Consider the following 69,579-nt stretch of genomic DNA (forward strand, 5'->3'; position numbering starts at 1 on the left):
GTACAGGTAGGAAAAGGCAAACGGGTAATCAAGGACAGGCGACGGTCAGATACAGTACACAGGCAGACTTCATAAATAACAATGCTGGAAAGAGGAGTAACACTCGCAACAATCTGGCAAGGGAGTGAGGTGAGCGCCAGAGCCTTTATACCCTGATTACGAAATAGAAGCCGGCTGCGAGATCACACAAAAAAACAGGAAATACAAAAGCCCCCCCTCTAGGGCAAATACCCAGATGCCCACAACCCACCACGCCCCCGAGCAGGGTGGGCGGAGGGCGGAAGGAGGAGGGTCAGCATACAGTCACAATAAGAGTCCAATTCAAGAGCCTGACGACCCTGGGAGGTCCGGATGAGCCCGGTGGAAGTCTGTGATCAGACAGGGTTCCAAGACGTCTGTAGCCGAGACCCATGAGCGTTCCTCTGGACCGTACCCCTACCAGTCGACGGGGTACTGACGGCCATGACCCTGTCGCCTGCAGTCCAGGAGCTCCTTGACCACATAGGCCGGATCCCCACCCACGACCCGAGGAGGAGGAGGAAGAATCAAAGGAGGAACCAAGGGACTGGAAGGGAAGGGCTTGAGCCGGCTAACATGAAAGGTGGGGTGAATCTTCATTGACCTAGGCAGAGAAAGCCTGACAGATACCGGATTAATGATTGCGGAGATGGAAAAGGGCCCAATTGCGCCAACTTATGTGACGGAGCCCACACACAGGTCCCAGTAGTCCGGTGGAACCCCGTCCAGGTCCATTGGATCCGGTCCCATGTCCGCCTGGTCCGCCGACGAGGTTGGGTCCAACTTAAGACAGGAGCTGGCACACCCAGATCCCCACTCCACAATCTCACCACTCCGCCAATTGAGCCGTGGTTTATGCAGACGGAGCCAGGTATGCCCTAGGACCACTGGGTGGTAGCAGGGAGGGACAACTAAAAAGGTAATCATTTTGGTATGAGAATCGGGAAAAAACAGTTACCGGATCGGTGTGGTGTGTGATCCTCTAGAGCTGCCGCCCGTCCTATGCCGTAGTCTCCCTTGGCAACGCCAGAGGCAAGATGGCCACCCACAGTCTCTCTGCCAGGGTTAGGGTTAGGGTTAGGCACCTCCTCCCCGCCCGCAACCAGATCCCGCCCACCAGCTCTCCTTGCGCTGCTCCTGGTCCCTGTTCAATCTGAATGGCGAGAGCAACGAAGTGTCCACCTCCTTGGGCTGTTCCCGGGCCGACAAGCGCAAAAAGGTAGACACGCAGGCTGACCTGTTCTGCCACTCTGCCGTAGCCTTCTGCTTCACCGGTAAGATGAGAGACCGCGTATGTGACTTTTGACCACTCCTTGGGGAAACTGGGCGCTTGAAGCTCAAAGTGAATCTCACACATTGTGAGAAAGGCTCTACAGTCCCCCAAATCTCCCGGAAATCGCTGCGGCGCTCCCAGTGCGTCTGGAGCCGGGGCATATGTGGCGGTACTCACTGAGACTGGCTCCGTCGCCTCCGGCGACGCGCTGGGGGAGCTCGGGGCTTCCGTGCCCGCCATTAGACTCCTGACTAGCTTGGGCTAGCTCCACAACGGCATTCTTGAACTTAACTCTATATAAGTTATGGGGAAGAAGCTGTCTAGGTAAGACAGAGGAGAGGTCAATTTAAAGTTGCTTGATCTAAACAGTGATTTCTGTCATTTGAAAGAAGTCGCTGCTGAAGGTCTTCTCTAATGGTGATAATTTTATAAGTAAAGTCATGAAGTCATTGCTGCTGAGATTTAAAGGGATAGTAAGCTCAACATAGCTATGACTCTTCAGCCTGGCTACAGTGCTGAAAAGAAACCTGGGGTGGTTTTTGTTTTTCTTAATTAGGGAGGAATTATGTGTTTTTCTACCAGCACGACATCTGCTTCAGATGTTATCAGCCATAACGAATGGGCTGATCAGAACTTATCAGCACATTCGTACGGGCCAGTAGGTGCCTGCTCTGCCTTCTCGCGAACAGCTAACAGCTAGCTAAGTTGCTATGTTAAGCAGCTTTAGAGGTTATTGTGGTTAGGGTTAGGGCTGGATAACGGGTGGGGGGTTCAGGTTACAGTTAGCTAACACAATACCGCTAGCTATTTGCTAAGTTATGCTTGCTAATAAATCAAAATCCAAAACTTTCGATCCTCCCGTCTGAACAACAACCGCTCAACAGCCCCTACTGACTCTGCTGGTTAAATCATCCGAGCCGTGATCAACCTTACGAATCAATGACAGCGATCTACTGCACCTATTTACCACTGCCAGCAGGTAGATGGGCACCTACCGGCTAGTTTACAGTTTACATTTATTTTGTTGGAACGCCACTGCCTTTCTAGTTGTCTGGTCCTGTGCTTTGGATGGTGGATCACTGAGTTATACCATGTAGCCTAACTCCTCTGATTCACTGCCTTCTTCTTCAGAGGAGCCACTGTGTCTAACATTGTACGTAGAAAAGCTGTAGCATCATCTACTCATCTAAGACTGTCAACCTGTTCATAAGGATTAAGGTGACTGTTCTTCTCTGTGTATCTACAAGACAATGAGGCAAAAGATGATGGAATCATCTGCTTAAATCTGGCTACAGCTTTATCAGATAAACATCTGCTATAGCAAGGTTTCTTTCCAGCTGCTGCAAGGTCAATTATGGCCAATTCAAAAGTTAATAAGAAACGGTCAGATAACAGGGGGTTTGGGGGAAAAACTATTAAATTATCTATTTCAACCCCATACATGTATGTCAGGACAAGATCGAGGGTATGATTAAAACGATGAGTGGGTTCATTTACCTGCTGAGTAAAACCAATAGTGTCTATTAAGGCGTTAAAAGGAGTGCAAGACAGTTGCTGTCAACATTTGCATGAATATTAAAGTCTCCCACTACAATGACTTTATCTGTGCTAAGAAATAAGTCAGATAAGTATACAGAGAATTCAGTTAAGAACTCTGAATATGGAGAAGGAGGACAATAAACAATACAAACACAACTGACTTCTGGGTTTTAAAATGTGGGTGAGAAAGGCTCAGAGTGAGGCTCTCAAAATAGTTATAACTATGTTTAGGTTTAGAAGTATATTAATAACTCTGAGTTATAAATTTCTAAAACTCCTCCAACTCTATCTGTACTTCTAGGAACATGATAGTTGATGTGACTCATTGGAGTCGACTCATTTAAACTAACATATTCGTCCTGCTGCAGCCAGGTTTCAGTGAGACTGAACAGATCTATGTGATGCTCATTTATCAAGTCATTTATTAACAAGGATTTAGATGAGAGATCTGATATTTAATAAACCACACTTTATTAACTTACTGTTACTTTGTTTTGTAAGAGGAACTGTTTTGATGTTTATTAAATTCTGGTAAGTCACTCCTCTTTGATTTGTATGTGACTTTTATAGTTTAAGTGGTTGGGGAGCAGACAAAGCCCACATCATTTGCAGGGCACCACCTAGACACCTAGAGAAATGGGATAGGAGTGATCCTGAAGAGGAAGTTTGGGAACAATGCTCTGGAGGTGAAAAGAATCTCAGGGAGGGTGACGAGCCTAAAGCTAGAAATCGAAGGGGTGAAGTCAGGTATGCTCCAAAAGTTGGCTGTGATTTAGAAGAGAAGGAGAGATTCTGGAGGGAGTTTGCTTAGGTCATAGAGAGTATCTCCAGAGGAGAGAGGGTAGTGGTGAGAGCAGATTTCAATGGGCATGTTGGTGAGGGGAATATAGGTGATGAGGAGGTGATGGGTAGGTTTGGTGTAAAGGAAAGGAACCCAGGTGGTGGTGGACTTTGCTAAGAGGATGGAAATGGCTGTAGTCAACACTTACTTCCAAAAGAGAGAGGAACACAAAGTAACATACAAGAGTGGAGGTAGGACCACACAGGTGGACTACATCCTATTATAGATGAGGTCATTTGACAGAGGTTAGCGACTGCAAAGTGGTGGTCGGAGAGAGTGTAGCCAGACAGCACCGCATGGTGGTGTGTGAGATGACTCTGGTGATCAGGAAGAAGAAGAGAGGAAAGGCACAAAAGAAGACTAAGTGGTGGAATCTAGAGAAGGAAGAAACCTGTGAGGAATTCAGGCAGAGGCTGAGACAGGCTATGGGTGGTCAGGAAGAGCTTCTAGATGACTGGGAAACTACAGCAGAGGTTATCAGGGAAACAGGTCGGAAGGTGCTGGGTGTGTCATCTGGAAGGAGAAAAGAACATAAAGACATTTGGTGAAATGAGGAAGTATAGATGATAGCATCCAGAGGAAGGGGTTGGCTAAAACGAAGTGGGATGTAGAAAGGACTGAGCAAAGAAGACAGGAGTACAAGGAAGCTCAGAGCAGAGTTAAGAGGGAGGTGGCAAAGGCCAAGAAGAAAACTTACAATGAGCTGTATGACAGGTTAGACATAAAGGGAGGACAGAAGGACTTGTACAGGCTAGCCAGACAGAGAGATAGAGATGGGAAGGATGTGCAACAGATAAGGGTGATGAAAGACAGGAAAGGTGCTAACAACCCAGGAGAGTGTGCAGAGAAGACGGAAGGAGGATTTTGAGCAGAATGACAGGGAAAGAAGGGAGGAAGATCTGGATGTTGTGGAGCAGGTAATAGCAGAGATTAGAAGGAATGAGGTGGGGAAGGCTCTGAAAAGGATGAAGAGTAGAAAGCCTGTTGGTCCTGATGACGTACCTGTGGAGGTATGGAAGTGTCTAGGACAGACAGCAGTGGAGTTTCTAACTCGGCTTGTTCAACAGGATTCTAGAGAGTGAGAAGATGCCTGCGGAATGGAGGAGAAGTGTTCTGGTGCCGATCACCAAGAACAATGGGGGGCATGCAGAACTGAGGCAACTACAGAGGAATAAAGTTGATGAGCCACACAATTAAGCTGTGGGAAAGAGTAGTGGAAGCCAGGCTTAGTAAGAAGGTTGAGATTCATGAGCAGCAGTACAGTTTCATGCCCTGTAAGAGCAACACTGATTTAATTTTTGCTTTGAGAATGTTGATGGAAAAGTACAGAGATGGTCAGAAGGAGCTGCATTGTGTCTTTGTGGATGTAGTGAAGGCATATGACATAGATATATGTCAGAGTAGTCCAGAACATTTACTGTATGAGACGAGATGTGCTGTACTTCATACTTACCTTATACTTTATTGTCCCCAAAGACGAAATTCTTGTTCAAAAAACACTGCACTTACAGTATATGCCAATGGTACAGACGAGACAACACAATAACAGTAATGAACTTAACAGTCTGACAATGATAACGGTAAAGAACAATAGACATGATTACAGTCAAACATGGTTCATCTGGGTCTGTGGTTTAGTATGGTGATAGTAGAGGGGATTAGACTTTGTCCAAAGCAGGCTCTCCTGTACCTCAGAACCTTATATCTACAGCCTGAGGGAAGCAGAGCTAGATCTTCATTGAGTGGGTGTGTGGGACCCGTTCTATTGATAATGCAAAGCATTTAATGGCATTATTATTTAGTTCCTCCAGGTTGTGTATGGGGAGACCGATTATTTTTGCTGCAATTTTTGCTGCAATTACTTTTGCGAGTTTGTTCCAATTTTTCACGGAGTATGATAAAGAAAACAGCTAGCGCAGTACATCAGAATTGGCTGAATAATAATTTGATAGAGTAACAGTAGCAGATGGGGAGCAACATGAAGTTGTTTAAGTTTACGAATGATGTACAGTCTTTGATGGCTTCTTATCTCAATGTCAGTGACATGCTGATCAAACGTGAGTGAATTATCTATTGTTACTCCTAAGTATTTAAAATCCTTCACTGTTTAATTGATTGATTATTTATGACAATAGGTTGCTGTGGTAAAAGGGGATTAAGTATGAGCTCTTTTGTATTTAGAACATGTAGGATCATGAAATTGCCTTCACACCACTTAGTGAAAAGTGCTATTGTTGTGTGATAGTCCGTAGTGGAGTTATTGTTCTTGAGTAGGGCAACAATTGCGGTATCATTGGAATATTTGAAATACTTTATGCTTGGTGAGGGACTGAGGCTGTCATTGGTATACAGTGGTTGGAGGTGAATAAGCCGGGTGGGAACATTGAGGGTTTGGTTCAGTGGGCCGTGGCCTCTTGGGGACAGGAATTATGGTGGCCATCTTCCAGACCAGGGGGATGGTGGCAGTGACATAAGCCTCACAAAAAAGTGAGTGGAGAATAGGGGAGAGCTCTTGGGCACAGTTTAGTCCCTTCGCTGTGATGTCATCCGGGCCAGGGGCCTTGCCTTGCTTACACCTGCTGAGCAGACACCTAACATCATCCACGATGAAGGGAGGTAATTCATCAGGATCCGGTGGAGGAAGGGCCCCCAGCAGCTTCTCACTTTCACTTGAGAAATCCACATTGTCATAGCGAGCATAAAATGTATTGAGTTTCCTCACCAATAGTGCTGAATCTGTTTATTCATAGGTGTTGGCTTTGGACTCACATCTCACTAATGTTTGTACTCTCTGGAATGCTTGTTTTGTGTTCATATTAGAGAATCATGTTCCAGTCTCTCCTTATATTGTAGTTTTGAATCTTCTGAGTCTTTCGGTCTTCTTGAGTTTTTTAATCTTCTGTTGGCAGTTTCAGATTGATCCAATTCTTTTCTCTGTAAGCTTTGTGCTTTTCTTTAAGGGACTGTTTTACCTGAGGAATGATCCATTGTTTGGAATTTGAGAATGTCCTTATTGTTTTTGCTGGAATACATGTACTGATACAGACGTTAATGTAATCAGTGATAGCGGAGGTTTTTTCATCCAAGTCACCCTCGAAGATGTCCCAATCAATGCAGGCCAGTGATTCTTGGAGGCGGGCGATGGCATCCTACGACCCCTGTTGGGTGCTGTGAGAGTGTGGACTGTGTTGCCTTAGTTGTTGTCTGTACAACGGAAGTAGAGAGATGATGTTATGGTCAGCAGCTCCCACTGGTGGATATAAAGGGGCGACAGTCGATGAGGCTTGCCTGGTAACATTGACAGACTAGCGAGGGCCGACTGAATGAGGTAAAGTATGAGCATTTGTAGAGGGAAAGGCACAGGTGAGTGGAATGACATTGCAAGATGGCCCATAAACAGCCGAGCAAGAAGACCGATCAGGGCGGTCGGAGGGAGGACCGAAGAAGGGTTCCTGCTGGTGGTGGCTTATCTCTGTGCTTCTGCTTTTAGGGTTGTGGCGTCACAACTCAAGGAATGACCAGGAACGGAAAATTGTTAGCGATGGATGGAAAACCGTGTTTGTTGTTTTAACCGAACATTTGATCTGTCAATCACGTTGGGTTGTGTGTTTCGGATGACTGAGCCAACAGCCCTTTGCCTTAGTTGACTTCCAGTCATGATCATTCTGCATTCTGCTGAATCAAATTAGCATGTACAGTAGGATATTTATGGGCTTGCATGCTTTGTATTGGTATGTTAGCCTCATACTGCTTTATGGAATAACTTTTGTTCTTGTTTTTACAACCAGCAGACTGTATATGTTTAATTATGGTACTTAATTAAAAGGTATGCTGCTATACTAACAGTTTTATCTTTTAGTATGTAACTGACAATGATTTGTACAGTAAAACAAAAATACCTATTGCATGTACTGTAATAACAAACTGTAAATACAGTACCTGAAAACATTCTGCATGCGTGCAAGAATGTGATTCATCTTGACAGTTTTTTTCTCAGAAGTCACAGTTGTACTTTGCTTCCTCATTCTAGGTGACAAAGATTATTTTGTCAGGTAGTAAAAATGCCTTTTAGACACATTCTTGACACAGTTACAAGAAGTTGAATTCTTTCAATTTGGAACCGGCATTTTGTTTTATAGCAGGTTTTTTGTAGGCTGTTTGTAGTACTGCATATGTTCTAATAACTAGTCTAGCAGAAAACTGTATTTGATTACATTGGCATTAAAGTGATCTGGTTTTAATGACCAATCAACACTGTTAAACTGTATCTTAGGGTGCTTTCACACCTTAATTTGTTTGCTTTGGTAAGAATCAGCTGATTTGTTTGTACTGTAAACTTGCAGAAATTTGTCCTTGGTTCGATTCCGTTTCACACAAAAATGCACAAAAAGCAAAAATGCAAGCATACCAAAACACAAAGCTTAAAACTACGCAAGAACATTCTCTCTGTTTAATAGTCAGTTGTGTCTGCCATGGAAACAAAAAGGTAAATATGGGAAGAACTCCTGTGTTGTACACATTTCTGTGACAAGAGAGAGACAGTTTTATGATAGAGGTCAACCTAAACTGGTTTTATTAGCTTGCTTGCATTTACCACTTCAAGCAAATCCTACAGTTTAAAAATGAGGCATGACTGAAAAACAACATATTGATACATGGGAGTTGCCGAAGGCACATACTGTATCTATCCCTGTTTGCCCATGATTCATTCTGCAACTTTTTTGTGTCTACAAATCACAGAAATTAAAATCTACACATAATCCAAAACCCTCAAATCAAGTGATTTGCAGCCTTTGGTGCCCTTTTGGTTTAGTATGTGTTCTTACCAGAAGGACCGCACCACAGTTTGTTACTGTAGGTGATGCAGATTGAGACCACCTCATTTCAGGAGTCTCAGTGCAATTTTTAATAGAGCAAAACCATATCTGTGTTCATAGTTTCATACTGTAGCACGACTGATTTCAGAAAATCAAACATGGTTTTAGTTCATTCTTAGCTACAAAGCATTTCTAGCCTTTCCATTAAACAGTAGAATCAGTCAAACAGCCCATTTTTGCCTAGGCCAGTTACTGTATACTGTATACTCCCACTAGCCTTTCAAATAATGCTAAATGTGGTTATAATGTGATTGGAAGTTTCCTTGTGGCTTCTAAATCCAACTGGAGTTGGGTGATCTGATATTCTATGTATCTGAATAAAGTGCTCAATCATTCTGTCCAGTATTGCTACAGTAGACTGGCCTCTGAAGGAACATTGAGGCTGTTTCCTCGCTGGGCCCCCTCCTCTAAAGTACCTGAGGTGGTATTATCCTCCATTCTCCATGGCTTAACTTCTGACACTTTGTGAAAGGTTGGCTGAGTTACAGAGAACACAAACAAACACAGGGACACGGGGGTATTCCTTGCCCAGCAGAATATTTATTGCAACAAACCAGACAAAATATATACAAATTAACATGAGGTACACTAACAAGATAAGCATAGCTGGTCAAAATAAAATGTACAACTGAAATCTCAACAGTGGAAGAATAGCTATGTAATATCTGTTTCTACTGGGCGCCAAGCAGCTGATCTGCATCTGAGCAAGCAGCAAACTTTTTTTTCCCTGAAGGAGCTTCTACTTTATTACTATTTTACTTACTTTATTTAAAGTAAAGTATCCCACATTACATTGGAAAAATTCATCACGTTTTAAAATAAATAGAAACATTAAAAAAAAAAATTTAATTAAGTGAGCATATCAAACTTTTTTCTTGTTAAGCACAGGAATATAGGAAATTCATAGTAGCTTGCAGTTTTTGCAATAATCCAATAATAAGTGTATTATTTTCATCTACATAGAAAATATTTCACATTACATCACAAGCATCAACACGATGATCCTACACCAAAATCATTATTCAACACTAACCAAAATATAAATATAAATTATGAAAAATAAAAGATAAAAAAATTTTATTTTAAATTAAATATATAAGTTTAAACTAATCTACATCAAAATTACATTTTAGAATAAAATACTACATTCATGTTATAATGGGATTGTGTACAGTAAACATGTTTTTAAATGTGATAGAGGCTGAGGCTCATCTTTGACTGTCTGTCTTTACAGACTGCTGTTCTGTTCTGGTCAAGGAACAGTTTCATGGCAACCTTACAAACTGGACAGGATGTCCACAACTAAACAACATTTGACGGTCATCCAGTGCTTTAAATGGAGATTATTCCAAGGTTGCACAGTTTTATTTAAACATTAGGGCAAGTGATCAATCTAAAAAATTAGGATAAAATACCTTTGATCGTGTATTTGCTATATGGACTTACTGTATGGAACCCTCTCTTGTTACCTGGTATCAGAGTGAAATCCCTTATGTTATTGCCTTTAATTTCACAGTTTCAGTTTTAAAATGCTGTAGTGTTTTGTGCTGTTGCTCTAAACTACTTTTGCACAGACTCAGAAGTAGACAGGATCACCTTTGTTTTTTCAATAATCTCTCTTGTCCGTTGATCTTAGTTTGTACAAATAATGAAAATCTGTGAGGTACTGCCTCTTGAACTTCTTCAGCAGATTTTGAGGGATATTATCTGACAAGTATTTTCGATGCATGTCCATGAATTTTCTGGAGGCGATGCCACAAATGTGAAGCTTTAGATCAAATTCAAACTCGATGCTGTATCGCTTTTTGCAGTTTTTCAAGGATTCATCTACTTTGTCTAGAAGATCCTTTGTTAAAGACTCATGATAATCAGTGTTTGTCTTTGCTATATCATCCAGCATCTGTTCAGCAGACTTAATCACGTCATTTGCTGTTCTCTGCAAAGAACTGTCTCTTAAACAAAAGACAGAACTTAAACAATTTGTATGTCCTTCATGCTCGGTGCTGACATGAAATTCATCCTTCCCTTGTTCCTTTAGGTTTCCAATGTTCTCACAGAATGATTCAACTTTCCGATTGACAAAACTACCTTTAAACACCTTGATGATGTTCTCACATATGTTCTGTTCTTTCAATCTCATCATCTCCATCATCTTTTCAGTTTCTTTAGTCCACATCTTTTCAAACTCTTCTTTTAGCTGATCATCAGACAGTGAGGGTTGCTCTCTCACAAGTTTGTTTGCCTGTTCTTTAATCACTTCTCTGTATTTCTCCATTTTCTCCTGAAATTCTTTTGAACATTTCTTCAACTCAAGAGCTTCATCCAGGTTGTTACTGTGCAAAAGCCTGATTTCTTTGGCAATACTTTTGATTAAGTTATAGAAATGAATCTTGTATTCCCTGATCAAATCTATGTGTATGTTTTTACTTCTGTAATAGTCTTGAAGCTTCTGCTTCATTATTTTTTCTTGGACTGTTATTTTTTCAGAAACCTCAGATTTCTTTGTCTCAACCAAGTCTTTTAAATGTTGTAGGTTGAATTCTGCTTTAGCATTGAGGATTTTCAATTGTGCTGTTTTTTGTGAGTAATATATTTTTCTTCTGAATTCCCACTCCCACTGATGGAACTCCTGGCAGATTTTGTCATAGGCATGAGCTACCAGAGTGTTTCTGAAATTAAAGAGGAAGTTTTCATATTTCACTGATTTCCAGAGACTTTTTGTCCAAAGTACAAACTCTGGGATCTGAGAGATGGCTCTGTCTTTGTAACAGGACAGTGTCTGTAACAGATGTTTCTTCAGCTCTGCTACAGCTTCGCTGTAACCTGTATTGACTGGTGCCATAGGTGGGGTTCCGTGCCATAGACCTGGGATGTTCCAGTTGTTTTTATTTACGTCATAGTCCAGCACGTCAGTGAAAGCTTTGATATCAGGCAGATTTTCCATTTCTGCTGCAACTTGTGCAATTTCATTAAGTTGGTCTAAGAGTTGTTTTCTTTCAGTCACAGTCTTTGCATGAGCTGAAACTCCAGCAACATTCTGGTGAACAAAGTGGCAAACTGGCTTTTTACCCATGATCTTCATTCTCAGGAATGCGTGAGTAGCAATATGCAGGATATCTTTCATTTCTGCTAAGTTCTCCATCGCTATGTTAATGATGGTGACGTCACTTAGGCCGATGACAAACGTTGCCAACTGGTTGTCGTGTTCAAAACTGTCTTCTCTGTGAGCCATCAGGGGAGATCGTAGACCTTCTGTGTCAATGAGAACAATGAAGTCACAGTTCAGATCACTCTTCACGTCGTCTCCAATCCTGAGGAAGATCATATAAGCTCCTCTGGTGCATCTTCCGCTACTGACAGGGAACTGCACACCAAACATGGTGTTGAGAAGCGTTGACTTCCCGGTACTCTGGACCCCCAGCACGGTCAGTACCAACAGTCTGCTCATCCCTCCAACCCTGTTGTGAAGCTCCATCAGAACGTCTGTCACCCATGTCTCTGGGATGTTGGAGGCATCACCATCCAGCAGCTCTAGAGGATGTCCATCTAGCAGCATGTCAGCAGCTACACCAGGAAGACGACAGATTTCTTCAGAGGTTCTGTTGGTGGAGAACTCGTAGATCAGTCCCATCTCCCTCATGTAATGCTCTATTCCTAACGAGCTGTCCAGTAATTCCTGGTATAACTCTGCTAGCAGATTTTCATCCTTCTTCTCTTTGCTGCTCTGCTCCTTGATTTTTCTATGTAGTAGAGAGAGTTGAGTGTCAGACTGCACATGTGCATTAAGATGAATCTTCATCCATTTTAGGAAAAAATCTCTCTTCTCTGGATCTGTCGTAGAGACATGTTTTATAAACTCTTTCATTGCATCCTGTTGCTTGTGTTTGCCAAGATCCTCCTTAATCTGTAGTTTCTGACTTTGTAACAGAGTTTTATATTCCTCCAGTTCCAGGTTACCAGGTTTCTTCAGCCTGCATTCCTCCATTTCTAATTGTGATAATGTTTTCCATTTAGCTCCTTGTAAAGGAAGCTGGTCTTTCTTGTAGTTTGGTATTCTCTGCACTGGAACCTCTCTCACAATCATCTCAGCTGCTTTGTTTTGTTTTTTACTTCTCTTTTCATCCACAGATAGACCATGTCTACGAGCTTTGTCCTGCATGTTTTCTATGCTAACTGTGTTTACTTTATTGGTCAGAGATCTTCTGATAAATACACAAAGTTTCTCTGAAAACTCTGCTATATTCTCTTTTGGGTCTTTGGCTTTTAACCTACTGTTTGGTAATTCCATCTCTTTGATCATCATCTTGACAGACATAATGTCCTGTTTCGTGGTCCCTTTGCTGCGATTAACAATCAAGAAGAGTTTGGATTTCATATTCTGAAGTGAAGTCAGAACCTTGTGCTCATCTTCTTCCACCTTATCCAGGAAAACAAAGGTGGCAGTTGACACTTCTAACAGAAATCTAAACTGGTTAAGTGATTCACCCACGTCTCCTCTCATGTTAGCAAACGCAACTGGTTCTGGAAAGATGTCCAGATTTTTGGTTCCACTTGGAAGGAACCAGCAAACCTCTACCAGTCCATTGGCTATTGTTCTGTGATTTGTTCCTCCTTTCATGTCCCTGTGCATGAAGATGTTGTTGTTGTATTGGCCAAAACTGAGAACTTGATTTAGGAGCTGAGATTTTGACAAGCTACAGTTTCTTAGCCGGACAAAAGAGCAGAACGGTAACTTTGCTTGTACAAGGCTTCCCTGAACAAACCCTCTAGACTCAGACAGTGTGTGTGGACGCCACTCTCTGACAATGTCTCTCAGAGCCCAGAGCATCAGGCTGCATGCACTGTGGCTGTCGTGGGGGGGCAGCAGCAGCGGCACTGAGAACTGACACATGGACATCTTAGAGGCCATTTCCTGCTGCAGGAAGCTGTCAGCACACAGGAAGAGAGCTACAATGAGATCCAGAGGATTTATTGCACTGTCTGTGGAGTCATCTGTAATAAGGATATCTGTGCTATTTAGATCATTAAGTACTTCATTGTGATTGTTGTTTGTTAACTGTACACAGCTCCTGCACTCAGCACTCAATTTAAACAGTTTCCTGAGAAAGTGTTGTGGTATTTTGTCCAGTGAGTCAACCTCTTCTTCGTGTACACTGCCTTTGTTGATTTCCAACAGCGAATGAAGCGTTAGCTTCTTGCTAAAAAACGTCTTTAGTCCAAGACTGGAGAGGAATTTTTCTGGGTCTATAAAAGAGAACAATAACAAAAAAGTGATTGTTTACTTTATGTCTTTATGACGTAATCAAGATTTTTGATTGTTGGTGCTGACTCTCCTCCTGAATGTTGTGGAGAAGAGGACTTTTATTGTCTCAGATCTGGTTTTCACTTCTGACTTGGGTTTAGGAACTCTTGCAGGCTTGACCAGCCATTTTGAATGATCATAACATCTCGTTTATTATTATATTTATAAAAAAAACAGTTTTTATGCCAGAAGTATCATTTGATTTTGTTGTATTTATCTGCCACACAAAAATAAAAGACAGGTCTGTGAAAATATTGTGGTCGATAGTGCAAAAAAGGTGGGTGACTGCTGACCTTTTAAACTAGTATGTAATCATGGTTTTTGTTTTTTTATATTCTTATATATTTTCTGTTTTTCACAGATGTAGAATGTGAAACATCTTGGCTTATTCTGTTAGGAATATAGCAGGAATACGTTTATACAGTCCACATCATCAGACTACACCAGAGAAACTCACTATGGAGCTGGGTATTAAAATAAATAAAAATAGGATAAGTGGATAATCACAACAATGCAACCAGGTCAAAGATAAATTATACCAGGATAATCTTTTAGCTGTAATCCCTTATCTTGGTTATGTACAGGGGTAGCTCTTTAAGAATGAGGCTGCTGCTGTGCTTGTTTTTCCAACAGCTCCACCCACAGCTGATTATGTTGATGTCAGATGTTTTGAGTCAATCACTTAGTATCTACCATCTTTGCTTTGAAAAATACAGCTGATCAACCTAATCAGATGATTGGAGAACAGGTACTGCAGTGGTTCTCTGAGACCAGAATGGCCCTAGCCTCATCCTCCTGTAACATTATTGATTTAATGTCTTCAATGGTACTGACCTGAAAGCTTCTGTCTCCCTGTGTTCATTGTAGAAGTGCTGATTTCAATTTGCTCCTTGTGCTTCTAGACCTAAAGGAAACAGTAACTGAATATTTGAACCACTTTACAGAATTAAAGATTGGACTATTGAAGCATAAAGCATCTTAATTTGCCACTGGTTAGATGCAATTATAAGCAAAAAAGCAAATAATAACAATAATAATTTGAATAACTGCAACATTTATGGATAAGAAAAAACAACCTATAAAGTTTCTTTAAAGCTTACCTGGCATTAGTCAACAGGGGACTGATGCTGTCTGTCAGTGGTGGAATTTATGCTGCTCAGAAATCGAAAGCATTCAGATCCTGGAACAACAGGTTTATATCACTTAGGTTGTTCTTTAACTTTAACTGTGCTGATACTAATAGAAAATTCAGACTCGTCTAAATTGCTAACCAAACCACACTTATTCATAAATACAAAAGAAACACGAGTGCATCACACTAGCAGGCACATTTTAAACCTGTCAAAATAAATTGAGGGGACAGGGAGTATCTGGACAAAACAATGTAAATCAGACAATCTGAATGCTGGCACTTTGACTAGCTGATGGAGAAAGCTGACAGACCTGATGGAGAGAAGAAAGGTAGAAGGAAATGGAACAGCAGCAATGCAAGGTGCATATACATTTACTGTAAGCTGTTTGTGGTGTTGTCAACATCCAACCAGCAGTGAGTAAAAAGTAACAATGAATAATAAATAAAAAATGTAAAAATAAAATGTGTGATAGCATTCATAAAAATAAAAGCAGTTAACTAACACTTACACTTACATTATTAATTTACAATTGTTTGAACAAACTCAAAAGTGAAAGAATGCAAGAAGCCAAGTCAAGTTTTACTGACTGCACCAAGTCTGTGACCCTTCGCGCCACGAGGGGATGTTTTGGTCAGTGACATCTTTATTTGTTTTTCTATTCATGTCACTTCCTGATTACCTGTTCTGATGGTACATAATAAAATCTTAATCGGTTATTGTAATTAGTTTCACCTGTTGTGGTCTTAGTTTGTCCATTTATTGTACAATGTTACAGGGTGTTAGACCAGGCTTTTTAATTTGTTTATGTCCCCTTTTGCATGTTTATTTTCATTCAGATGCGGATACATGACAAGGGCCACTCGTTTGACAACAACCATGGTCACATTCTGGAACAAGAAGAGTGGTTTGAGAGAGGACTGAGGGAAGAGAGAGGGGTGAGGGAAGCAAGCACACAACAATCGGTGCAAAATATATAAATAGGGATGTACCTTGGCTGACACATTCATAACTAAACAACTGCTGTACTATGGTTTACCTTGAAATTAATATTAATTTCAAGGTAAAAATAATAATTATTTTATTTTTAATGTGATAATAAAAGAACAAATAAAGCTACTTTTTCTGACATTTCGTTTTATTCACAGATCAAAATGTCGAATTTTAAAAGCTGAAATGGTTTTTGTTTTTACGCTTTACTGAATCATGAGAGTCAGAAGTTGATCTGAGCTTATTGCTATTAGCAACTTCTACGGTCAAATCTTCAGTGTGTGTCAGTTTATTCTCTTAAGTCTCTTGAACATGCTGATCATCCTGAGAATTGTCTGGATAATGAAGTAAGCTTGGCTTCGGTTAACTCAGAAAATGCAACACATTTCCCCATGAAGTCCAAACATCTCTGAGCTTCCACACTCGTTGAAACGAATGAAACGTCAGAAAAAGCATTTTTCCTTTTTTCATTACCACCTTAAAATTGAAACAATGAAAAACGACTCATTTTTTCATTTTTCGATTTTTGATTTCAAATGAAAAATCAATTGAACGAAAGTTACACGGACCTAGGAGCAGTACTAGTTTGTGTCTAAACACCCAGGGTTTATAACAGAGCTTTTTTGATTTCATGAGTTTACTGGTACTGATTAAACAACTCAGTCCCCTCGTCAGCTGAGGTCAGGTAGGTTTCATTTGCTTCATTTACAGAAATGCCAGAAACAGGTGGTTTTAAGCTGCTTGTGGTATGGTTAAAAAACTAATCGAAAGCAGTTTCTAGAATAACAGGTTACTGGAATTTCTCTCAGTTTTAACCAGTGTGGCTGGTTTTGCATTTGAAAGCATGTAGTTCATTTCAATTTTGTTTTCTATAGCAATCATTGGAGCAACAGTGACAAACAAAATAAAAACGTTGGAGTGCATACAAGGGTATATATCTTATACCCTAAATTACCTGAATAAAGGGGCATATTAAAATAATAATAAAAATAAAATAATAATAAAATGTCACATTATGGCTTGTTCATATCTTAGGAATCACCAGTAACATAAACATATTAAGAACTGAAAATCTTACTCACACTGCCCATTACCACGGTTACACAAAGCACATGTTACTGTAGTTCTTGTTAAGCACGTTGTATAAGACAGACGACTGACCGAAGTACTGAACATATTTATACATCACAACTTCACATTGCAATCTTAAAACTGTAACAACTTAATAACAACCACCTGACATGGATCCTCCCAACTGCAAAGCCATTGTGTAGTTAATGCTGGTATACACGAGCCAAAACCACCCATTTTCTTTGCCTGAAACCATCCAGAAGTTAACAACTATAGCTCTAAGACAACACCAAACATAGTTTTACAGTATGCTATTGAAATGATATAGTGGCATATCATGTCAGTATATGCCTGTTCCACTATTTTGCCTGTCATTCAAATGTTACCTACTCTACTAGTCTCCGCACTCTGTGCCCATGCCAGTTGAAAAGAGCGAACCTCCTCTAGGCACCTAATTAGAGCATATGGGTTTAAGGTACTCCCTCTAGTGGTGTGATGGAATCCCATATCATGGTCTTTTCCACTAGACTACATAAATAAAAAAACTCCTTTCGGCTTATCCCGTCAGGGGTTGCAGCAATGAATGATTAACATGATTGATAAAGTTCTTATGCCGGACCTGTTACGGCACCCCAAGACCAGACAGAACGGAACCCAAATGCAGTCACAGGCGAGGATGGGCAGATACTAATTGGCACTTATTAACTAAATAAACTAAACTGAGATGCACTGCCAAGCAGGACCAGACAAACTAAACAGAAATACACTGCCGAGCAGGAGTAGCTACAAAAACAGAATAAGGAAACTGAAAGTCACTGCCCTGAGCAGGTCAAATATAACTGTGAGCAAACAAAACTTCAAACACCACAGAACTGGGCTCTTTGCCTATCTGCAAAAGCTCTAATGTAACAAATGAAAATAACGGAGCTGCACACAACCTAACTCACACGTAACCTATCACGATCCGGTTCCAGTTCTGCTTTTATTTTGTAAGGACTTTTATTTGTTAGCCATGTCATCATGTTTTGGTTCCAGTTTCCATTTCCTGTTTTATTTTGGTAGTACCCCCGGTTTCTGTTTCTGTTCTAGCTTCACTTCCTGTTTACCGTATGTCACAGCTGTCCCCGTTTCCACCGGTTATTATCCACATCTGCAATTCATTAGTAATCAGTTCACAGTACAGCACAGCCGTGCTCCGTTCAGGCTCCAGTCCCAGTTCAGTCGTGCCCCGTTCAGGCTCCAGCCCCAGTTCAGTCGTGCCCTGTTCAGGCTCCAGCCCCAGTTCAGTCGTGCTCCGCTCAGAGTCCAGTCCAGCCTTGTCACGTTTAGAGTCCAGTCCAGTCAGGCTCGGCAGCAGCAAGCAGCCCTGCCGGCTCCAGTGAGGAGTCCGCGAGCAGCCCTGCCGTCTCCGGTGAGGAGTCCGCGAGCAGCACTGCCGACTCCAGTGAGGACGCCGTTCCAGTTCCCGTCGGCCCTGTAGAGGTCGTTCCAGTTCCCGTCAGCCCTGTCGAGGTCGTTCCAGTTCCCGTCGGCCCTGTAGAGTTCGTTCCAGTTCCCGTCAGGGTGCCGTTCCGGGGGCTGCCGGAGGAGGAGGATCCATCTGGATCTCCGGTGGTCCGGCCACACTCGCAGAGGCAGCTCCTAGTGGTCCGACGTCTGCCACGTTGACCCCGGTGATCTGACACAGACCACATCTGCCTCAGCTCCTGGTGGTCCGACCACGTCTGCCTCAGTTCTTGGTGATCTGGCACAGATCACACCCGTCTCAGCGCCTGGTGGCCCGGTCCTGGCTGCGCTCGTCTCAGCTCCTAGTGGCCCAGTCCCGGCCGCGCTCGTCTCAGCTCCTGGTGGCCCGGTCCCGGCCGTGCTCGTCTCTGCTCCTGGTGGCCCGGCTCCGGCCACGCCTGCATCGGTTCCTGGTGGCCCGGCTCCGGTTACGTCTGCATCGGGTCCTGGTGGTCCGGCTCCGGTCACGTCTGCATCGGGTCCTGGTGGTCCGGGTCCGGCCACGTCTGTCTTCGTCTCTGGTCCCGGCTCCGTCTCCACGTCTGTCTTCGTCTCCGGTCCTGTCATCGTCTCCGGTAGTGGTTCCGGCTTCTTGTCCGCCATCGCCTCTGGTTCCGGCTCATCACCGGCTCTCATCCCGTCTGCCAGACTGGTGACCTCCTGCTGTTTGGGTGGCGCTGCCTCCTCCGGCGCCGTCCCCCTCGGCTCCGCCATCGTCACGGCCACTCGCCTGGGGAATGTCCCCTCCTGCCGCGGCAATGGCACGGTCTCTGCCGTCGTCAGCCGCCTCGACCCTGGGAGCCTCGGATCATCTCCGTCGGGAGGAGGCCGGCCTCGGCTCCGCCCTCCCGGACTCCGCCGGCCGTCGTGGAGGACTCCCTGCTACCGCCCTCCATGGGAGGGGGTTTTGGGGTCCCATTGAGTCCTTGGGGATGTACTGTTGGACTCTCTGCTCGGTTTTCTGTGTACCTTCGCCTTGGACCTTGTGGTAAATCTCCTGACTGTCTGATCATCGAGTTTTGTCTAGCCCTCGTCTGTACCTCTGCCGTGTTTATCTGTGTACCGAACTACTGCATATTTCCCGGACCTGATCTTGCCTGCTCCCTTTCGTGCCTGAGAACTGTGACTATTCGTGTATGACCTGGATCGCCTGACTACGTTGGTTAATAAACGCTGTTTGTTAACTATAACCCTCGTCCGCGCTGTGCATTTGGGTCCTCCTCCGTGTGTTCCTGACATAACCTACCATGGAACAAGAAGCCAGAGGTCGAGGTCAGACAGGTACAAACACAAGGTCAACCATGAAACACATGACAACTGGAGGTGTCTCCATCCTCCACTTAAATAGTCCTCCAGTTAATAAAGCTCCCGGAAGGAGACCAGCTGCTCAGTGCCGCCCTCTGAGGTTGGGAGGAGACTCACAACAGGACCTGGCAGGGCCTGAGCCCGCGACCTAGGCGACAGGATCACGACCTGCTAACCACTGTGCCAAACGGCCGGACCTTACACAAATAAATCCAATTAAAAGCCCACATAGAGCAAGTCTTTAATTGTGGCCACAAGAGATAAAAGAACAACAGCAACATGCAAGAATTTAAGACTGGCAGGATGGTTGGACTAGTACCTGCCCATTGGAGACACAAAACTCTCAGTCTGATTATACCTGTAGGTGAGGACACAGAAAGGGAGAAGCACAACTACTGGAGAGAAAAGGGACAAAATTAGTCAAACGTAGAACAATGATGCCAGATTATTGTGTAGAATAAACACATGGTATGCTGTCTGCACAGTGTAGTGAGGCTCAAACTATACAGCTAGCTAAACAGGTGAAACAAGAAGCCACTAACAGACAAATAATGTCCAAGGCAACAATGCGTAAAAAGTTGGCAGCCGACGAATCCATCGTCGGGTATTTACTGACGACTGTACTGTATTACTCTAAACTTGCCAAAAACATTTTTAAACATTTTAGCTGCTGAGATTACTGTAGATATTAGGGGAGTTGAGTATTCAGCCATGTCTGCAGGAAAAGCACTAGTGGGAGGATGAAAGCAATCTGAAGAGATGGTGATGAGAAGAAAAATCTGTGTAGCAGTGATGTTGAATGGAGATGGATTGCAAAGTGGAAACAAAGGGTAGGGAACACAGAATGTGCAGGGAGTAGATCAAGTAAGTCAATGACGGCAGTAGGAGCTAAACTGAGAATTTTTACTGGTCAACCCTAGCTACCGAGAACATGATACTACCACCTGATGACCTCATATAGATCCGGTGTGCACCCCACACCCCCAGCAGTCTAGGTCTACTGTAATAAGAGATGGTTCCTGTGACTACCAATCATTGCCAGTGATCTAAACTATCTCTAACTATAAGCTTTATCAAAATGAAAGTTTTTAGGCCTGATCTTAAGTAGAGAGGGTCTCTGTTTCTCAAACCTGAACAGGGAGCTGGTTTCACAGGAGAGGTAGCTGAAGGCCTGGTAGCTCAATGGGTAGAGACTCGACCTGGGATGCAGAAGGCTTTCAGTTAGTCTCACAGAACCGACTGACACTAGGTGTTGATGAATTGATTGAAGATAGAGCTGTATATATCAGAAGAGGTGGTTTAAATTTAGCTGTATGTACACAAAGGAAGCAGGAAGCATAGATGAATGTATCTGAGGAGTACTGGCAATTGTTTAAACAGACTAGAATATTTGCTAAAGAAGCTGAAGCAGCTGAATTTCAAGTTGAAGAGTGGGGTTAGGGTTCGTTTAAACATTGAAAACAGCTGGAATTGATCATTTCCGGTTTCTGTTTTACCATGTTTTTGTGTCACTTTACTCCCGGTCACGTGATCAGTTTGGCTGCGGTCAGTCTGTTAATCATAAGCTCTGTATTTAATCAAAGTAGTTACCTTTTGTTCCCTGCCAGATCGTCGAGTCTTACTACCATGTTCCAGCGCTCTTGCATTACTTACCCGTTGTTTAGTCCTTGTTGATAATTCCTAGCCTGAACCTTAGTTTTGCCTGCTCGACCTGATACCGACCTGCTGCCTGTGTTTTTGACCACGCTTTTACCTGCCTCCTCTGTACCGCTGCCTTTCTGTTTTTGACCATTGCCTGTATCCTGACGACGTCTGCATTGAACTCCTCCAACTTACCTGTACGCTTCCCGAGCTGTGCACGTGGGTCCGTGACTTTAGACTGGAACGCCACCGTGACATAGCTAAATATACCTATATAAAAAGATCAGATAGTTTTAAAAAAAAAAGCTAAATGTTACACCTGTGCTGATCGGGAATCAACAGTGTAAATAACTGTGTAATAAATCACAGATCTACTGCTGCTGTGCCGTTGTCATGAAGACAGTGCTCCAAAGGCAGGAACCTCCACAGATCAGCTCAATCAATTATAGTGAAGCTGATGTACACCCCTGCTTAACAGGCCTGTTACAGCAAAACCATAATGGTTATCACAAAAGCACCTTCACTTTATGAATCCCAAGGCTTTAATGAGCACCTAGTGTGTGTTTTATGATTGCTTTGAAGCAGCTACAGACTAAAGTATAGGTCCAAGGGCTTAACCAAACACATGACACATATGACTACAAACAAGTGAAAAAACTATGTGTGTGAAAAACTGGCCGTAGTGATGAGTTAAATAGAAATGTTCTGGCAAAAAAAGACGTGTCCTCACACTCTAGCTGTGACATCACACACTCTAGCTCACGCAATACACACTAATTGAAAAGCTGAGAATTCCTCTAAACCCCCCCTATACTTAAACTGCTATAACTCAGAAACTATTAAAGATATTAAAGAGCTCAACAATAGGTTAGAGTTGGTTTGACGTTTGACGTAACGTTAGAGCCTAGCCAATCATACTGTGATATCCCTGGTAGCCAATCAAATCAGTCAAATGCCTGACAATAAAACGCTTTAGACTGGCTCTAGGGAAGGCTGATGTTTAGATTCCTGGCTTCTAAAGGTTAAGAAAGCCAGGTCTGGCCTTGGCTTCACACTTGAGCTCAACAAGGTGGTGGACAGGAGGATGTTGGTCAAACTAACATGCATTATGGATAACCCCTCCCACCCCTTGCGCCACACTGTAAAGGCTCTGACCAGCCCCTTATGCACTAGACTGTTTTTAATTAATTAAAGAATGTAATTAATTTATTGTTACTTTGTTTTATGAGAGGAATCATTGTACATCTGGCAACACTGTTGGTTGGCAACTGTTTAAACGTTGGTGTAAGTATTTAGTATAAAGATTAACTTTTTTTATATAGAAACACAAACTCTGTGTGTATGACTGGTTTTGTGTTTAGTTTGTTTAGACTTTTGTTTCCACAAAAGGTTGCACCTGTGTGTGAGCAAGAATGTGATTCATCTTATTGACAATTTTTTTTCAGAAGTCACTTTTGTGTGTTTCTTCCAGTTTCATTGCTCAAGGACAGATTCTTTCTTTGTCCCTTATAAGTACAAATACTTTTTAGACACATTCTTGGCAAGTTAAAAGGAACCTAATTCTTTTACTTTAGCACTGGTATTTTTTAATGCATTTGTTTTTATGTTGTTCAAATCAGAAAACTATATTTGATAAAATCTTAGATTTATCAAAGGAACCTTTCAGATTGTAGAAGTTATTGGACAGGCCAGACTGAAAATCTACTATAGGTCAGAACTCACAAGATTTACCGATTATGAATCTGACTACCTTCTGGCTTGGAGCCAAAACATTCTTAACCTTTTGGACACACCAAAAATAGTGCCACAGCATTTATGAAAATGAAAGCAGACACAGTTGATGTGTCTGTTTGTAAATAACTTACAATTTAGTGTTTGAACTCAGAAGTGAAAGAATGCAAGTAGAAAGCTTGTTTTTCCAGTTCACTGAATTCTTTCGATTTGTGAGTAGCATAAATACTGTGAGTGATGAAACAACTCAGTCTCCTCGTCAACTGAACATGGGTGAGTTGTAAATTATTCCAGCTATTTTAGTATAGTTACCTTAAATGTATTTGTTAAATGGGACTTTATTATTATTTAGTATATTATAATAATTTCCCATAGTTGATTTTCTGTATACATTTATAAAGTAAATGATGTGTGTGAGTGACTGAAGCAGTTCTGAATTAACTTCTACAGTTAACTCACTGAATAAAATCCATACATTTGTGAATAAAATAAATACAGTAAAATAAAAGAAACATGAATGACGCAGAAACTTAAAGACTACTACAAAAGAAACACAAATGTAAATGTGATTGAGAAATACAAAAATTACTTGGCTACAATTTTCTCTTAATTGTATAGGTTTAATTTCACATATACAGTATACATTATATTGCAAATAAACTTAATTGAAAATGTATTTTGCTGTATATAAAGGTTGATATTTGAATAACATTCATTTAGTTTAAGTAAGTTGAATTATTCCACAAAATCTAGATGCTGGGTGGGAGCATCTGCTTGCCCCAGCACTTTTGATAAGCAGGTAATACAAATAGATGAAGTACTGGCCATGTTAATCTAAATCCTTACACCAACGTTTAAACAGTTGCCAACCAACAGTGTTGCCAAATGTACAATAATTATTGTATTTAAACAAATGTTTGTATTTTTGGATATTATATAGTATATACAACATATATATAAGATAGTTTTGGTACTGCCATTCATCATATTTTGATGTCATTTTAAAGCAATATTTTACCGCTAAAAAGCAAGTTGTGTAATGAAATAATTTACATTTTATTAGCAAATATACCTGGTCGTTTGGCGCAGTGGTTAGTGCGTTTATTCATCTGCTGTTAGTGGCTGGAAAAACAAGATGGTTGTCCCTTTACAGAGTCTCTGTGACGATAAGCGGCCTGCCGATATTTCCTACAAAATGAATAAAATCACCATTAGAGTTGCAGCAGCCAAACTGATCGACAAGCTAAAGTTAGCAAAGTAAGCTAACGCTAGTCCCGATAGTCCAAAACATGACAAGCAGCAGCTTGTAACTGTACTCAAACTTCGCAGCGCAAGCTAAAACAATAAAAGGTTGAGTGTACAGATGGAGCAGTTAGTTTTCGCTGATTTCAGTCGACTGTTAGTGCCCTTTCCAGCGTTGATCACACACTCATTACACACTCATGAGCCACTGGTCAGCAGCCCCCCTTCTTGGTCTGTCTGGGGAAGGTGTTCCACTGCTCCACCTGGTGCATGAATGTGCAACTAAGGGTCATTTCTTAAGAAAGATTTAGGGGGCATAAACAAGGCAGCTATGCATTAAGTACATCACAGTGGGGTGTCAAATTCGGCAGGAACGAGGCAAAATTTGAGGCTACATCTGTATTACTTACTCAGTGCTCATTCAACTGTTCTGTCCCAGCTGTTTCCTCTGGTATTCTCATCCTGAAGCTAGTTTCGACTGGTTTGTTTAAAAACAGCACAAAACTGAAAACTGAATTATCTGTAACACACATTCCTGTCAGCAGCAGAATCCACAACTTCAGCCAAGAGAAATTGGCAGCGGTGATGCCGATATTGCCTACAAACTAAGTAGAACTATTGAATTAGTATTAGACTTGCTGCAGCCAAACTAATCCAAAAGCTAACATTAGCAAAGTAAGCTAATGCTACAGTCATTGTGCACTGAACAAGCATTGTGCTGCTGACACCCAGGTTGTGGATTCATATCTAGCCACATGAGTTGCAAGTGACTTCTGTGCTAGTCATGAGTGGGATAAATAGAGGGGTTGTGTCAGGCAGGGCATCCAGCGTAAAATGTTGTCAGTAACAACCATGTAAATCATTTGCTGTGGCACCTGACAGGAAAAGGCTGAAAGGAGTTTACCTTACATGAATGTGAATAACAAATAACAGTGAATAATTTGGTTTCTAGGTTCTGAAGTGCAGATGTGGAGACAAGTGGAAACAAGTCAGACCTTCACTACAATGAATGAACAAGATCCTGAAGGTACAGTTCCATTAATAGTCTGAAGGTTGAGTCATGTCCACTGAATTTCTTTTGTATCCATACATACAAAGTAATTGTAAGGTGTTTACACAGTTGTTGGTAGTAATTTGATTGAAATCTGATTGATGTTTTAAAAGCAATCATTTTTATTCTTTACAGCTTTGGTGAGCTTTCTCTCCAAACTGGGGCTGGACACCTTTTATCCCAACAAGCTTACTCTACACTCACTCCTGGAAATTCATAAAAGCAGTTTAACAGATGAAGCAGTTAATTCTCTGGATAAAATCCCACAGTGTTTCCTCAGGAAACTGTTTAGAATCAATGCAGACTGCAGGGGTGGTGTGCAGCTACCAGACAACAGTGAAAATGATGAAGACATGGTCGATTTTCTAGATGTTGACTGGGACCCTATAGATGGTTCTGCAGAGGATAAGATCAACCCTCTGGATCTCATCGTAGCTCTCTTTCTGTGTGCTGACAGCTTCCTGCAGCAGGAAATGGCCTCTAAAATGTCCATGTGTCAGTTCTCAGTGCCACTGCTGCTGCCCCCCCACGGCAGCCAGAGTCCATGCAGCCTGATGCTCTGGGCTCTGAGAGACATCGTTAAAGAGTGGCGTCCACTAGAGTTGTGTGAATCCAAAGGCTTTGTTAAAAAGAGCATAATCCTGGAAAATTTACCATTTTATTGCTTTGTTAGACTAAAAAACTGCACTTTGTCAAAGTCCCAGCTTTTGAACCATGTTCTTAGCTGTGGACAACAGAACCACAACATCTTCGTACACAGAGATATGAAGGGAGGAGCACATGACAGGAGACTCGCCAGTGGACTGGTGGAGGTTTGTTGGTCTCTTCCGAGTGGCAACAAAAACCTTGACAAATTCCCTGAACCAGTTGGTTTTGCCAACCTGCGAGGAGACATCAGTGAGTCACTCCCACAGTTCAGGTTCCTTTACCAAGTGTCAGCTCTTGTTTTTGTTTTCCTGGACAAGGTTGAAGAAGAAGAACACAAGATTCTGACATCCCTTGCAGATCTGCAAACCAAACTTTTCTTGGTTTTTAATTGCAAGGAAGGCACCAGTAAACTGGATGCACTTTCTTTTCAGAAACTGAAAAAAGACCTGAATTTACCAGACAGCAGAGTAAAAATTAGAAAATCAAACCTAAATGTTGCAGAGTTTTCAGAAAAACTTTGTTCTTCTATCACAGAATCAATGACAAGTGGTGGATTCAAAGTCAACATTAATTACATGCATGACAAAGCTGTTGAACTTGGTCTGTCTGTAGATGAAACCAGAGGTGATGACCAAAAGAAAGAAGCTGAGCAAACTTTAAATGGAATTCGGGTCAACAAAATAAAAGACTACAAAGACAAACAGCTTCCTTTGCAAGGTGACAAGTGGAAAAGTTTATCACAGCTGGAAATGGAGGAATGTAGACTGAAAAAATGTATCAAAACAGGGATTGAGGAATATAAATGTGAGCTACAGGCAGAAAAAGAAAAGATCATAAATGAGCAAAGCAAATACAAACTTTCCAGAGCAATGAAATGTTTTACCAAGGACTTACTAGAAGTAAACAAAAAAACAGAACAAAGCAGAGAGAAAACAGAAGACAGACGAGAAAACAGGGATTTCTTTCTCAAATGGATACAAATTCATCTTAATGCACATTTGCAGTCTGACACTCAACTCTCTCAACTACATAGTAAAATCAAGAAGGAGAGCAGTAAAGAGAAAAAGGATGAAAACCTGATAGCAGAGTTATACCAGGAGTTACTGGACAGCTCGCTAGGAATAGAGCATTACATGAGGGAGATGGGACTGATCTACGAGTTCTCCACCAACAGAACCTCTGAAGAAATCTGTCGTCTTCCTGGTGTAGCTGCTGACATGCTGCTAGATGGACATCCTCTAGAGCTGCTGGATGGAGATGCCTCCAACATCCCAGAGACATGGGTGACAGACGTTCTGATGGAGCTTCACAACAGGGTTGGAGGGATGAGCAGACTATTGGTACTGACCGTGCTGGGGGTCCAGAGTACCGGGAAGTCAACGCTTCTCAACACCATGTTTGGTGTGCAGTTCCCTGTCAGCAGCGGAAGATGCACCAGAGGAGCTTATATGATCTTCCTCAGAGTTGGAGACGACGTGAAGAGTGATCTGAACTGTGACTTCATTGTTCTCATTGACACAGAAGGTCTACGATCTCCTCTGCTGGGTCTGCCAGAAGAGACTCTAGAGCACGACAACCAGCTGGCAACATTTGTCATCGGCCTAAGTGACGTCACTATCATTAACGTTGCAATGGAGCAGTCAACAGAAATGCAAGATACCCTGCAAATTGCGACTCACGCATTCCTGAGAATGAATGAAATTGGTAAAAAGCCAGTTTGCCACTTTGTTCACCAGAACGTTGCTGCAGTTTCAGCCAATGACAGAAACTTGAGTGAAAGACAAAAGCTCTTAGATCAACTTAATGAAATGGCTAAAGAAGCATCTGAAATGGAAGGTCTGCCTGATGACAAAGCTTTCACTGATGTGATGGACTATGACATAAATAAAAACAACTGGAACATCCCAGGTCTATGGCACGGAACCCCACCTATGGCACCAGTCAACACAGGTTACAGTGAAGCTGTAGCAGAGCTGAAGAAACATCTCTTACAGACAATGTCAGGAGACAGCAAGAGACAAGCCTCCCAGATCCCAGAGTTTCTAGAATGGATAAAAAGTCTCTGGAAATCAGTGAAATATGAAAACTTCCTCTTCAGTTTTAGAAACTCACTTGTAGCTAATGCTTATGACACCCTGTGCATTGAGTTCAATCGGTGGGAATGGGAGTTGAGAAAAAAGATATTCACCTGGCAAAAAGCTGTAGAATTGGAAATCCTCAACACTGACACTCATTCTAAAGTCCAAGGTTTAGAGGACTTGATTGAGTTAAAGAAAACTGAGGTTTCACAAAAATTAACTGATGAAGAAACACAAATGAAAGAAAAACTTGACAAGTACTACGAGAAGAAAGATGCTAATGTCAATTTGATTGAGAAATACAGAAATGACTTTTTGAACAGCATCGGGAGTATTACAAAAGAAGTCAGGCTCTCGGTCAATAACAAACTGGATCAAACCCTTCAGCTGAAGAAATGTTCAATAGAGCTTCAGGAGAAATTGCAGAAATACAGAGAAGTGATTGAAAAGCAGATGAAAAAATTTGTTAGTGATGAACAACGATCCTCACTGTCTGATGATGATCTGAAAGACGAGTTTGAAAAGATGTGGACTAAAGTAACTGAAACAATGGTGGGCTTGAATGAACAGAACATATATGACAACATCATCAAGGTTTTGAGAGGAAGTTTCCTAAATCGAAAGGTCAATGAGTTCTTTCTAAACATTGGAGACCTAAAGGAGATTGGCAAAGGTCCATTTCAGGTCAAACCTGAACATATGAAAGGTTTTCCTCTTTTTAAGTACCTTAAATTTCAAAATGATATGACAAGAGATTTGCAGAAAATTGCAGATGAAGTCACTGAAACTTGCAGAACGATGCTGAATGATGTTTTAGAGACAAACTCAGATTATCATGAGTCTCTTACAAAGGAGCTTCTGGACAAAACAGATCAGTTCCTTAAAACACACAAGAGAAAATGTAAAACCAGGTTTGAGTTTGATCTGAAGCTTCACATCTGTGGCATCGCTTCAAAAGAATTCCTGAAAATGCACCAGAAATTCCTGAAAGACAATGGTCCTCAAACTCAACTGGAGAAGTTCAAGACTCAGTACCTGACAGATTTTCTTTCTTTATATAAACTGAGATCAACAGACCAGGTAGATAACTGTGAATACAAAGCAAATGTATTTGTTCAGTCCTGTATCGAGCCTGGTGTTAAGGAGCTCATCAACAGATCTCTGGGAATAGACATTATGGATGAAGTTTTAAAAAGCTCAGAATCAGTAGAGTTCAGCACACGCAGCTTTTTCCAACAACACATCATGCAGGAGCTGCTGCTAAAGGGGGACTTCCAGAGTTTCCTTAAGTACATTTCTACATATGAAATCTACATTAAGGACTGGATCCGTCAGCACATCCTGGACACAGTGTCAAAGAACGAAACTTTGTGCAAAATCAGAAAGAAGAAACTGCAGGTGATAATTGATCGAGTCTCACTGGCAATAACACAGGCATCAAAGAGAGCAGATGGAACAATGCTACCAGACAACAAGGAGAGCATCACAGAGCTTATAGAGAATATTATGAAAGGTTTAAACAAAGACATGCTGATTCCATTTGAGGCTGTAAAAGTGTCGTTGTTTGAGATCCAAAGCACAAGTCATTCATTTATCAAGAGCCTCAGAGTCGCTTTAGATCAGTTGAGCAAACGGCTGCAGGAAGAATTTTCAAAGTGTAAAGATGTCAAAGAGACACTGGACAAACTTCCTGTCAAGCCACAGGATGAGCTTTTTAAACGGGTGTTTGGTTGTGGTCATCAGTGCCCCTTTTGTAAAGTTCCCTGTGGGGTTGGACTCAAAGAACATAAGCACCATCAAACAGCTGTTCATCGTCCACAAGGTCTTGGTGGATACAGAGATTTTAAAACACAGAAGTTGTGGGTGTCACTGTGTACAACTGATGTGCAATGTCAATCTTTGTTTAGAAACCAAGACACTGAGTATCAGTGGCATCCGTACAAAGAGTACAAAGATTATTATCCAGACTGGCACATTCCTCCAGACGTAACCCCTGAAGCCTCTGATTACTGGAAATATGTCCTAGTAAAATACAACGAAGACTTTGCTTCAGCATACAAAGCTAAACCAGCTGACGTCCCAGAGGCTTGGAAGACAATCACAGAGGAACAAGTGCTGAATGGCCTAAAGGATGCTTTCAATGTCAAGTAAAAACATAAATACAGTGTGGATTCACTATATACTTTATGTTGTTATATTTATGGCCTCATTAATCCAAACCAGCCCACTCTTTGGTCTAAGCCTCTGTGTGGAGCAGTATGTTTATCCTCAGCTCAGCTGTGCCAGATATACACAACACAAACATAGACCTGGAGATGGTGGTAGCTTAACGACGAGCAGGACCAACTATTTGGTTCCTGTTACTCTGACCTTTGTTCTTCCATTAATAGTTGTCATTTAGGCTTAGTTGATCTATACGGTGCGTGTCTATATACACAGATAACAGCTCCAGCAGCCATAAAGGGGTTCAGATGAGTAAAAATTAACACTTTGTGGTTTTAAAATACACAGTTGGCAGTTTTTTGTTGAAAATAATTTTTTTTATTTTAATGATCATAAACAGCGTGATAGATTTCAAAATAATGTAAATTGTTTTGTTACTTCTTGCATAATGTTTTAATATACTTTGTGTTATAACAACAGCTTTCTATTAGTGGTATTTACTAAACTTTGTACACATATTTTTAGTTTAACTCTTTTCGGCTTATCCCATCAGGGGTCGCCACTGCAAATGATTGGCATAATTGACGCTTTTACACCAGATGCCCTTCCTGACGCAATCCCTCTCTGAGGGGATTGAACCCGCGACCTGGGCAACAGGAGCATGACGCATTAACCACTATGCAAAATATCCTTTTAGTTTAAATATCCTTAATCAATATTGAGACGTGGAAAAAACAAACATTTTATTAACTCACTCAGTGACATGCCATCAATGTGATCTAATCTGAGAAAGATTAGCTGCAAAGTTAAAAAGCTTCAACTTTGTAATTTATTTTCTGTAAATTACATAAACTATAAGTTCATATGATGCTTTGTTTATTTGTTCTTATTGTTGTTGCGGCCTGCCACAAAATGTGTGAACCAAGGAATTTCCTGTGTCGGGAAATGCTGAGGACCAAAGCCAAAACAAAACTCTCCCCAACGAAAAAAAAAAAAAGCTTATTCAAAAACGCAAACAAATGCAAAATACTGTACACAGATGCAATTATCTGCTTGAGAATGGTGAGAATGGCTACCAGGAAACCACAAGGAAATTACGGCTTACAGAGCTAGAAAAAAAACTAAAAAATCAGAACTATGCAGAGCAGATTCAAAAAGCAATGAGTACCTGGAGTTGGAGTAGCAGACAGTTCAGCAGGGTGAACACACGATGCGACATGGCCTGACACATTGATAAAAGAGAGCTGTTGTTTAAAAGAACCAAATATGGAGGAGCGCCATAGACTTAGCAGCAAACTTATTCATAACTTTTGTTAAAAATTGTATCCACTGCCAATTCTAATAACTCCTCCTGGGTCTGAGACTTATCCAAGTGTCATAAAATTCCTACTACAAACTGCTCTATTGAGACTATATTGCCAAACACAGGCATTTTACTTGGACTTGAATCACCAACAAAGACATTTACAACACAGTAGTAAAATATAACTACAGTGAAAATATTGTGTACAAGCACATACCCACAAAAATGTTGAATGATCAGAGACACCCATTGGTTAAGGAGCGTGGGAAGACTCACAATCAGAGCTGTGGTCTCATGGAGCTGTCACGTTTCAACTAAGCAGTGCCCTGTGACTCATTGTGATAAGGATGAAACCCAGCAGCGCCTGCTTATGGACTGGTACAGAGCCTAGGAAGTTTGGTCCCTCCCTAAAGGCCTGGACCTCGATTTTAAAGTGTCATACAGCAAAGTGATGTATGGGATCTTGGAGGAACGATGGCCTCCTAAATGACTAGGACTCCTCCAGTCGGGTATCGTCATGATAAGGGTTAGATGTATCATGGTGCTGAAACAGACAATAATTGATAGGGATATGGTTATGGTTATAAAACAGGTGGTTCACACAGGTCAGCATGAGCATGCTTGAATGAGAAAATGTTCAAGTGTGACAGAGGAGGGAGGGTGGTTCTGGCTGCACTGTTTGTGATGCCCTAGATAGTAGTACCATGGTCCCTAGGTCTGACTTGCCTTTTTGTTGTTGTGGGGTGGTGGGTGATAGTGGGATAGGTAGCAGGGCGAGGGAGAACCTGGCTTTGCAGACCCTGGTGCCTTGCTTCCCAACTACAATATCCAACACCCATCCACTTAGGTCTGTAAGGGGAGTCCTACTGCTGGAGGGACTACTGGGAAGTTTTAATTGCATTAGTCATATACACTCATCCAAGACTCTGGAGGCTGCCTCCCTGGGGGACCAGTGGTTAGGGCCTTTGCTTAGATGGCTCTGTCTGCTGGACCCTTTGGTGAACTGGCAGTCTTCCTGGGTTCCTCATACCTAAGCACATACATATACATTTAGGGCAGGGTAGGGTCTTTCACTGGGGCCTAGAGGTGAGGCCAGCGGTTCTGCTCCTGGATGTCTCCGTTAATGTAGGTGTGTGTCTATGTGTTGTATGTGGTATGGTTGTGGTGGGGGTGTCTGTTCTCCGTGGATCCGCTGCCTGGGTGATTTCTTCTTCTGACGACTCTTGTAGGGGTGAGTCCCTCTCTTGGCACGGGGGCTTCTCCTGGTGGACTCCGTAAAGACCGTGGGTCCTCGGGCTCCATTCTCTTGGGATGACCCTCCCACTGGGGGGAATGTTTGCCTCTGGTTCTCCTGGGGTGGACAACATTGACCCAACAGTGGTCCGTTCTGACCATTCTGTGGTATTAGGAATGAAAGTACAGCACGTATCCAAACATTGCACACACTCCCCCCTTTTCCGCGAATAACATGTCTGAACTTATCAGGCACCCCTCTGGGCACCCCAATGACATCAATATAGGTGGCACTTACTGCAGATAAATCAAATGAGAATTCTCGACTCACTCTGCACAACACATACCTGCACCTTCTTTGGGTGAGGGCTGCTAAGGGGGAAGAATAAATTCCTACTGGGACTGCCCTACCTTCTGGGCCAATTAGGGCCAATGGGGCTCCTAAACACACATATCTTAACATAGTACAAGTCGATGTTCCCCACAATACCAGTACAATCACACTCTGGCTAACCCAAGTCAACTGATCCTAATTGTATAATAAGTGATGTTCCTATACGAGTATAATTGCCATGTCTTTTAAAGGGTGTAAAAGGTCCTACTATAGTTTTGTTTTTTAGATATTGGTGATATTGGAATATTGAAGCTGAAGTTGTACAATTAACTTGTACAAGGTGTTGCTTGGTGGGTGAGTCCCAGCATGCACGTGTCATCAGAATATAAGGAAGCTGGTTCAGTGATCAATTAGGATGGGCTGAGGCGCATGCTAAACCGTCCCCATGCCCTGTTCTTTAGCAGTATTAGTCAATCTAACTACAAATTAGAGTCCACATATGTTGCTGCCTTGCAACCTATATCTTTGGCTCTAACTTGGGTGTAATCAATACTGTCCAAATTGTCTAGTGCTATTCTGCCCCTGTGAGATTGATAAACATGTTAGTTGGTTTTGGTGGATCTATGAGATTAATTTGGATTACAGTCATGAGATTTGTTCGAGTGACATTTACTCCCAGAATCATAAAGATCAAATCCTCGCTAGGCTAATGTGGATTTTCTCAGTTCTGCTAGATGGTTAGAACTAGTGGATGCTCTGTCGCACAAACTTACATCCATCCATCTTCTACCGCTTGTTTCCTGTGGAAGTTGCTGGAGCCTATTCCAGCTGTCTACAGGCGAGAGGCGGGGTACACCCTGGACACACACACTTACAGGGCAACACACAGACAGACAACCATTCACACACAATTTAGAGTGACCAATTAATCTAACGTTTTTGGAGCATAGGAGGAAGAACCCACGCGAACATACAAACTCCACACAGTAAGGCACCCGGTCCGCCCTGGGAATCACACCCAAGCCCTTGTCGAGGTGCTAGTTCTACCCACTGCACTTCTCTAAACTTCTCTAACAAAACTTATATTCTCCACCACTGATCATTGTTGTAGTCATCTGCAGAGTTCAATCGCCCCCCGTATACTTTCTTAATCAATACTCCAGACATTGCACCATGTGTTAAGCAAATGGGAGTTACACAAATATACATCACACCCTCTCCAGCCAGCGGGGCTTCCATGACAATTGATCACACTACATATGTCAATGTCACTTCATTCCAACGTTACGTTGGAATGAAGTGGATGACTCCCACTGTAGTTCAACTGGTAGGTTTTGATTCAGTGATCTGAGCTTATAGCTCCCTTATTTCATGTTCTGGATGAGCTGTATGTGAAGCCTTGGACCATGCATTTTCACATTAAAATTCCCCCTACTATGACTATAAATATATTAGCTAAAAGAAAAAATCACTCTACAAATACCCCACAACACCATATTTGGACAGTCAAGTTTTACTTTGTACTAGGATAACGTTTATTCTAAGATCTTAAAACCTTCAGTCTTTGTGTCAACTTGCTCTGTTGTTAGATAGGAAAGGAAACATTGTGTTCCTCTGTTCCATGACGATCTACTTCTCTTCCTTGCCAGAATCCTTCTCTGAGTCCTCTTGAGGGGCTCTCAGCCGAAAAGGTTGATAACCCTCAGTAGAACAGATGGGATTGGCGGGATTTATGTTATTGCCCTTTTTATTTATATTTTTCTGTGGTGCAAAAAGGTTGGGGACCGCTGCTTTAACCCATCAACAGTTTATTTTATCTCTAACCCATCAACAATTTTAAATACTAGTCAGATATCTCAGGGGGTCCTCAATTTCCCCAGAGACCCTTATCTAGCTTTTACAGAATCCCATCGGACCTGCGGTTGTCACACCTAGAACGTTTGACGGGACTTCAACCCTTTTTATCGGAACTCTAACCACACACCTTGTATTTTATTCTCTTTACCTTTTTCCATCTTTTACCGGACGTTTGTGCCCGTTGCAGATATCTGCAGCTATGACTTCTCTCGCTCCTTAGCAAGTCAGAGACTGACCAACTCTACACACACAGGATTATATACTCTGCTTATGCCTTCTGACTATATGACTCTGAATATATATTGAAACTCAGGACACACAACATATGATTTCTAACATGCACTAAAACTGGTCACTTAACATATGATTCCTCTTACAGGACAATGGCCTCTCAATGTTCCATTGTGCTTCACAGACTATGTCACTTAAATGACTTTTCATAAGACACACACACACATCCTGCCTTCTCTAATACATAAGCAAGCCTCTCTCTCTTCTCTAATGCAAAACAATGATACATCAATGAATACATGAAAATGCACTAATAAATAAAATAAACCCCATATGGTGCGTCTTGAAGGAGGTTCACACGTGCTGCCCTTCGTTATTTCATTCGTTCACCATTCTATTACAGTTTTTATTAGTCTGTTTTGCATAACTAGGTTCCACTTATTTTCATCATCAATATTCCAGCAGTGCATCAGACACATGTAGCAAATGTGTAAACCCGTTCTCATTGGATTGACACATTTTCTCTTCCCTTTTGCAAAACAGTTAACACTGACGTCATTCAAACAGTCTAAACTCCACTGTTTTAGCTTTTGTGACCAAAGAGAAATAGATAGAGAATAGATTTGACTGTATTTTAGTTTTTATGTATTTTCTGTAATATTTACAACATTTCAGTTTTCTGACATAGTTGGAAAACTGAATGTCATGGATTCAGTAAATCAAAGCATTTCTTCATCTGAATCCAATTATTTGCATAAAAGGTAAATTTTACATAAACTACAAAGACAACAAATAGCAAAAGGCTCCAATGACAATCAATGAAGCCTTGATTCACACTGACATCAGTAGTTTGTATTTTGCTGTGGAAATGGACGTGTTCATACACTTGGTTGTAAGTTGTATTGTTGTACTGTAATTCTATTAGACCTTTTATTAAACATCTTCCAACACTAATTGACTTGCAGTTTGTAGGTAACCACTTAGCTATGGCATTTGTTAGCTTGCCTTGCTTTTATTTATACTTCTCCCACACGCTACATACAATATAGTTTGCCGAAGTCTCCTTCCATTGTTTATTTAGGTGGGTGATTTGCTGGCATCAACCGTGTGTATTGCATTTAAGTGATACTTCAGACTCAAAGTACTACAGTGATTCAGCTGATTCAGATTCAGCTTTGCCATGAATGACTTGTTTCCACGAACTCCACTTTGACACACTGTTGCCAGATGGGAAATGAAGAAATATGGTATTGTTGCTTTAAAATTAGCATATTTTGACCCAAACTATCGTATGAGGTAAAAACAACTTTAAAAATCACAGCACATTTAAAAACACCCTTATTCTATGTGCAGATAACCTAAAGAAATAATGCAGGATCTTAATTTTTTCAATTAAACAATTCCTTTATTCATTTTTGGAACAGGTTGAATCCATCCCTGAAACGTAGCGTCAAACTCACAGACAAGCCATTAAAGCTGCTTGTGTCAAAACTATTGTATAAATAATAGTTTAAAAAAAATGTCTGGCAACACTGTGTCCACGTAAAACACGCGCAATATTATATACTATATATATAATATTATATATTATAACAGGCCCAGCCCTAAATAATATATATGCATGAGTGTATGTATATGAGTCGATTTATGTATGATTGTATGAACACACCTTAACATTATTATAGGTATTAATATTAATTTAACAGTTAACAGCACAGCAGTTATTTAGTTATGAATGTGTTTACCTAAGGTGTATCTTTGTTTCTTTGTTTCTTTGTTTCTTTGTTTCTTTGTTTCTTTCTTTCTTTCTTTCTTTCTTTCTTTCTTTCTCTTTTTACTTTTTACTCTTCCTTCACCTCTTGAAGTTACATATTTTTCATGCTGTGCTGTCATCCTTCTGTTCTTCTCTTCACATTGTTCTTCCTCCTTTATCTGCTCCTCATCTTCATATATCAATCACACACATGAAATTGTCATCTCTGTCTGTACCATAAATATCTGGGCTTTATGTTATGTGTTTTAGAGCCTCGCAAGTGACACCTGCACATTCACACACACACACACACACACACACACACACACACACACACACACACACACACACACACACACACACACACACACACACACACACACAATGCAGTGAAGACACACACTACAACTGTTTTACAGACAGTCATAAAGCAACCAATCAAAGCCTTTAATTCCTCTCAATCGCATTAATGTGTGCGTGCATTCGTACATGCGTGCATGCATGTGTGTGGTGACACCAGTAAGCCTCAGTGTATTGGTCGTTGTCTCCCACTCACACAGCAGGATGAGCGATGGCTCCTCTGAATCACTGCTTCCTGTGAGTTTTCACAAAGATTGATTTAAAACTCTAATGCAGCCAGAGAGTCTTCATAAAAGGTATTTTATTTGATTTTTGCTCCAAGAAAAATAAATGAGTCTGTCTGGAGTTGTCCTGGGAGGAGGAGAGTAGCTACATCAAAACTAGTAGAAAAACATAAATGTCACATGAAATTTAACGTGAATGACCTTTACAGTAAACAAATAAAATTAGCAGACTGTTGAGTTTAACACTCTTATTTAAAGAATTTTCTATAGATGATGACAGAAAGTACAAATTTTAAAAAGGAAATATTGCCAATTATACTGGCTTTACTTCAAGACTGACTTGATGCTAATGTTTCCACACGAGGGCACTGGCATCGCTGAGCAGTTAGCAGCCGGTCGCGCTCTGTGGTGTGTATGAAATACTGAACAGGCTCCACTGATTCTTATTTGGATTAGAAAGACATGAGATTTAGATCCGACTGCGAAGGAGGGTTCACTGCTGGGGCACAGGTGGCAGGAGCTTCAGTCACACGGACTGATGAACTGTCTGCCGGTTCAGTAGGAACAGTGACTACAGTGACATCTGCATTCACATCATTACAAATCATTGTGTAAATCAGATGAGCAAGATTCTTGTGTCTTACTGTGACGTGGGAATAAACAGTGGAAGAGATTCTAGTTATTGTTGTGTTGCATAAATGGTGCACAGAGTACACATCGGTATCAGAAATGTGGGTGGATAGTAAGTGATACATTCATGGGACGCATACAGGCCTGAAAGCGTGAGCCCTTCGGTGCAAAGATCTTCTAGTTATGCCTGAGAAAGGGATCGATCACGAGTCACGGCAATGCGATCCACCACCGTCGTCAAAACACGGCACCAGGGATGATATTATGTGCGTGAGACTGCTTGTGTCTGGGAGCTCATGAGGTTCCAGCCACTTTGTGTTGGTTTTTATTACCAATGAAGCAGTAGCAATAATAAAGATCAATGTTACAGCAAATGGCGTAGATACAGTTTATACAGCAAACCTTCCAAGTATTTATTTAGTATCTTTCACTAAATTCTTAATTCGTTCCACTGAGAAGAAGAAAAAGTCACCAATCTGCCAACACCACTGACTAATGTAATTGCATAACTGTGGCTTGTGCCAAATTACATGTAGTGCACAAACAATAAAAAAGAATTTGCAATCAGAGTCACAAACCAGATGGAGAGAAAATAAAATGTGGAATGGAGAGAAAAATGAAGCAGCCAGAAATCAAAACAACCAGTGCAGAAGGTTAGAATTATAAAAAATGGGACACGTTTTATCTGAACAACGGGCAGAAAATCGCTCGATGACATTTTTATTTGTCCTTGATGGACTCAGTTAATATGCAGCCTGTAGTGTGAAGTAACATCTACCATCATTTCCAAATGGCAGCATGCCACATTTGTTCATTACAGTCAATTTGCAAAGCTGTAAATAGTCTGATTCGATTTTAAATTATGCCTGACTATGAATTCATTCGCAACTGGAACACACTTGGTTCCTCTGGCTTTGTACAAAATGAGATTTGGGGCTGAGAGTATGTTGTTGGACAAAACTGAAATTCATCTTGTAACAAATGACGACCTGCCCTGTGTTACACATTATTCTAAAGCGTAGCTTTAGATAAAGGTGTAAAAGCTGCTTGAGCACTGATCCATTCAACTAGACTGAACACCTGTCAGTCACAGCTCCCGTAACGAAGGAGCGACGTGGCGCCATATTCTCACAGATGGAACAGGTCTGAAACACTAAACCAGCTGACACATCATTTATCGTCTCTTGATTCTTTCCCCTGAGCTTCACTTTGATGTCGGTCAACAAATATTTTGGGACGCAAGAAGCAGTGGAGGGCTAAGGGGGACAGTCTGTCCCAACTCCCTCAGCCTCTGGGTTTGAAGCCGCTCTCATGTTATCGTCCATCCAAAAGAAGCTCTAAGACAGGCTTATGCTGACACTCACCACAAATCCCATATCTGAGGCAGAGAAAGTTTTCCACCTTAAAGAGGATAAGAACTAAATGACCTGGAGATGCTCTCAGCTTAACCTCAGCTCAGCTGTCCGGACCCTCCAACAGTGACAGTTGGGAAAGGTTGGATGCTGCGGACAACTGACTTCATCTTCTGTTTCATCCACGTGACCTTTATTTTTGAGGGTCTTTGTTAATGCTTTATTTTACACGTCAGCATTCAAAGAAACGTGCTGTAAAACCCACATATAGTGAAAACGTCTACTGTATTTGTGCTTATTTGTTCACACTGTCAGACATTTACAGCCTCGTTATACTGCGTGTGAATTTCCCCGTAGACTCATATCATAAATACAGCACATATACACGATCAATAGAGTGAGCGATGCAAGCAGTGAAACAATGCAGTCTGCTTCAAATATGTGACGCAGCAGATAAACGCTTGAATGCGGGTTTGTAGAGCAGTTTGCTCGGAAAAAGACTTTGTTCATGTGCTTCTGCAGCAAAGTCACAGAATGTTACCATATATGGACTCACTCAGCTGTTTCTGCAGTTATGCCTCAATGCATTATGGGTGTTTTACTGTCCACCTTGTGTGGCACTGCGCAGTGTTAATGTGTCTCAAGCAACAAAACAACATTAATAATTAATTTGTTAATTAAAGGTGTGTCTTTGAGCAAGACACCATACACCAGCTCCAGGGGTGTCGCACTCCCCCCAGGGGATGGGGGAAAATGCAGAGATTCATTTCCCCAATGTGGGATCAATAAACTTCAATTATTATTATTATTAATGCCACCAAACCCAATGACAGACTATCATCATTACTGTCGTTGTCCCCAAGGCAGCAGCAGCTGCCAGTCTTTATCTCATGAGGACGACCCAGCTGTAAAATGATCAGTAATTTAATAAATATATTTATTAGTCTTAATGTGTGTGCAAAGCTCTAAAACGTTAAACGTGGGGACGACTGGAGGATCAAACCTTCGGAGGTGTTCTGTCCCTAACACACAGGTGAGGTAGAAATTGAACATCAGTGACCATCCTGAAACCCGGTGCCCATGGTGCAACAACAGTAAGTCGTCCTCTGACCTGTCAATCATAAATAAAGGCTTCATGTTGTATGGGCAGACGGGTTATTCGTCTCTAACCTCCTTTCTCTGGTCGTCCCTCTATTTTCATGTCCCCAGACCGACTGGACCGGTGCACGGTGTAATGATATCACCTGATATCATAACGAACGCCTACACTGCTGTGTGCTTGATCTTTGAACAGCGAGCTAGAAAGCGACTCAGATTCCTGGCACTGTGAACACTCAACCCACCAGTTTGGAGAGTTGACAGGGAGACGCATTTACTTTAACGAGGTAGTGACACGTTATGTGGAAGCCAAGCAAAAACGCAGGATCAAAGGATTTTGTAGAAGTGGCTTATGTTTTAAATGTCTGACGTTAAATATACTAATTACGCCGTATGTAAAGACCTTGAACTTGAACTTGTGTAGAGAGACAGTGAAGAGGCAAAGCATATTGCTTTTACATTCAGATCAATATGAAGGCGTGAATAATAATTAAAATGTTGTGATGCTCCCGTCACCAGTAGCAACACATTCACAGCACTTTGATGAGATACTAAAATCAATCGTGGTGCGTTCAGGAGAACGATGGGTCTGACAACCTGCTGACACTCGCACTCACTCAAACCTTCACTTCGCTTATTGGCCCAGTAAATTCTCTTCCCCCGATAAACCACGAAGGTCAATATCATATTTGATGATGAAAGGCCATAGAGCATAGAAGTCACATAAATATGTGATATTTTATTCATGTGCATCTGAATACATTATAATCTAGTCTTTTATTTTTATAACCTTTGGGTGTCTGTCACAGCTTCAAACAGAATCCTTCACTTCTCTCTCATTTGATCCCGTGCACACGTGAATTAAATTACCTCAAATGCTACAGTGTAACAATTTGAACAATTTGCATCATTCGTAAATAATAACTTTCGTTTCTCCAGCTCTCTCTGTCTTTGGGGAGTCTAATTGCGTATTACACAGAGAGGCTCTGAGTGGTTCACCAGGGCTCTGAGATCTGCTCCACTCTGTGAACAGCTGTCCAACCTGAAGCGTTCACTCGGGAGGTGGCTACAGTAGGAAAAGGCGAGCGGCGCGTTTCCGTCTGCTTCCCACCCGCCGTCTGATACATGCTGCAGCCTTTGTTGTTCAAAGGATAAGAGCTGTGTTAGCGCTGCATGTCCTGCTGTGTAATCAGTCATTTTTCATATCTTTGTAGTGTAACGACTAAGCCTCTAGGTTTTGTTACCACCAGTAAATCTACATCGTGGATTTGCTACTTTTACTATTTACTATTTACTAAGTACTTCTTACACCTATAAACTAAAACAATAAATAAGTTCTGCCTTTACTCTTTGGGGCCAGTCACCATTAAGCAGAACATTGTGTGTATGTACATAAGTTTGTGGAGTCACTCATTTGAAAGACAATCCTAGTATAAGCCATTACTCTCTACTTAGGCTCTCTGGTGTGAACGCTTTCCATCTATATTCTTCGTGTGGTGTCAAAATGTCTCATAATCTTTTACATCCATTCACACCAAATCCTTGTGTTGTAAGAATTAGTCAAAAAGGTGTAGGTCAATTCAGCTGAAATCAACATCTGCCGTAGTAATAAAACTCCCGCTTCCTGTAACATGTCCAAAACACACACAGGTCGTGGTTCCTCCTCTGCCTCATTACTCAACAATCACCACCTGTCTATAAATACCTCTCTTTGAGCTCAGACTCCTCCTGGACTGTCTGCCGTGCTACTGATGCCACATCCTGAATGCCAAGACTTTATGTCTTGTGAGTTTATTGCCAAGACTAAGCCAGGACTCAGTTTAAGTTCATTTCACAGGAGTTCTAGTTTTAGGTTTGATATTAATATAGATACAAGACATTCACACTTTTCATACCAGTGCTCACGGTCTGTTTGGTCATTTTAGTAGATCTTAAAGATGAGACTCATTTGTTTTGGCTGCGTGATACGTGATATGAGAATTAAAGTGAACATGTAAACTCTACACAGAAACACCACTACACCACCTCACAAGTCCTTATGATTCAGAGGAAGCTTGAAGGAAATTTCTGCTACATGAAGGTTGATATAATGGATGAAGTTGTATTTGTGCATCTCAAATTTGACATCAGCTGGTACAAACAGATAGAGCACGGGGTTACGAGGGTGCTTCTGACAGATGCAAAACAAACGCTCACCTGAAGGAAAAAAGACAGGCGACACAGGAAGTTTCTGCTTCCACACATACGAACTTTGCTGCTTCAGATACGTCACAGACGTCTGACTCGGAACACAAATCCAGCGTTGCTGACGTTACCAGCCCTCCTTGGTATTGACGCAGTGTTTCCTAGGTGGCCTCACTGAGGACCACTCAGCTGTGGCTACGGACGCCCCACACATGGACACTGATACGTCTCAGCATCACAGCCGCTCAATAACACAAATTCATTTCCTCAAGTAGACCTCCTTCTATTGCAAGTCTCACAAGCCACAAATTCATGTTTGATTGACTTTCTACTTTGGAATATTGGCCAAATGAAATGCTAAACACTCAAAGCCTTTTATTTATCAGTAAAGGGTCTTGTACCTAATCAGACTCAGGGAGCTCTCCTCATTATTATCAGTAGCACACTATTTTACAATGCATCCTTCATTCTGGACTGTGTTCCGTGCTCAGCTTGACGTCCGGCTGCTGGCCCAGCTTCTACACCACATCCTCCAGCTCCCAGTTGCTGAGGCTAACAGTCCTGTAACCCAGCTGCTACTGCCCCAGAACCTGACAGAGGCCGACCATCGTTCTCGCCACAGCCCTGCAGTGTCCTTCAGTGCTGTATTACTCTGCTCTTCTTCTTCATCCTCCCTGTATTCTTGCTGACCTCCTCACTCTTAGCCATCTCTAACATTTGCTTTTCAGGTTTTGCCAAATATCAAATAGTTTTTTATTATAGTACATTTAAAGAGCTGACATACAGTACACGCTAAATTCTGTCCTTGCCTAAGCCTGTGTTCGGTTCCATTACATAAATCGTCCGCTGACATATAATAAATATAAATTCATTTGGATCATTGATAATTGATTTGTTCTGTTTGTTATTTATACATTCATACTTTTACCAAATTAATTACAATGTTTTTTAGTTTGAACTAAAGCAGTACAAGACATTATGTTTCCAGTACAGACTACACTTAAGCTACATTTAATTGGACTATCTTTCCTATTTATGTGTATGATGGTAGTTTTTAGTCCTGGTTGTATTTCTAGTTTGGATTTTATTTATTTGTCTTCGTTATTAATATTTCATTTTCCCCCTCTCTAGATCATTTTGCTTTGTGAGTCATGGAGCTCTACCGCCACCTAGTGCCCCATGGTGGATATGCAGACAGTTGTAAAAGCAAGTGATTCAGCAGTAAATTAATGTATATATTACATGACATTCGTAAATTGCTGAACATGTGCATTAGTAACACGAGTACATGAATCAATAAAGAGTACACTCAGGAAATCAGACATTGTGGTTTGCTTCCCGTCTTGTCAGGAGGTTGCTTTCTGTGGCATTTCATTATAAAAATAGTGCCCGTGTTGGTGCAGGGCTGGGAGAAGCAGACAGACTTTCAGACGTCTGTGCTGTGAAAGCCAAGAAGCGGATGAGTATTCAGAGGAAGACACAACACGCCTGCAAGCAATCACAGCGCCCAGATAGACTTTGTAAGGATGTCACTGATTAGCATGCTGTAACAAAGGAGGCAGAGTGGTAAAGCCACACAGACAACAATAATAAGGAGTTTCCCTTTGGTTGGTGCCTCAGCAGTCACTCAGTTTGCGCCGTTTTTACAACCAACCACCTTTTGTTCTCACCTTCACAGCACGGATCCATCACGCTGGGTGAGCACTTATCTTTACTGCAGGTGTTGGGCATCGTTACGGTCTCGAAGTGAGAACCGCGCCGGCGGCCACCACCTCTGCAGGTGAAACCAAAACACACAGCTTCATAACCAGGTTTAGTTGTGGCACATCCCTCCCATGCATTGACATTCAACCATGGGAACATTTTACTTGATTATAGCTCACTTCTTATTAGTCACTGTTTCTAAAGGCATTAGGTTACTGAGTCATGACCTCATTAATGTCTATTGAGACACACTCAGACTAATGGAGTGGCAGACACACCAAGGTTTGGGGCAGCATGAAGCTACTGAGAGTATTTCCTTTGTATTTCTGCCTGGACAGATGAAAAGTTTGCTCCTTCTATTGAACTGAACATTGGTGTGCAAAAAAAGGGCAAGTGTTTTCTTTAAATGTCCCGTACTCTGCCTACATCGTTAGCCCTTGGATGTCTTGCTTTTTAAAGCACTTTGACGCTGTTTCTCATTCATCTATTCGCACGCACACTTCACAGTTCACACTCTGGTGGCAGAGCTGCTGCTGGGGTTCAGAGTCTTGCCCAAGGACACTTCAGCACATCACAGAGGGGCCAGGATAATCACCAGGCCTACGTTTGACAGGCAAATGGTGGGAGACTGCTCAGCAAAATATGTCAGCGTGTGTCTGTCTAAAAGCAAATTTTGCATATTAGGACCTTATGGTGACGTTCAATATATTTTTTATTATTTTGAAATGTTTCCATGCCCCTCGTTTATAGTCTGTTGCTGGCAATTTGAATAAAATGGTACATGTGTTAAGCTTAACTCATGATTTATGTTTTTCTTTCTAATTAAATAACACACATTACTTTCTCCTTCTATTTTTTTAATGGGCCCAGCTGGGCTTGATTTGCGGCAAATACTATTCAATTGCGAGCCCTACAATGTACTTCAGGTCATGTAACCTGTGAATGTACTTTTGCATTAAACATAATGGTAAATTTATTATAAAATTACACAACGCCACCCTCTCTGATGCAGACAGAGAGCCCTAGTTCATCATGTATTGATCAGTGCTGACCCATGGATGTCACTTTTTCATATGTGCTGCACATTCACTGTTTAATATTAAAAAAGTCAGCAAAACTCTACTTTTGTAATGTCGGCAGCTTTATGTCCTGTCATTTTATTTTGAAAGGGTACTTCCTTTTGTTTGTTCTTTCGCTGTTAGCTTTATGTGTTGTGTCGCATTTCCCCTGGGTGCGTTCAGGTCCTTGATTTTCATTCAGCCCTCGTCAAGACATCATAAGTACCGCTACCTTATGCTGCTTGTTGTCAACATCGCCACATCGCCATCACTTTGGTCACGTCCACGTTCTGCGGTAGACAGGTGTCACACCGCTCCTACAGGCCTGAGCCACACTGCTGCACTGGACCTGGAAGCAGAGACAGCATTAAAGTGTCAGTGGGTGAAATGGTCATGAAAACAACACAAGTACTTCATCAAAGGTTTAGTCAAAGTCATTCTACTGTGTTGTGATGATAAGTAGGACTGAATGAAAAACCCACCATCACTGTCAACACAACCCAATTTTTGCTGTTCTAAAAATAATTTATCATAGATGGGAGGGTGTGCTGTAGTTGTAGTCTTGCTGTTCCTCTGCTTTAAGCCCTACAGCATATCATGCTTTGCTTTTTGCTCAAATCGCTGAAAAATGTTCCATCTACGATATACATTGTATCACGGTAATATAGTCACACAATAGCCCTCATGGAGAGTTTTAGAAATGATAAAAGAGGAAGAGCACAGGAATCCACTACTTTATTACCATAAGTAATGCAAACCACCTGTAGCTCAACCAAGTACGTGATCGTAGCTTTTGGACGGTACAGAGCAGGTCCCTGACATGTTCTGATTGAGGAAGTGGAGGTAGAGACTGTTAAGACCTGTGAAGTGTGACCAGGTTGGATTCTCTGATTACTGTCACAGAGAAGAGTCTGTGACCCCCCTCTCCTGTCACTAGACAGGGGCAGGAGCAGATGTAACAAGAAACAGGAGAAACAGTGAGACTGTGCAGGGTCTATTTTACTATTATTATCACTGTGAATGCTGTGAAGCAGCATTGGTTTTCTAATCATTACTGTCTGTAATCTCTTGGAGTGGGGTTTGAAGGGGCGGGGTGTCTGGGTGGTAACGGCGGCGCAACCCAATTTCAAAATAAAGATCACGTGTTGGCGAGTCGTTGCTGCGTGGAAACATCGCCACCCAGCGGAGAGCGGTGGTATAGCAAAAATAACAGCTCTATGGGACTAAACCATTCGCTTGACAACGCTGCGATGCGGTCACAAATGATTTAACGTCCGATGAAAATAGCACTGAAGCACTGACATACCTGGACTACAAAATGTATTTTAACAAACAAGAATAATAAAACGTGTCCTGTGACAAACCGTTTGCGATCTTCAAGCTGGTGGGTCTGTTTCCCGTGCACCCAGTCAGAAACAGTGGTACGGCCCAATACTATTGGAAGGCAGAGCTGATAAAACGGTTTGTTTTCGCCGAAGGAATCGAGCGTCGCCGTTACTCGCTGCTGCAGCCGCGCTGGTTTTCAACAACGGTTTGTAACGTTTATTTTATACCTGGTTGGTTTTCGGACAGCGTCGTTCTCAGCTCGCCATGGCTCTGTGCGGGGTTGTCGGGGCCATGGCTCTTCCCAGCGAGCTCATCGTGCACATTTTCTCCTTTCTCTCCGACCGAGACAAACTCCGGGCCTCGGCCGTTTGTTCGCGATGGAGGGAGTGTCTCTTCTACCCCGCACTGTGGACCGAGCTCAAGCTGCGGATCGGCGGCGGCTGTAACGGCGGCGGTTCCAGCTCCGAGGACACCCCGAAGCTGGAGTTTCTCATGCGGAAGTTCGGGTCTTTCGTGCGGGAGCTGCAGCTGGAACTGGCACCGGTGGGAAGCTACCTTAGCCCTCTGAACAACGACTCGTCGAACACCAGAATGGACCAGGTTCCGGGTCCTGAGAGCGACCCGCAGCTGTCGGAGCGATGGAGAGACGCCATGGCCACCTATTTGGACCAGGTGTTTGTGCGTGTTCACCAGCATCCGACATAACAGGTAACATATTCGCCCCAGATTAAACGCGAGGTGTTAACAAGTGAATTATTGTCTTTTAGTAATTCGCACGATGCCACGTATTTGTGTTTATATGTCACTGTTTAGTGTGTCGCAGGAAGCTAGCGGTTAGCCAGCTAGCTTAGTTAGCTATAAACAAACCCTGACATTACGAGTTACGTAATCGGGTCACGTCTTTGCGGCGGAGCTGCCAGTTAAGGCTGCCTTTACGTATCCATTATGCCTTTTGTGCGTTTTAACATGTTTTTTTTAAGCACTGAGCCTACAACAATATGATTTGAATGATAGTGGGTCAGATAGCGTGTGGGCTTCAGTGCCAGGTCCTTTCTTTGTTGCCAGATCTGTTTAGCATGTTCCACTGGTTTTCTCATACGAGCACATACAATGCAGCGCTGGCGATGGCTGCAGATGGCTTTGTTGGCTGTAACCCGCTGATATCAGCACTGACACAGACGTTTGCTGCGTATGTTTTAGCTTATTACATGTCCCATCACTGCCATGCTCCAGCACGTAAAGAATACACCCAATGACGCATAGCATACTCAAAAACGTAGCAGCTTCAATCGTGGTCAGGTGTGGAAAAGTTTCCCCTTAATGTCACTTTTACTCTTACTTTTTCTGGCATTTTCTACTCGTTCTTCTACAGCTCTTTGTAGTCTTGGAGCAAAATTAATCTAGATCCATGCAGCCCATATCTGTATCGTGTAGATCCTTTTAATTGAGCATTTTCTGAACAAAACTATGCTAATCCTACAACAAGTGGGATTGATTAAGGAGCTGTAACCAGGATATTGGACTGCAGTGCATCATTATTAGCCTGCACATGTGTGTTTTTTTTCTTTGTACACATGAATTAGACAGTTTTCATGTTATTATTGCACACATTTCTACTGTACGTTACTCGCAGACGCGACGCATGCAAACAAGACTGCATGTTCCCAAAAGCATCAACAAGTTGTATTTGCAGTAATGAACTTCAGTTTGCTTGAATGGTACAGGTTGTCTCTAGACAGCAGTGCAGTAGAAACCAATTATAAATATAAAGAACCAGTAAAGAGTTGGTTGCCTAGCATGGCTGCGGTGTGCCTAATAGGTAAACCCCTGTTTTATATGCTAAAGTGTGTTTTAATAAACAAATATGCAACTTGCAGAAAGAAGAGATCAATCTAGTGTTTGGTGCTTTTTGTTTCCCTCTTGTGTTCCTAACATTCTCTCTCTTCGCTCTCTAGAAACCTGAAAAAGCTGAGTCTGTACGGAGACACGTGTATTCTACAGCAGGAGGGATTATTAGACAGCTCTAACCTGCATCAAATTCACCAGGGAGACAAAAAGATCAACGAGTAAGCGTACATGACCATCTATTTCTGTGGTACTATGCTACTAATTCATTGATTTCAAGGCAACAGAATAACGTTCCCATGTGTCTGTTGTGTAGTGCTGTTTAAAAACGGCATCATTGTGGTCATAGTTGTAGTGGGAAATCTTTGATTCAGGGGTGAAATTTATTTGCAAAAAACTGATGTTTATTTGACTTTGTTGAGTTTGGTGCACAAATGTCACCATAGTTTTTCATCAATAACCCTTTTCTATAATTCAGCCTATTTTGATAAGGCGCAGATGCTGTGGGTCACATCCTCTGAAAAAGAAAGATGTGTTTACACACTGAGAGTTACATCATCAAAATCAGCCATGTTTTTGCATTAGTCCAGTATTTTGGCTTTTGCCTGCAAAGTAATTAGCAAATTGAACACGTTGACATTCTGTGTAGTGGACAGATGCAAGTTTTTCTCTGACCTAATTGCAATTTTATTTTTATTTATTCTTTTGCAGAATCCAGCAGTTGTTCATGGAGTTTCTGTCTAACAGCAGGCAGCTTAGGTATTTGTCTTGTAGCTTCATGCTGGGTCTGGTGACTCCCTGCTCCTTAGCTTGTCTATCCAATCCTTCAGCTGAGACCCTGCAGCACCTGAGTTTACTGGACCACCAGCTGGGTATGTACTAGTGTGATTTCAGCACAAGCTTGGTGCACACAGAGTACATTTCTGGTAGTGTGTTGTAAACCCCTATCAACACTGTTGACTTGTCGTAGGTCCCCTCATCTCACCATCAGAGTTGGACCGTCTCTCTAACCTTCATTCTCTGGCTTTGGATTTCTCTGACTTGACATCTGAGCTTTGTGGCCTGCTGGCATCTCCACACCGAACTCCACTGCATCGCCTCTCTCTGCTTCTGAATGGCGCCGCCCTGGAGTTCAAACCATTAGAAGGGACGGCTACAGAGGACGACTGGAAGACACTGGTAAGGCAGCACCTGTATGGGATTGTTTGTTTTGTAGGTCTAATTTATTTTATGTCTAATAATAGACTGAGAAGCGTCATTAACCTTGAAATATTGAAATGCTAAGTGACAGTATCTGGAGGTTGAGTAATGGAACTGGACTCTTCAGTCTGATGGTAAATGTTGAAATACACTGATGCATCAATCCCGTTTACCTGATCCTCCTAGGTTCGTAGAAGCGCTAACCTGCGAGTTTACATCATGGCTCTGGAGGTGGGCAGCACAGAGCTCCTCAGGGTCCTAAAGCCTAGCCTTCCATTGGAGCGCCTCCAGCTAGACAGTTACAGCACACTGGTGACCGATTCTATAGTGGAGCTCATCTCTCAACAGTACAACAAAACACTGACTCATTTCCTGCTTCTGAGGGATGACCAGGACTTGCCCGACCTTAGTGTCAATCGCAATGAAGACCCCTTGGTTCTGTTGGCATGGAGATGTACTCAGCTGGCCGTACTTGTGATACATGGTGAGTTCAGCTTGTTGTTTTGTAGATCTAAGAGAATCTTAGTTTGTGCTGGGTTTAGACTCAGTTATTGTTATATTTACTTTTATCTGCCCCACATAGAGGAAAATTTGATATTTCTGTAATTAAAAAGGTTTATAGGTTTTCAGCTAACGTCTGAATGATTGTTCAGATATTTCATATTTTTGCATTTGTAATTGTTTCATATTTTTACCCAACAATGTATTGACTGTAGCAGTTAACAGCATATTGTTTCTCCTTGGTATCGGTCAACCTCCCTCATTCTCCTCTCCCTCTAGGTTACACTGTGTGGTCCCACAACCTGGTGGCCATTTCTCGACTGCGAGGTTCCAGTCTCAAAGTCCTGACCGTTTCGGAGGAGAGCATCGACTTCGACCCAGACCAGTCAATATGCATGGAAGGCGACCCAGTCCATAACCTTGTCATGGAGGTTTCTCTGAGCCTGGGCCGAGTCTGGCACCCTTGTCTGGATTCCAGCCTGGTTCTGCCTGAACCAACTCAGCACTTCCACCGCGAGCTTCACGTCTTCAGCATGGGCATGTAGGCAGGGAATGCAAACACAACACAGCTGTGTCCAGACCAGGTCAGACCCACCAGGTCCAAGGTGACGCCAACCTCCAAACCTGGCCAAAATCAGAATTGAGTGAAAGAGTAGCCTATTTATATATAACATTAAATTCATGTCAACTGATGCAAGCTGGTTTTTATTTTATTTTTACTTTGTCTTCCTTTCATGGGGGTTTTAGAATGCAATCAAATCCAACCTTTACATCAGTTTTCCTATTTTTGTGCTTTGCTTGAAGGAATCCATTCACCTTCCTTTTCTAAATACATAGTCAAATTTTCTCCAAATCTCTAATCAAACTGGGAAAATGATTGATTTTGTGATTTCTGCAATCAGTCAAATCATGGTAGCTTTTAAGTCGTCTGTTACAATGAGCACTCCTGCTACTCCAGCTGCTTTATAACCCTCATGCCTGGCATGGTCTGGTCTGGTCTGGTCTGGTCTTGCCCACAGCAACTATTCAGAGCTCAGCATCTCTCTTTCACCTTATTAACCTCCAGGGCATCTATATAATCAAACTTTTCTTTTGGATTTTGTTTGAGGGGTGTTTTCCATCTCTTCTGCTCTGTGTATTATTTTGTATTGTGTGGTGGTTCTTTCCCTGCCTGTATAGGCTTTCTGTGTATTTCAGTACAGCTGTATATTATTATCCTGCTCACAGCTAGAACAGGCAGGCAGGTTGAGCAACGGGTCTATGGGGAATATGGGTTAGAACACAAGTTATTATTTTCAATTGTGAAGAGAATTTTTCTTTCTTCTAACATAACCTTTGCTCTGCAACTGATCTATCACTTCCTGTTGAAGACAACCATAGCTGCTTCTTCTGTTGCTCTGTAACAAGCACTTTGTGCACTTGTCCACTAGTCTGAGAGCTTGCCAGCAGGGTGGGAATCTCCACTGCAGCATGGCTGACCGTGGCTGGTGCAAGTCAGTTTCAATGCAGTTTTCAGCAACAGCCGTGTCTGTGCCATGACTCGGATCATTCTTAAACGAGTGGCATGTGAAAGCCAAAGGGTTCGTCATCCCTACAGATGATATCACGGAGATTATTGTTACAAACATGCTGCCAACACCCCTCCCACCCTGCTCACCAGTCGACTAAACGGGGAGCCTCGTCTTCCGACTGACATTCAGAGCCAAACTGTAACATTCAAGCCGTCGCAGCACGACACGCATCCTTACTGTGCTGTTGTGAGCTGCTTGTGAATCTTTCTATATTCGAGATGAATATAGCTGCCTTCGCTCTCCTAGCCGCCAGAATCCCCTGACTGGTGTAACTGGTTTCAAAGCATTTTCGTGGTAAAATGTCAGGTCATCATTGCATCCGTTGATGTGAGGGGTTGTATCATTTTCAGTAGATCGATAGGTTTTCATTCCATTAATGCCATATTTTTGTGTTTTCCGCGCCCTACTTTGTGTTCTCTGTGAGGCCAAGTTAAAACACCAGTATTCTGTACACACTGCTTCCGAAGGTGACAAATACTCAACCTAGGTTTGAAGTCATACCAGCAGTACTGTAAGTAGAACCCTCCTCGGTGGTGTTGGAGAATATTTCATGATTTGAAACGGGGAACAGAAAAGAATGCACTGAATGTAAATTGACTAACATTCTGGAAATGTGTTGGCCAGTTGTGTTTTTTTTTATTGAAGGCCTACTCTGTAGACTCATTTGCCACAGGAACATAAATGTCGCCAGTTGGGGCTGACGTCGTGGGTCCCACTGATGGCCGCGGGGGGTAGCGTCTACAGCACATCAAGGTCGGGTTATAATGTGGCAAATAGTTCTTCTGTCGGTCTCAGGTAGGCTTTTAACATCACTATTACAGAACAGTGGTGGTTGATGTTGTGTTGGATGTGTAAAACAATCATTTAATGTGAGGATTTTATTTCCTTTTTTCCTCCGGAGTCACAGTTGCCTTGTACACAGTCTCTTGTTTTCTGGGTGATCTTACTGATGTTTTGTTTTTTTTTTGCCATCTGATAAGCCTCACTCCACCATGGCTGGAGGGTGAGCTAACCTAATCATACATTGGTTTTCAAAGATTAAGGTTGATGAAGATTACAGAATGGCAAAATGACTCTGCATATTGCATGATTTCTATCTATAAAGACCGCTGTGGGTGACGGTGGCTACCAAGCTGTAAAATCTATGTTGTGGTTTGACAACCGGCTGGACCCAGTTAATGTCTGAACTGAATGTAGTCAATTTGTGGGCTGAAGTGATTCTGTCCAGCACAGCCGACCTTGTCTTGATTATAGGAGGGTAAGGGAAGCGTGGCCTCCTTTACGCTTTGATTCTAACTTTTAAGATGAACATGGTTGTTGTTCAGCCTGTGGAAGAATTTCAGCTTTCGGGCCAAACATTGTGTGCAAACTATACTGTGCTCCAGACAGGATTAATGAAGAGCATCACCAGTTGATAACTAGACCCCAGTATGGTCCCATCTGATGCTCTGTCTGCTGCTCACTTTCGTCCTTTTTTGAGGAATTCCCTCAGCGGAGGTTGGATTTTAACTGTAGGTCACCTTTTTATCAGTGAATGGTTTCATCTAGGCTGGATGAGGTAAATGGCTTTGCCAGCTGTGAAGGTCCATGTCAAGGTCTATAGTTTACATGGTTGACTGAGTATTCTTCCCCCGTGGACTGATATGGAGCAAGTGTTATAGCGTGCCAGCACTTTGCTTGGTTCAGAATGAACTGGTCCTTTTACCAAATATTTGCTTATGTGTTAAGGGACCTTGATGGTTTAGCCATGAAAATCTCTTTGATCTTGGTCCATATCTCAGGATACATGCACTTTGGTATCAAGAGTTTGATTTAAGGCTGTCTGTGACTGTGTATATAGAGCTGTACCTTCACACTGAGGGGAAAGCGATACCAACATAACATTATCAGACCCAAACATGTTGGTTTTATCTTATCTTCCATTTCCTGTGATTTTTCTTCACACCTTTTTCTTTTTAGAGCTCCACTTTGTTTGTGTTTATTGTGTAATGAAAGAAAAATTGCAGCAGTTTGATAGTAGAGCAAAGTACTTCATCATCTTCACAGAGTATATAGATTTTTACAAGCAGATTTTAACAAACTGATTTTTACAGACCTTTTCACCCCCGCCCTGTCTGCTTCCTCCTCAGTTTCCTGTCTTTTCAAGTGTGTTGATTTTAATTTCCTCGACACCTGAGGTCAGCTGTTCAATTTTTGGGAGCTTAAGTTCAGCTCTTCCAGCAGTGTTTCTGCCCAGAATAATGGTTGAGGCTTTTGCAAAGGTGTGGCCACCTGGAAACGAATAGATGTCACTCAAGAATGGAAATTGCAGTTATAATAGTGTAAAAAGTACCTTTTTATTGTAGGTTTCACAGGAACCACAAACCTGAGAGGAAGAAGGGTAGAACAGACGCACATAACAGCTGAAAGGCACAATAGCTCGATGCCTTCCTTCCTAGTGCTTCTGCTAACTGTCTTCACCAAAACGCACCTAATTTGAGTGAAGATGGCAGGAAGAGAAAAGGCGAGGCGAGGTTCTGCGAGCAGTGCAGGTACTCCACTGCTTTAACTCACAGGGTTGACGTGCCGGGGGACGAGCACAGTCACAGCCTGGCACAAGGCTTTGAACTCGATTCCCGTGTCGGTCAATGGATGCTGAACAATCTTGTGCCTGAAAGCGCCGACGGTTTTCACTTCTTCTCAGCCTCCTCCCCTTAGCTTGGTGTTGTGTGATGAACTGTGGTAGTTAGGTTATGAGCTACAGTAGCTGAGCGTCAGCACGTTTTATTTCTCCTGAATGGTGCCTGTATTTCCTGCGTCACATTTTATGTGAAGTGTATCTAGTAGAACTGTGTGAATCAGTTGGTGAATGTGTTTGTGTTGCTACCTGTACAGCCGTCGTACTCTTACTAGCGTGTGTGCGTGTGTGTGAGGTTGGTGTTGTGTATTTAAGGAGGGCTGTGCTCATGTCGTGTCACTTCTACTGCAGCAGGAAACAGGGACAGAAATGGCTCGTTCTCAGGGTACAATCGGTTTTCAAGTGGAGGAGGAGGGACAATAACAATAGCTCAGGCTTCCAGCTCACACGTGTGAATATTAGGAGTCACTGGATCTGTTCTCCTCTCTCGGTGTGTTTTATGCTGCCAAAGACCACAGTGGAACAAACTCAAGCCAGACACAAGTCTATCTGAAGTGCCCGCGGACGCACATGGCAGGAGACCGTATTCTTTACTCTGCACATCCTCCTAGTGCGCTATGTCTGATCTTACTTTATTTCTGTGCTCCTGGTCTCTTCTACTGACTACTAGCAGTGTGTTTTTGTGTGTCCAGGCTCTGGTCGTGTTAAACTACACACTACACTATGCTGGGCCCAGTGAAATGTGAACAAAACGGAAACTTATAAAAGCTCAGTCAACGCTGTTTAGTGGTCGAAGACGTAGGATTTCACCCAGGACGTGTGACGATGATGTCCCTCGTTGTTTCACTGTGAGGAGTGAATGTAAAAATGTAAGACTAACAGAGAGGAGAACGAGAGGTTTGGTTGAGTCACTCTATCAGATGCTTCCAACAGCTAAGTTGTGGCAGATTGTAGCTGCAGGACAGAGGTCAGTGTGCCTGTGTGATATGTTGTGTGGCCTGTGAACCTGTGGCTGAGCTCAGATCCGATGGGACGGCTTCGGGCCCGGGCCTTTGGCGCGGTGAAGTGATTTGCTGCTAGAGATCTGTTACAAGTAGGACATTCCACATGGGGCGAAGTCACTCGAGGCACGTGGCTAGCAAAAGGTCTTACTTTGTGGCCGAAGTGTCTGCATTAGTCTTTCTCTGGACACACAAATGTTATTTGTATTATATTTTTTTTACTTTTAAGGGACTGGATGCAGAAAACGAGTGTACACGCATCGCACCAGAAAAGCAGCCGGTCTGAGCAGAGTGGAGGTGTAATGATGTTTGGAGGTGGTTGTTGAACACGGGCTGCTCTGAGAAGGCTTCGACACCTTCAGGCCATTTAAAGGCCAATGTTTTGTGTCTGGTACACAACAGGTCACAAGTGAAAGTGCTCCACTCCAACTGTGCTAAATGCAGGCACTTGCTATTAAATAATTTGGTTTCATTGATCCAAACAAGCTGCCAGCTATAGAACAACACAGCACAGTTAGAGAAGCTTAGTCTGCATGTTGGGACGTTTTGGGGCTTGTGGATACAGCACATTCATAAACTGTACTATTTATACAGAGGATGTATTGGCACTCAGCCATCAGAGCTTTTAATGATGCTCGGGAAGGAACGTGGGATGTCCGTTATCCAGCAGTCACTATTTTGCTGCAACCCTTTCTCCTTAGTTTCATTTCTTTTTGTTTTTTCCAGTGCTCCTTTTTATATGCATAGAGAAATACTAATAGATAGTAAGGGCCCTGTGGCCTTGTGGGTAATGTTGAACCCTTAGAGCTGACCTCTAATAGTCCATCTAAGACCGCTGGCTTTGACAGCTTATAAAGGATGTGTTCAGACTGATGTTTGCCTGCCTGCCTGCCTGCCTGCCTGCCTACACACAATGACTTGAAATCCATGCAAATGATTGGCTACTGCAGCACCTCACTGCATTCCGAAGGGCAAGAAGGTTTGTGCATGCGTCTGAACACAGCCTTGGACTGTCATGATCATGGGACTGTATACACACAGGGATCTGGATAGGAGTGTCTGTTCAGACCTATTGACAAAGAGTTGAGTCTGACACGTAACAGGCAATATTAGAGCGACTGACATGCACAGAGGTGTGACCGTTGTATGTTCTATTACTACCAAAGCATCAGACAACGTGAGATCTGTGTCAGTCAAAACACTGGCTTGGAGCCACATCAAACATTTCATTTCCATGTGAGTCACTGCTCCAGCTGGATGCCAGCTTGTTGCTTTCTAATGTTGATTCTCAGGACGTTTGCAATGTGTTGGAAAGTAGACGATCGCTGCAAAAGATGAGTTCAGACATTCCAGTACTAAAACACCTTCATCTGGATGAGACAGACAGGGTTTCTTCATAGTGTGTGAAAACACGCACTTCCTGTTTTATTTTGCTAAGACTATAGACTACTCCCATGCCAGACGGTGAGCTTAGCCAGGAATGTGAAGACTCCAGTTACCATCAATTAATGTGTCTGTTACTTTGAGGTGAAAACACTGGATGTGCGTTGCACTGATATAAAATCAGTCCCATGTAACAGATTGATGTGTTTGATGCTGGTTTCAATCCTGGGGAAGGGGAGGTTCTGTAATAGCCACACTGAGAGGATGTTTGATTCTTCAGACTTCAGTTTCAGCCATAGCTGGCACAAAAACAAACTTTTTCAGAGACGAAACAACAAAATGGCACCGAAAGTGTTACCTGGTCAGACTCAGCGTAGCTGTGGTGCACAGCCTTAGAGATGGGTGTAGAAAGTCCATGCTCTGTGTCAAAACCTATCTTCATTTCCATCAGCTGATGAAACAATGTCCTTGTCAAGTCTGCAGAGCCAAATGTCCTTATTAGCCAGGCAGGCAGGCCTGCTGCCCAGGCCAGTCTCACAACTATGCAAGAGGAATGCATATAATCCACGCTCTTCTTTTCTTTCTGTTTTTATATGTAATTTTATTTTAGTTTTTTTTTTTTCTTTTTTTTTTTTCTCACTGTCTTGCAGTAGAAAGAACGACGTGAACTAAGAACTTGCAAATGAAAATACTTGGCCTTATAATGAGTTGTGAAATCTTATTGTTTTACTTTTAAGATCTTTTGATTCTGGCCAGCCAGCCCAGCGACAGCAGCGGTGACGACGGGCTCACACTTGGGTCTCTGTGAGACTGGCGAGACGGCCCCAGTTTTATCGTGGTACGAATGTTGTGCATTTGTTTAAAATCAGGACAGTTTGCAATAACAGCAGTCTTACTAGTGGCCACAAAGGGGCACAAGCAGTGCTGACGGCACCTGGCTGCATCTTTAGAAAACCATAGAGGAAGAAATAAAAACTATATAAATAGATATATAAAGTCACACAGTGCATATTTGTATAGGTATCAGCGATGCATTAGCGTGGTATTCTCTTATGCAACACGTCCGGGTTCAATTTATGAACATGAAGTATATTATAAAATCACAGACTTTGTAAATCCGACGCTGTGTTATTGTGTGTGTGGTTGTTTTTGTTTTTCAGAAATAGTTTTGCCATACTTGATGTTGAATATTCCGATCATTATGTTCCCGTTTGGTTGTGTTGGGTAAAGTGAGCACACAGCAGTGGGTTTTATCTTGTGTTTGGATGCAGGGAACCAGACTCCAGCCAGAACACACACACACAGACCACATGTGGTTTCTGTACCGTTCTGCAATTTTTAAATCTGACTTGTACAATGCTTTTAACTGGCCTGAATTGGGACTGTATGTTTCAAATCTAATGGCTGTGGCTCCACAAACAAACAGGAAGATTTATGAGCGGTCTTGCTGATTTCTAGTCCTAAGCCTTCTGCCCCACTTTACCTGTGCACCCTTGAACTGATGAATTTAAGACTCCAATCATAAAATTCTGGCATGAGATCTCCTCAGTTGTTTATTGGATGAGTCTGCTGGAAAATAGTCCTCACAAGCTGAAAGAACAGTGTTGATCCATGGTTCTGTTGTGGCGAAATGGGGGGGAGCATTAGAAACCTCCATTTATAACCATGTTAACTGACAGGTGGTGTACACATACAGGGTCAACCTACCAAATGTTGATTTGAAGAAATGTTGAATGAATGCTTCTCTTCTTTTAGTCAGTGAATAAAAGCATTAAAAACACTTTGCCTCTGATGTTTATTTGAGTCTTTACATGTGTGACCGTTTCACTGATGATCTGGCCTTACAATAATTTACAACACCTCCTGAAGTTTACCATGTGTTCAGACCTTCTCCTGTTTAAATCCAATTATACTTTAAAGTGTCATTAACCACTGTGACCTTAATTTACTGGGCTTGTTCTCAACACCTACAATGATTCTAAAGTCTTACTTTTGATGTTTGATTAACACTGATGCCCTTCACACTGAAATCCACTGCTAATCCATACAATACAATCCAGACAATGTCACAGTGGGAGGTTAAAACTGTGGGGCCATTAGTTCTATTGAGAAGTCCACCAATGTGGATGACCTACAACCATATTTTTCATTTTATGGCTTGTATTGTACATTTGCTGAAATCCCACTGGGCTGATCTTTATTAGCTCCTACAATACATGCATCCCATCTATGGTCTGATTGTTCTGAAACTCTGACTCCAGTAGATGGAGGAGAGGTAATGAAAAAGGGGCTGAACTGTTCCTAGCAAGCAGACACCAAACAAATGAGATGCAACCGCTGTCACCATTACAATGCAATGAGAATTACAGGGGAATGAGTAGTCGAGGAATGACATGCAATATAAACATTTTCAAAACATATGAAGTTTATTACCCATAAAATAATCTCACTAATAATCCCATTCAGTTACAACAAAAAAATGTACACAAATAATTTCAGAGCTCAAATGGAGGTTTTACATCTGAGCTGCAGATGGTTACTAATTTATTCTATAGGGTTTACAAGCAGAAAATATGAAGTTGTGTATAACATCACTGATGATGAAGCGATAAATAGGCCTGGTAGAATAAATAGGCTGCTTTTGCAATGTTATTTTTGCAACACTCTATGTCATAACTTCAAATTGACAAAATCAGCGGACACGTTTGTGGTTGTCAGTGTAATTAGATGATTCACAAAAGCTGTGGGAGTTTGTATTTGCATCCAAACATAGATGCAGACTCACAAGAGGGAGCTTCACTGGATAAGCTTAGTTTGTTTTGTGCTGTGTTAAAAGCTCAGACAAAGAGTTCAAGTGGGAGATTATAAGATTATAATTTTCATGTTACACAATAAGAAACAATGGCGCATTGTTTCCTGTTGAAACAAAGACAACAAATAGCACCTTGCATTGTTTCGTAAACACCAACAGGATTACAGTTTTGAAGCTAGCATGCAGTGGAATTGTTGAAACTCACCTCCCTGTTGATCAGTTCCACCTTCAATGAGGTGTTGTCAGATAAAACTAATTCTACCAATGTTTCTACATGTCTTCATCTGCATTTATACTAAACCATTGAGACAGTTGTCGTAAAGGGCACCTGCTCTAAACATCCATTAGAAATGTATCATTACACAATTATCAGAGGACAATGAAGGTTTGTGATACATTCTGTACACTCAGCCCCACACAAGCAGGTGCCAGTTGAAGAAGACGACAAGGAGGAGGAAACAATTATAAATGACTATTTTATTATCTATTGACTAAAGGGAAAATTGTAAATTATCATTTTTTTTAATTCAAGACATAGATGTATGTTTTACTAGTTCAGAAATGGAAATGTATTAACTTCACTGTTTTCAGAGAACAAAACCAATGCAATGCATGAGCTCAAAAATTACATACATAATTTTTCAAAAAGACATGACCTTTTGTAATACTACCACACTGAAATGGTTTTTCTTTTTTACCTTTTGTATTACAATAATAAACTTATCATCTAATTTCCATCAGGCTATACCGCTACAATAATAGTGAGTATTTATTGTTTTCTTTTATACGTTTTTTAACACTGTAAAAAACGTATCACTCAAATGAGCCGCTGTTCCCTTTTCCGTGGTCAAATGAATCATTGCTATATTCGAGGTGCGCGATTCGTGCAATAGTTACGGTAACAGTATTGCGTTTAATTATATTTTGGACGTCGAAGTTTTTTTATTATTCAAAGCTGGATTTTGTGTTTTGTTAAAGATTTAAAAAGTCAAAATCAAAACTTAGTTTTAAAAAAATGATATGGGATTTAATAAGCAAAACATCAAATAATATTTTTTATCCGATTAATCGTTCAATTGAAAAAATAATTGACAGATTAATTAATTATCAAAATAATCGTTAGTTGCAGCCCTATTGGCCTCTATTCTAAAACTTGGCTTTGAATAAAATGACTTCTTCAAACTAGAAAAAGTAATTTCTCGAGAAATTACGTGGGAGAGCTGATCTGCTGCCGCAACGATGACAAACGCTGATTATAAGCTGCTGACGTCAAAAGTTGACTACGTCCAAAAGTTGACTACGGCAAAACGATGAAAACGAGAAAACGATGACAAAGATAAAAACGATGACAAAAGATGGCGATTAAAAAGATGATGATTAAAAAGATAACCAAGGTCATACTATGACAATATTAAAGAGATGACAAAGATTCAAAAGTTGACCAAGGTAAAAAGATGTTGACCAGAGTGCATGGTTGACAATCATAAATAAGCTGACCATCTTTTTGATTTGAAGAAAGTATTTGTAAATACTTACATACCTGTGTAATAGTTTAATAACTAGTAGAAATTTACCAGTCAGAAACGAAAATCTTGCCATTTAAGGTAATTAATTACATTGGTGCTTTTATTTTGAAAGGATTTAGAGGTTGTGTGTGGGCAATTACTAAACTATAAAATAGTCATTAGATAGTCATAATTTATCATGCAATAGCAAGAATAGCCCTATTAAAGCAAAAGATTAGATTTAGCCCTTTCAGAATAAAAGCACCCTAATAAGTTTGAGTGGCTATTTACTGAACTCTAAAGTAGTCTCATTAACGATTAATTAGTATTCAGAACTACAAACTTTCTAATCAATCTTGCCATTAAAGGTAATAAATTGTAATTGGTGCTTTTATTTGAAAGGATTTAGAGGAAATGTGTGGGGGTAATAGCGTAACTGTCAATTAGTCTTTAAATAATCATAATTACCCATTCAAAGGCAAAAACAGTGCAGTTAAAGCTAATAATTGGCATTGGTGCTTTTATTTTGAAAGGATGTAGAGGTGTGGGTAATTACTAAACTGTTAGTCTATATTTAAACAGTCATAATTACCCATCTAAAAGCAGAAATATTGCTATTAAAGCTAATTATTTGGCTTGGTGCTTTTATTTTGAAAGGATTTAGAGGAAGTGTATGCTTAATTACTACACAATCCAATAGTGTAGTTGAGTAATCAGTAATAAGCATGGAACTGCTGTCTACACTGAGCATCAGGAGTTTGACCTGTCAGTCAAATCTGCAGCTGCGCCGTCGCCATGGAGACGAAAGGCGGGAAAATCAGGCTCACTCTGCTCTGTAAAAGCAGAGTTTCACCCTGTAAAAACAGGCTTGTTCCAGCTAAACCATAATAGTTATCACAAAAATTATTTCATTTTTCGAGTCCCAAGGCTTCAATGAGCAAATTGTGTGAATTTTATGTTTGAGGACAAACGTTTGTAGCCACAGTCGCAATTTCAAAATATGTCTCCTCCTTTTTTTTCTCCAGACGTCTGCCAAAAATTATCATTAGAGTCTATGGGAGAATTTCAGGATGTCTCTGCGCTTTGAGGTTGATAGCAACTAAAGTATAGGTCTGATGGTATATCCAGACACATCATTAGAAAGAAGACAATTATGACTACGATTTAGTGAAGTAATTACGTTGATATAGTAAAAATTGTGGCTGTAGTGACAAGTTAAAGACAGAAGTTCTGTCTTAAAAAAGCGCACCTTCTCACTGTAGCTGTGACATCACGCACTCTAGCAGAGCCAATACACACTAATGGAAAAGCTGAAAATTTAACAAAAGCCACACGATATTTAAACGCTCACAAGTCGAAAAGTATAGAAGATACGAAGACGCTGATTTACACTGATAAAGTTGAAAGATGATAGACGCTTTTGACGTTGAAATGACGTTTCTACGCCAAAGTATGACGATGATAGACGCTGATGAAAAGAGGGAAGTTGACAGAAAGTTGAACGATGATTCCCATAGACGACCATTATAAAAAACGACTGGAAAACGTTGAATAACGTAAAAGTTGAAAAGCTGGAAAACGTGAAAAGTAATAGCCTGCATCGTCTCTAACGATGACGCACGTTTAGAACGTTGAACGATGATTCTGCGATGAAGCGTTGAGAAGTAGATAGCGACCGAAAAACGGGGCGAAATAATAAGAATAATAATAATAACTAGAAAAAGTAATTTCTCGAGAAATTACGTGGGAGAGCTGATCTGCTGCCGCAACGATGACAAACGCTGATTAAGCTGCTGACGTCAAAAAGTTTGACTACGGCCAAAACGATGAAAACGATGAGAAAACGAGAAAACGTTGACAAAGATTAAAACGATGACAAAAGATGGCGATTAAAAAGATGATGATTAAAAAGATGACCAAGGTCATACTATGACATATTAAAGAGATGACAATGATTCAAAGTGACCAAGGTTTAAAAGATGTCAAAGATTAAAAGGTTTGACCCAATGTGCATTGTTGACAATCATAAATAAGCTGACTATCTTTTTGATTTGAAGAAAGTATTTGTAAATAATTACCTAACTGTGTAATATTTTAATAACTAGTAGAAATTACCAGTCAGATAAGAAACAAAATCTTGCCATTTAAGGTAATAAATTACATTGGTGCTTTTATTTTGAAAGGATTAGAGGTTGTGTGTGGGCGATTACTAAACTATAAAATAGTCATTAGATAGTCATAATTATCATTCAATAGCAAGAATAGCCCTATTAAAGCAAAGATTTAGATTTAGCCCTTTCAGAATAAAAGCACCCTAATAAGTTTGAGTGGCTATTTACTGAACTCTAAAGTAGTCCCATTAACGATTGGTAAGTATTCAGAACCACAATTTTTTTTAATTAATCTTGCCATTAAAGGTAATAAATTGTAATTGGTGCCTTTTATTTTGAAAGGATTTAGAGGAAATGTGTGGGGGTAATAGCGTAACTGTCAATTAGTCTCTTAATTACCCATTCAAAGGCAAAAACAGTGCAGGTTAAAGCTAATAATTGGCCATTGGTGCTTTTATTTTGAAAGGATTGTAGAGGAAGCACGTGTGGGTAATTACTAAACTGTTAATCTATCTTTAAATAGCCATAATTACCCATCTAAAAGTTGGAAATATTGCTATTAAGCTAATTATTTGGCTTGGTGCTTTTATTTTTGAAAGGATTTAGAGGAAGTGTGTGCTTAATTACTACACAATCCAATAGTGTAGTTGAGGTAATCAGTAATAAGCATGGAACTGCTGTCTACACTGAGCATCAGCAGTTTGACCTGGTCAGTGAAATCTGCAGCTGCGCCGTCGCCATGGAGACGAAAGGCGGGAAAATCAGGCTCACTCTGCTCTGTAAAAGCAGAGTTTCACCCTGTATAAACAGGCTTGTTCCAGCTAAACCATGATAGTTATCACAAAAAATTATTTCATTTTACGAGTCCCAAGGCTTCAATGAGCAAATGGTTGTGAATTTTATGTTTGAGGATAAAAGCTTTGTAGCCACAGTGGCAATTTCAAAATATGTCTCCTCTGTTTTTCTCCCAGACGTCTGCCGAAAATTATCATTAGTGTCTATGGGAGAATTTCGGGATCTCTCTGCGCTTTGAGGTGATAGCGACTAAAGTATAGGTCTGAGGGTATTTCCAGACACATCATTAGAAAGAAGACAAGTATGACTCGATTTAGTGAAGTAAGTATGTTTGATAGAGTAAAAATTGTGGCTGTAGTGACGAGTAGAGACAGAAGTTCTGTCTTAAAAAGGCGCACCTTCTCACTGTAGCTGTGTACATCACGCACTCTAACTGACCCAACACCACACTAATGGAAAAGCTGAAAATTTAACAAAAACCACACCATATTAAACGCTCACAAGTCAAAAACTATAAAAGATACGAGGACGTGATTTTACACGGAGAAGAACGCTGAAAGATGATAGACGCTTTTGACGTTTAAAATGACGTTTCTACGCCAAAGTATGACGATGATAGACGCTGATGAAAAGAGGCAAGTTGACAAAAAGTTGAACGATGATTCCCATAGACGACCATTATAAAAAAACGACGGAAAACGATGAAAACGTTAAAAGTTGAAAAGCTGAAAACGTGAAAAGTAATAGCCTGCATCGTCTAACGATGACGCACGTTTAGAACGTTGAACGATGATTCTGCGATGAAGCGTTGAGAAGTAGATAGCGACCGAAAAACGGGGCGAAATAATAAGAACAATAATAATAATAACTAGAAAAAGTAATTTCTCGAGAAATACGTGGGAGAGCTGATCTGCTGCCGCAACGATGACAAACGCTGATTAAGCTGCTGACGTCAAAAAGTTGACTACGGCAAAACGATGAAAACGATGAAAACGAGAAAACGTTGACAAAGATTAAAACGATGACAAAAGATGGAGATTAAAAAGATGATGATTAAAAAGATGACCAAGGTCATACTATGACAATATTAAAGAGATGACAATGATTCAAAAGTTGACCACGGTTAAAAGATGTCAAAGATTAAAAGGTTGACCAATGTGCATTGACAATCATAAATAAGCTGACTATCTTTTTGATTTGAAGAAAGTATTTGTAAATAATTACCTAACTTTGTAATATTTAATAACTAGTAGAAATTTACCAGTCAGAAACAAAAATCTTGCCATTTAGGTAATAAATTACATTGGTGCTTTTATTTTGAAAGGATTTAGAGGTGTGTGGGGCGATTACTAAACTATAAAAATAGTCATTAGATAGTCATAATTTATCATTCAATAGCAACAATAGCCCTATTAAAGCAAAAGATTTAGATTTATCCCTTACAGAATAAAAGCACCCTAATAAGTTTGAGTGGCTATTTACTGAACTCTAAAGTAGTCCCATTAACGATTGGTAAGTATTCAGAACCACAATTTTTTTTAATCAATCTTGCCATTAAAGGTAATAAACTGTAATTGGTGCTTTTATTTTGAAGGATTTAGAGGAAATGGTGGGGGTAATAGCGTAACTGTCAATTAGTCTTTAATTACCCATTCAAAGGCAAAAACAGTGCAGTTAAAGCTAATAATTGGCATTGGTGCTTTTATTTTGAAAGGATGTAGAGGAAGCACGTGTGGGTAATTACTAAACTGTTAATCTATCTTTAAATAGTCATAATTACCCATCTAAAAGTTGAAATATTGCTAATAAAGCTAATTATTTGGCTTGGTGCTTTTATTTTGAAAGGATTTAGAGGAAGTGTGTGTGCTTAATTACTACACAATCCAATAGTGTAGTTGAGTAATCAGTAATAAGCATGGAACTGCTGTCTACACTGAGCATCAGCAGTTTGACCTGTCAGTCAAATCTGCAGCTGCGCCGTCGCCATGGAGACGAAAGGCGGGAAAATCAGGCTCACTGCTCTGTAAAAGCAGAGTTTCACCCTGTATAAACAAGCTTGTTCCAGCTAAACCATGATAGTTATCAAAAAATTATTTTATTTTACGAGTCCCAAGGCTTCAATGAGCAAATGGTGTGAATTTTATGTTTGAGGATAAAAGCTTGTAGCCACAGTGGCAATTTCAAAATATGTCTCCTCTGTTTTTCTCCCCAGACGTCTGCCGAAAATTATCATTAGAGTCAATGGGAGAATTTCGGGATCTCTCTGCGCTTTGAGGTTGATAGCGACTAAAGTATAGGTCTGAGGGTATATCCAGACACATCATTAGAAAGAAGACAAGTATGACTACGATTTAGTGAAGTAATTAAGTTGATAGAGTAAAAATTGTGGCTGTAGTGACAAGTTAGAGACAGAAGTTCTGTCTTAAAAAAGCGCACTTTCTCACTGTAGCTGTGACATCACGCACTCTAACTGACCCAATACACACTAATGGAAAAGCTGAAAATTTAACAAAAACCACACCATATTTAAACGCTCACAAGTCGAAAACTATAAAAGATACGAGGACGCTGATTTAGACGGAGAACGTTGAAAGATGATAGACGCTTTTGACGTTGAAATGACGTTTCTACGTCTAAGTATGACGATGATAGACGCTGATGAAAAGAGGCAAGTTGACAGAAAGTTGAACGATGATTCCCATAGACGACCATTATAAAAAAACGACGGAAAACGTTGAATAACGGTAAAAGTTGAAAAGCTGAAAACGTGAAAAGTAATAGCCTGCATCGTCTAACGATGACGCACGTTTAGAACGTTGAACGATGATTCTGCGATGAAGCGTTGAGAAGTAGATAGCGACCGAAAAACGGGGCGAAATAATAAGAATAATAATAATAATAACTAGAAAAAGTAATTTCTCGAGAAATTACGTGGGAGAGCTGATCTGCTGCCGCAACGATGACAAACGCTGATTAAGCTGCTGACGTCAAAAAGTTGACTACGGCAAAACGATGAAAACGATGAAAACGAGAAAACGTTGACAAAGATTAAAACGATGACAAAAGATGGCGATTAAAAAAAATGATGATTAAAAATATGACCAAGGTCATACTATGACATTAAAGAGATGACAATGATTCAAAGTTGACCACGGAAAAGATGTCAAAGATTAAAAAGTGACCAAGGGGCATTGTTGACAATCATAAATAAGCTGACTATCTTTTTGATTTGAAGAAAGTATTTGTAAATAATTACCTAACTGTGTAATATTTTAATAACTAGTAGAAATTTACCAGTCAGAAACAAAAATCTTGCCATTAAGGTAATAAATTACATTGGTGCTTTTATTTTGAAAGGATTTAGAGGTTGTGGGTGGGCGATTACTAAACTATAAAATAGTCATAGTCATAATTTATCATTCAATAGCAAGAATAGCCCTATTAAAGCAAAAGATTTAGATTTAGCCCTTTCAGAATAAAAGCACCCTAATAAGTTTGAGTGGCTATTTACTGAACTCTAAAGTAGTCCCATTAACGATTGGTAAGTATTCAGAACCACAATTTTTTTAATCAATCTTGCCATTAAAGGTAATAAATTGTAATTGGTGCTTTTATTTTGAAAGGATTTAGAGGAAATGTGTGGGGGTAATAGCGTAACTGGTCAATTAGTCTTTAATTACCCATTCAAAGGCAAAACAGTGCAGTTAAAGCTAATAATTGGCATTGGTGCTTTTATTTTGAAAGGATGTAGAGGAAGCACGTGTGGGTAATTACTAAACTGTTAATCTATCTTTAAATAGTCATAATTACCCATCTAAAAGTTGAAATAATGCTATTAAAGCTAATATTTGGCTTGGTGCTTTTATTTTGAAAGGATTTAGGAAGCGTGTGCTTAATTACTACACATCCAATAGTGTAGTTGAGTAATCAGTAATAAGCATGGAACTGCTGTCTACACTGAGCATCAGCAGTTTGACCTGTCAGTGAAATCTGCAGCTGCGCATCGCCATGGAGACGAAAGGCGGGAAAATCAGGCTCACTCTGCTCTGTAAAAGCAGAGTTTCACCCTGTATAAACAGGCTTGTTCCAGCTAAACCATGATAGTTATCACAAAGATTATTTCATTTTACGAGTCCCAAGGCTTCAATGAGCAAATGGTGTGAATTTTATGTTTAAGGACAAAAGCTTGTAGCCACAGTGGCAATTTCAAAATATGTCTCCTCTGTTTTTTCTCCTCAGACGTCTGCCAAAAATTATCATTAGAGTCAATGGGAGAATTTCGGGATCTCTCTGCACTTTGAGGTCCATAGCGACTAAAGTATAGGTCTGAGGGTATATCCAGACACATCATTAGAAAGAAGACAAGTATGACTACGATTTAGTGAAGTAATTACGTTGATAGAGTAAAAATTGTGGCTGTAGTGACGAGTTAGAGACAGAAGTTCTGTCTTAAAAAAGCGCACCTTCTCACTGTAGCTGTGACATCACGCACTCTAAATGACCCAATACACACTAATGGAAAAGCTGAAAATTTAACAAAAACCACTCGATATTTAAACGCTCACAAGTTGAAAACTATAAAAAATACGAGGACGCTGATTTACACGGAGAACGATGAAAGATGATAGATGCTTTTGACGTTAAAATTGTGTTTCTACGCCAAAGTATGACGATGATAGACGCTGAGATGAAAAGAGGGAAGTTGACAAAGTTGAACGATGATTCCCATAGACGACCATTATAAAAAAAACGACGAAAAACGTTGAATAACGTTAAAAGTTTAAAAGCTGAAAACGTGAAAAGAAATAGCCTGCATCGTCTAACGATGACGCACGTTTTAGAACGTTGAACGATGATTCTACGATGAAGCGTTGAGAAGTAGATAGCGACCGAAAAACGGGGCGAAAAATAAGAATAATAATAATAATAATAAACTAGAAAAAGTAATTTCTCGAGAAATACGTGGGAGCTGATCTGCTGCCGCAACGATGACAAACGCTGATTAAGCTGCTGACGTCAAAAAGTTTGACTACGTCCAAAGTTGACTACGGCAAACGATGAAAACGGAAACGATGACAAAGATTAAAACGATGACAAAAGATGCGATTAAAAAGATGATGATTAAAAAGATGACCAAGGTCATACTAATACAAATTAAAATATGACAATGACTCAAAAGTTGACC

General features: G+C 41.1%; 3 protein-coding genes across 11 annotated transcripts; 2 read left to right on the plus strand and 1 right to left on the minus strand.

The window, feature by feature from the left end:
- Positions 1 to 9,075: 9,075 nt before the first annotated feature.
- LOC114848151 (up-regulator of cell proliferation-like) lies at positions 9,076 to 47,419 on the minus strand. Of its 9 annotated transcripts, none has more exons than XM_055505645.1 (7): positions 47,281 to 47,419; positions 45,960 to 46,076; positions 44,636 to 44,739; positions 20,983 to 21,051; positions 14,951 to 15,030; positions 14,685 to 14,754; positions 9,076 to 13,792 (listed from the first exon to the last, which is right to left on the minus strand). In XM_055505645.1, the coding sequence occupies exons 6-7, from the start codon at positions 14,710 to 14,712 to the stop codon at positions 10,155 to 10,157; spliced, it is 3,666 nt and encodes a 1,221-aa protein (XP_055361620.1). In that variant the 5' UTR covers positions 14,713 to 14,754; positions 14,951 to 15,030; positions 20,983 to 21,051; positions 44,636 to 44,739; positions 45,960 to 46,076; positions 47,281 to 47,419; the 3' UTR covers positions 9,076 to 10,154. The 9 variants fall into 9 exon arrangements, 6 of the variants coding, with proteins under 6 accessions (XP_055361620.1, XP_040925033.1, XP_055361618.1 ...); XM_041069099.2 differs by lacking the exons at positions 44,636 to 44,739; positions 47,281 to 47,419 and adding exons at positions 24,297 to 24,412; positions 47,092 to 47,229; XM_055505643.1 differs by lacking the exon at positions 47,281 to 47,419 and adding an exon at positions 47,092 to 47,229.
- LOC114848150 (up-regulator of cell proliferation-like) lies at positions 25,114 to 30,825 on the plus strand. The gene is made up of 2 exons (XM_029138402.3): positions 25,114 to 25,493; positions 25,653 to 30,825. The coding sequence occupies exons 1-2, from the start codon at positions 25,433 to 25,435 to the stop codon at positions 30,392 to 30,394; spliced, it is 4,803 nt and encodes a 1,600-aa protein (XP_028994235.2). The 5' UTR covers positions 25,114 to 25,432; the 3' UTR covers positions 30,395 to 30,825.
- LOC114848152 (F-box only protein 33-like) lies at positions 47,250 to 58,951 on the plus strand. The gene is given in 8 exon segments (XM_029138412.2): positions 47,250 to 47,728; positions 47,730 to 47,761; positions 49,009 to 49,119; positions 49,610 to 49,770; positions 49,869 to 50,077; positions 50,285 to 50,582; positions 50,879 to 51,140; positions 57,909 to 58,951. Coding segments are annotated over 8 exon segments (1,527 nt in total). The 5' UTR covers positions 47,250 to 47,317; the 3' UTR covers positions 57,952 to 58,951.
- The last annotated feature ends 10,628 nt before the right edge of the window (positions 58,952 to 69,579 follow it).

Source organism: Betta splendens, chromosome 22 (assembly GCF_900634795.4).
Source record: "Betta splendens chromosome 22, fBetSpl5.4, whole genome shotgun sequence".
In the NCBI taxonomy this organism is placed as follows: domain Eukaryota; kingdom Metazoa; phylum Chordata; class Actinopteri; order Anabantiformes; family Osphronemidae; genus Betta; species Betta splendens.

What these genes read in the sequence shown, in the direction of transcription:
- LOC114848151 (XM_055505645.1), bottom strand. Translation starts at nt 14,712, where the DNA reads ATGAACACAGGGAGACAGAAGCTTTCAG. An exon ending in AGGGAGACAGAAGCTTTCAG is followed by an intron (nt 13,793 to 14,684) that starts GTCAGTACCATT and finishes TCTCTTTTATAG; the next exon opens with ACCCAGAAAAATTCCTCTCC.
- LOC114848150 (XM_029138402.3), top strand. Translation starts at nt 25,433, where the DNA reads ATGTGGAGACAAGTGGAAACAAGTCAGACCTTCACTACAATGAATGAA. An exon ending in GAATGAACAAGATCCTGAAG is followed by an intron (nt 25,494 to 25,652) that starts GTACAGTTCCAT and finishes TATTCTTTACAG; the next exon opens with CTTTGGTGAGCTTTCTCTCC.